This window comes from Henckelia pumila, chromosome 1 (genome assembly GCF_033568475.1).
Source record: "Henckelia pumila isolate YLH828 chromosome 1, ASM3356847v2, whole genome shotgun sequence".
NCBI classification, from domain to species: domain Eukaryota; kingdom Viridiplantae; phylum Streptophyta; class Magnoliopsida; order Lamiales; family Gesneriaceae; genus Henckelia; species Henckelia pumila.
In genome coordinates, this window is record NC_133120.1 from 113801792 (window position 1) to 113873880 (window position 72089).

Sequence of the window (72089 nt, forward strand, 5' to 3'; positions counted from 1 at the left end):
GAATCATGTAAAATTCAGGGTGCAGGATCCATCAAGCTACGTATGTGGGATGGATCAATGAAAGTGTTATCTGATGTAAGATATATTCCTAACTTAAAGAGGAACCTGATATCTTTAGGTACCTTAGATCAAAAGGGGCTAAGCTATAAAGCTCAAGATGGCATTCTCAAGGTGGTAAAAGGTTCACTGGTGATTATGAAAACAACTCTTAAACAAGGGTTGTATGTACTTCAAGGAATAACCTTGTCCTCTGAAACTAATTGTTAGAACCTAATGGGGGGGGGGGGGGGATTTAGGTTCTATTGGCAACTTTAGCAATTTAAAGCGATTATGCAAATACGCAAGCGAAAGACTTAAAGCAATTAATAATAAGTGCGGTAAATAAATGCGTAATGTAAATAAAGCAGTAAAAGAGATAAGAGATGTTTATGGAAGTTCGACGATAAATCGTTTACGTCTCCCCTTCTTGGTTAAGATCGATAACCAAGGATCCACTAGCACTTCGAACGACTTGGCTTTGATGGCTCCAAGGATAGCCTTACTACTTGACACGATCACCGCGCCGATACAACTCAACACTTGGCCTTAAGGGCTCCAAGGATAGCCACAACACTCGTAAATACACTTGGCTTCACACACAAGTGTTTACAATAACCGAGCAACCAACTCACGAATGAACTTATACAAACAACCCTCGATTTTGAATATATATCTCACAAATATTTCTTTTAACTCTTGTAGGAGATGAACTTGCTTGCAAAGAGAATTGAGAGTGAATTGGTGAGTTGAGAAGGCTTCAAATGGCATGTATTTATAGGTGTCAATCCGAACGGGCCTTCGGGTCGTTTGAACGGGCCTTCGGGTCGTCCGAACCTTGTCTGATTGAAATTCAAATTCTTACGGCTGGTGAACTGTTCGGGTGGTCCGAAGTCATCTTCGGGTCGTCCGAACAGCGGCATTAAATTCATTCCGGCAAATTTTCTTCCGACAAAATCTTCATGGCCGTAAAGGAGTTCGGGTCGTCCGAACATGTCTTCGGGTCGTCCGAAGTAGTCATTTCGTGGCCTCCGAGAATGCCTCCGATCTTTATTTAATTTCTGGAAAATCTTCGGGTCGTCCGAACTTACTTCGGATTGTCCGAAGTAGTCTTCGAAGTCTCCGAACTTGTCCTCCGATCTTTATTAAACTCTGGAAATACTTCGGGTCATCTGAAGTTGTCTTCGGGTCGTCCGAACCTGTACAGATTCGAACTTTTGAATTTTTATTCCCAATTTTTTATTATCGGTTCTTGCTTCCAATATTGTCTATACTCAAAAATATTATTACCTGCAAATTTCTCACTATAAACTGTTAGTAACGATTAACCGAGTTTTGTAATCATTAAAACAATTTAATTATGAGAATTGTTAATGCATTAAAAACATTAATTTCATTACACGAGATTTGTATGCGTTTAAGGCGTAACAATCTCTCCCTTTTTGATGATCACAAAACTTGGTTAAATATGAGAAATAAATGTACAATATTAAATAAATAATTTGCACAATATAATTGCATTAATAAAACTCTCCCTAAATTTAATGAATAATTATTTAACCAAATTAATTCTCCCCCTTTTTGTGATAATCAAAAAGCAATTAAAAGACGAGAAAATTAAATTACACAATAATTTCATTAAACTAATTTAGAAATTTTTACATTAAAAGCATAAACAAGTACAACTTAAAATGCAAGAATAAAATCTAAGAGTCATCATCGTGCTGCGGCGGAGGATAGCGAGAGAAAAAGTCATCGAAGCGAGTCTCCAGCGAGGCAACTCTCATAGTCAATGCATCCATAGAGGCAGTAGAAGATGCAAAGTGGCTGGCTAGATTCCCTTCAATGCGCTGAAGAGTCTCGAAAAGACGATCAGCCTGAGGAGCGGGGGTCGCAGGAAAGCTCGCCAAGATTTGGAAAAGTATGAAAACCAGAAGAAGAAGGTCCTCCTTCATCGGTAGGCGGCCCATTGGGAAAACTCTTAGCTTGAGAAGTGGGTGAAAGACTCGAATAAGGAAGTGAAAAATGTTTGTCCGGAAGATATTTTTTAAAGGCACGAGCTGGGTCATTAACCCAACAAGAAAGGACAGGATTCCAAGATAGTTCCATCTTGGTAATCGAAGAATGGTTGAAAGTGTGGAAATCAGAGATGGGAAGAGCATTTGGGTTATCAAAAGAGATGTCAAAATGAGTCAAAATGCGGTTGATGACACGAGCAAAAGGTAGAGAAACTTTCCTCGTGGCTTTAGCCGCATTATGCATAGCCTGCATAATGAATCGAGGAAGGTTGAAAGGACGGGAAGAGACAATATGGTAGAGAACATAAAGATCAAGATATTTGCAGGTGGATGAGTCTCCACTGCGCGGAATGATGGAAGTAGTGATCAATTTCTGAATGATTTGGTAGTCGGGACGGAGTTGTTTCAAAGAAAGACGATCGTCGGCAACAGTGGCTGGACGACCAAGAATGGTGGAAAGAACCTCATCTTGATCAAAAGTAGGATCATCAGTGGGCCATCCCTGACCGAAATAGTTGCTGGGTCCCAGCAAAGGAAGGTCAAACCACTCGGAAAAGTTGGAGACAGAAGAGCGAACATGCCGACCCTGGACAATCGTGGCGATATGAAGCTCCTCGCCAAGTTCAAGTTCCAGGTTGGCGTAGAACTCGTAAAGTAACTCTGAAAAGATGGCATCCGGAAGGCTGGAAAAAGGATTCCCAATGCTGGGCAGCAATGAGAGGCAATAAAAGCAGATGTGATGTCGCAAGATAGGTGACATCGAAAATACGACCGGGTAAAATCGGTCGAGTGGGATAATCCTCAGGGATAGGATGAGAAATAGCCGGTAAATTTGGATCATGGATAGGGATTGGGCGGCTAGAGCTGGCTTGATCACGACGGTGTTTAGTAGGCATTTTTTAGGCTAGATTTCGGATGAAAGAGGAGAAAAGTAAGTTTTTAGGGGTGAAGAAATCGGATGGCCCGAGGGGTATATATAGCAAATGGTTCGGATGATCCGAACTGGGTTTGGATGGTCCGAACCTGATTACCGAAGGGATAAGATTGACAGTCTGTAATTCAAGTTTGGAGGACCCGAAGTACATTCGGATGGTCCGAACAGTACATTTTTAAGTTCGGGTGGTCCGAAGTGTTTCGGAGGGCCCGAAGCTGAGGCGGTCAAAATTCAAAGTTTTACCGCCCATAGTTCGGACGATCCGAAGCTTGGTTCGGAGGGCCCGAACTGGCTATTCAGGAGGGAATTTTGAAAGTCTTGAATTGAATGGGCGCGAGGCAGTTCGGACGATCCGAACTATGGTTCGGGTGGTCCGAACCAGCCGAAGTTTCAAAAATTCGAAAAATGACCCTTAAATTAAATTTTGCAATTTTAAGTATTAAATCAAATAATTCACATAAAATGTGAGCTTTTTAATTTTGAATAAATATAATTGATTTATATTATCCAAAATTAATTTGCTCGATTTTAATATTAAGCTTCCCCTTAATATGACACTAAATTTATTTATGTTCGTAAGTGTTTACAACTCAATCATGCCAAGTTCACCACGCAAACGAATAAAAGTATTTTCATCTAGTGGTTTTGTAAAAATATCAGCAATTTGATTAGTTGTGTCAACATATTGAATTTCAACTTTATTTCGTTCGATGTGGTCACGAATAAAATGATGACGAATGTCAATATGTTTGGTGCGCGAATGTTGAATCGAATTCTTTGTAAGACATATGGCGCTAGTGTTATCACAAAAAATAGGGATTTTTGAAAAAAAGACGCCATAGTCGAGCAATTGATGCTTCATCCAAAGAATTTGCGCACAACAACTACCGGCAGCCATATATTCGGCTTCGGTCGTTGACAACGCAACACAGTTTTGTTTTTTGGAAAACCAAGAAACTAAACAGTTTCCTAAAAAGAAACAGGTTCCAGTAGTGATTTTTCGGTCCACCTTATATCCACCAAAGTCGGCATCACAGTAAGCTTTTAAATCAAAGAAAGAATTTTTCGAATACCACAAGCCGAGATTTGGAGTATTTGAAAGATATTTGAAAATGCGTTTTAAGGCGAACAAATGTGATTCCTTTGGACATGATTGAAATCGTGCACATAAGCAAACATTAACATAATGTCCGGTCTACTAGCAGTAGCATATAATAAGGAGCCAATCATACTACGAAAGGAAGATTGATCTACAGTCTTACCATTTTCATCCTTGTCGAGTCTGATTGCTGTGCTCATCGGTGTGGATGATGATTTTGTGTTCTCCATCCCAAACTTATTTAGAATCTCCTTGATGTATTTGCTTTGGTTCACAAAGAACCCATCCTTGCACTGTTTGATTTGTAATCCGAGGAAATAGTGAAGTTCCCCCATCATACTCATCTCGAAGTGTTCCTGCATCAACTTAGAGAATTCTTGACAAAGATTTTCATTAGTAGAACCAAAAATTATATCATCAACATAAATTTGCACAATCAAAAGATCATTTTTGACATTCTTGGTGAATAAAGTAATGTCGATCTTTCCTCTTGAAAAACCATTTGAAAGCAAGAAAGTAGACAATTTATCATACCAAGCTCTAGGAGCTTGTTTCAATCCATACAAAGCTTTGTTTAATCTATACACATGATCAGGCAGTAAAGCATCAACAAAGCCATCAGGTTGTTCAATATAAACTTCTTCTTTCAATTCACCATTCAGGAAAGCACTCTTAACATCCATTTGAAATAACTTAAAATTTCTAGAGCAAGCAAAATCAAGTAGCATGCGAATGAATTCTAGTCTAGCAACAGGCGCATATGTCTCATCATAATCAATGTCTTCTTCTTGACTATATCATTTAGCTACAAGCCTAGCTTTATTTCTAGTGATAGTGCCATGCTCATCAAGTTTATTCCTAAACACCCATTTAGTTCCAATAATAGATCTATCATGCGGCCTAGGAACAAGATTCCAAACATCATTACGTTTAAACTCATTCAATTCATCTTGCATAGCAATAATCTAAGAATCATCTAATAAAGCATCATCAATGCACTTAGGTTCAACATGTGAAAAAAAAAGCAAGATGATTGCAAATATTATTAAGAGAAGAACGAGTGGTTACTCCCTTCGAAGGACTACCAATGATAAGATCTATAGGATGATCTTTGTGAAGCGTCCAATCCTTTGGAAGTGGTGTTTCCTCAACAAAAACATCTAAATCATTTAGACTTGATGAAGCCATCTCTTCTTCGAGTAATTCTACATCATCGTTAGTAGTACGAGAAACAATAGATTCATCAAAGATAACATGCATGAATTCTTCAACAAGTAAAGTGCGTTTATTAAATACTCGAAAAGCCTTACTTGTGGTAGAATATCCGAGAAAAATACCTTTGTCGGATTTGGCATCAAATTTGCCAAGGTTGTCCTTACCGTTATTATGAATATAACATTTGGAACTGAAAGCTCGAAAGTATGAAATGTTAGGCTTTCTCCCTCTCCATAATTCATATGGAGTTTTCTTGAGAATTGGCCTTATTGATACACGATTAATGATGTAACAAGCAGTGTTCATTGCTTCAGCCCAAAAATATTTTGGTAGAGAATGCTCACATATCATGGTCCTCGCAATCTCCACAAGTGTCCTATTTTTCCTCTCAATGACCCCGTTTTGTTGAGGAGTCCTAGGACAAGAAAAATTGTGACCGATGCCTTTCTCTTCACAAAAAATTGTAAAACTCTCATTTTGAAATTCAGTTCCGTGGTCACTACGGATCTGTTTTATTGAAAGATTTTTCTCATTCTCAACTCGTTTGACAAAAGTTTTAAAATAATCAAAGGCATCATTTTTGTGGGCTAAAAACAATGTCCACGTGTAACGTGAGAAATCATCCACAATGACAAATGCATAAAGCTTCCCTCCTAGGCTAGCGTTCCTCGAGGGACCACATAGATCTAGGTGAAGAAGTTCAAGGGGCATAGAAGTTGATACAAAATTTTTGCTTTTAAAAGATTCCCTTGTATGTTTGCCAAGTTGACACGCATCACAAACATAATCTAATTTTAAATTGAGTTTTGGCATACCAACAACTAAATCAAGTTTAAAAAGTTTTTCTATGGTACTAGGACCAACATGACCTAGTCGTCTATGCCAAAGAATGTTGTCATCAACATTCAAGGATACAAGGCTTTTAATATTTGATAAAGATAAATTGTTTAAAGAAACCTTGTAGTAGCCCGTACCCTAATTGAGTAATTAAAGGATTAATGCTAATTAATTGAATTGGGTATTGGACGGATCGAAAGCTCCGAAGGCACGATCGGAAGCTCCGAACAGGATCGGAAGCTCCGATGAGCGATCGGAGGCACCGATGTTATTACGTCAGGCATGACGTGTGGTTGGATCGGAAGCTCCGATCAGGACCGGAAGCTCCGATCACCCCTATCCGGAGTCATCAAGTGATATTTTGACACGTGGCAGATCAGGATCTTCGGAAGCTCCGATGACAGGATCGGATGTTCCGATCGAGGTTCGGACATTCCGATCAAGGATCGGAAGTTCCGATCGTTGTCTATAAATAGAAGGCCGAGGTTTCACTTTCAATTGCCAATTCCGAGTTCTCTTTCTATTCTAGTCCTTTTGGAGCTGTTCTAGTCTTCTTAGGCTTGGTCCGGAGGTCGGCGGGGCGTTCGGTAGTCGTAGCGGAGTCGTGCCCAAATTCTGGAGGCATCGACATCAAAGGGCTAACGACGGACGAAGGTATAGCTTTGCTCCCTATAAATATTTAGGAGTATGCAATAGCTTAGTTAAGGCTTTTAGAGCACTTTAATGATAGTTGTATCATTTGGCAGTGTAGAGCAGACTATAGGCGTGGACCTAGAGTTGGTAGAGCTTGCACTGTATTGAGGTACGAAAGTACTGTTCGAGATATCCTGACTGAGTATGCATGTATTATGTGACTGCATGATTTATATGCCATGATATTAAACTGCATTCATTTGCATCTTGCTGTATCTCTTTCGAGATGTCTGTTAGTAGGGTTGTACCCTATCCTGTTAGTGGATGGACTTCCATCGATTTGGGTCTGGCGTATCCACAGTTATCTCGGTATGGGAGCCACCTCCTGAAGCGACGGCACAGCGTGCTACATACCAGGGCCCGGTCTGTCTCTGTTATCTGATCCTTGACCTCGAGTCTATAGGGAGTTCACTTTGCATGCATGTATACTCATACTCTCGCACTGAGCGTTTTATGCTCACGTCTCGTACTCTGTATTTTCTGGACACCCTATTCCATGGGGCAGGTTTGCGATTGGACGAGGAGGGTGGATCCAGGAGGGGCTAGTCCGCGGTTGGCCGGCTGGAGCTTCGCTTAGGTTTTATTACTGTTGTTTGGGTTTATACAGCTATTCGATTTGGTTGTATATTATTGGATAAATTACAGATTCCTTTACTTGGGATTGTATATTGTTTATGGATTCCGCAGTTTTATTCTGATATCTGTTTTATTAAGTTAATTGCATGCCTAAGTTCTGTTTAGTAGGTGATCCGGGTAAGGGTCACTACAAACCTTGTATACATTTTCACTTCTATATCCTTTGAAATTTATGGATTTGTTAGTCGTGAGTGATATAGTGCAGTGTTGGGGAGTGAACTTGACTTCATAACCTCTATCGCACAATTGACTTATGCTTAGTAAGTTATGCTTAAGCCCTTTCACTAGGAGTACATCATCAATCAAGCAGGATTCGGATATACCTATTGAGCCGATTCCTTCGATAACTCCTTTGATGTTGTCTCCAAATGTGACAGTTCCTTTCTCCTTTGGTTTGATGGATTGGAGTAGCTCTTTGTTTCCGGTCATCTAGAAAATCCACTGTCTAGATACCATATGCTTGGAAGAACAGCTTTCCTATTTCCCTACAAAAATTTATTATGGTACCCTTTAGTTATTTTGGGTCCACAGTGTTAGAAAAGAGAGATACAAAATAGACTTCTAAGAGTTCAGTCTCTCATAGCAACATCATCGCCACTTTCCAAGAGTGCTCCCAGTAGTAGGTAGGGCTATGGCCTCTTTAAAAACCTATTTCCTTGGACAGAGCAGCGTTCATCAGAAAGACCAGTCGCAAGTCAAGGCAGTTTAAACCGGTCTATGATGAACTCCCTTAGATCATGATATCATAATGCCAACTGATGAGTTGTTAAGTACTCTTAGGCCTCCATTTCATATAGCTCTTTTGATCATATTGAAATTTTAAAGATCTACATTTATGTCTAACATGACCTATTTTACAACAATAAGAACATGTAGGGGGTAATCTCATTTTTGCCTTAGCAATTAGGCTAGTAAAGTCAATTGATTTCTTACCATACCCTAGTCCACCCTTATCAAAACTACATTTCTGCATGCTAAGTAGATTATTCAATTTATTACTACTGACATTGAACTTATTAAAAGATTTTTCTAAGTGGGCTATGTCATCTTTTAATCTTACGTTTTCATGCCCCTTAGTTTCTAATTCATTTTTAAGGTTTTTATTTTCCTTTCTAAGTGACTTAGCCATATCAAACATTTGTTTATATGCATGTAGTAGTTCGTCATAAGAAGGTACCTCGTCATCGTTGTCGGAGACGATGTCATCACTTTTATCCATGAGGCAAATGTTAGCTTCCTCCTCGTCATCGTCGCTATCGCTCCAAGTGTCTAGAAGTGCTTTCTTCTTTTCTTTGTCAGGTTTCTTCTTGAGAGGGCACTCATTTGCATAATGCCCTTGTTGTTGACAGTTGTAGCAGGTAACTTCTTTGTCCGTCTTCTTTTTGAAGTTGTTTCCTCGCATAAATCTTTTGAATTTTCTTGCAAAGAGTGCCATATCATCATCTTCATCTTCTTTGGATTGGCTAGATAGAGCAATCCCTTTTGCCTTGATATCTTCTTTCTTTATTTCCTTCCTTGTTGACAGTTCCAACTCATGGGTTATTAGAGTCCCATGAAGTTGATCAAGGTCATAGGAAGCGGTGTCGTCTTTGTTGGATTCTATGATAGCCGTCCTCTTGGCATCCCACTCCTTGGGTAAGGCGCGTAGAGCTCTCCTCCACACTTGTTTGGTTGGATATTGTTCCTCGAGTTGGGCTAGCTCATTGATAATTTGAGTAAGCCTTCGGAACATAGTATCTACATCTTCATTTGATTCCATCTCGAATGTTTCGTATTTGAGTTGGAGTAGATCGATCTTCGTTTCTTTGACTTGATTAGTCCCTTCATGGCATATCTCCAACTTGTCCCATATCTCTTTAGCGGATGAGCACATTGAGATCTGGTTGTACTCATTCATATCTAAGGAACAATGAATAATATTCATGGCTTTAGCATTTTGAGATATAAGTTTCATATCCTCCTTAGAAAAGTCGTTCATTCCCTTAGGAATTTTGACACCCTCAACCTCTTTAGTAGGTATGTAGGAACCTTTCACAGTAACCTTCCAAAGGTCATAATCTACGGATTGGATATATAGGGACATTCGGTTTTTCCAGTATCCGTAGTTTATGCCATTGAAAAGAGGAGGACGATTTGTTGATTGCCCTTGAGCATAGTCGCTCGCTAGATTTGCCATAAGAACCTTTTTGAAAATATTTTGAAAAAGGTGGCTCTGATACCACTTGTTAGAACCTAATTTGGGGGGGGGGGGGGGGATTTAGGTTCTATTGGAAACTTTAGCAATTTAAAGCGATTATGCAAATACGCAAGCGGAAGACTTAAAGCAATTAATAATAAGTGCGGTAAATAAATGCGTAATGTAAATAAAGCAGTAAAAAGGATAAGAGATGTTTATGGAAGTTCGACGATAAATCGTCTACGTCTCCCCTTCTTGGTTAAGATCGATTAACCAAGGATCCACTAGCACTTCGAACGACTTGGCTTTGATGGCTCCAAGGATAGCCTTACTACTTGACACGATCACCGCGCCGATACAACTCAACACTTGGCCTTAAGGGCTCCAAGGATAGCCACAACACTCGTAAATACACTTGGCTTCACACACAAGTGTTTACAATAACCGAGCAACCAACTCACGAATGAACTTATACAAACAACCCTCGATTTTGAATATATATCTCACAAATATTTCTTTTAACTCTTGTAGGAGATGAACTTGCTTGCAAAGAGAATTGAGAGTGAATTGGTAAGTTGAGAAGGCTTCAAATGGCATGTATTTATAGGTGCCAATCCGAACGGGTTCGGGTCATCCGAACGGGCCTTCGGGTCGTCCGAACCTTGTCTGATTGAAATTCAAATTCTTACGGCTGGTGAACTGTTCGGGTGGTCCGAAGTCATCTTCGGGTCGTCCGAACGGCGGCATTAAATTCATTCTGGCAAATTTTCTTCCGACAAAATCTTCATGGCCGTAAAGGAGTTCGGGTCGTCCGAACATGTCTTCGGGTCGTCCAAAGTAGTCATTTCGTGGCCTCCGAGAATGCCTCCGATCTTTATTTAATTTTTGAAAAATCTTTGGGTCGTCCGAACTTACTTCGGATCGTCCGAAGTAGTCTTCGAAGTCTCCAAACTTTTTCTCCGATCTTTATTAAATTCTGGAAATACTTCGGGTCATCCGAAGTTGTCTTCGGGTCGTCCGAACCTGTACAGATTCGAACTTTTGAATTTTTATTCCCAATTTTTTATTATCGGTTCTTGCTTCCAATATTGTCTATACTCAAAAATATTATTACCTGCAAATTTCTCACTATAAACTGTTAGTAACGATTAACCGAGTTTTGTAATCATTAAAACAATTTAATTATGAGAATTGTTAATGCATTAAAAACATTAATCTCATTACACGAGATTTGTATGCGTTTAAGGCGTAACACTAATGTAACCACGTCTGATAAGGACAGTACCCTTCTTTGGCATCAAAGGCTCGGACATATGAGCCTAATGGGTCTGCAAGAATTGGCTAAACAAGGTCTTCTGGAATCCAAGCAGATTAGTTAGCTGGACTTCTGTGAGAATTACATTCTTGGCAAGGAGTAACACTCCTGTGAGATGGTCTCATCCGTGAAACGGGTCAAACCTACCCATATTTATAATAATAAGTAATATTTTTGGCATAAATTGTAATACTTTTTAATGGATAACCCATACAAGAGATCCGTCTCATAAAAATGACCCTTGAAACCGTCTCATAGGAGTTTTTGCCCTTGGCAAGACTCATAGGTTGAGGTTCAATACAGCCACTCACAGATCAAAGTTCCCACTGGAATACATACATGCTGATCTTTGGGGTTCTCCACAGGTACCTTTGTCCTTATCTAAATGTCATTATTTCATTTCTTTGATTGATGATTTTACTAGAAAGGTATGGATATATTTTCTAAAGACTAAAGATCAAGCATTTAGTAAATTTGTTGAATGGAAAACTTTCGTCGAAAATTAATCTGTAAGAAAAATTAAGACATTAAGAATTGATAATGGTTTAGAGTTTTGCAATCATGAGTTTAATGAATATTGTGCAAAACAGGGTATTGCTAGACATAGGACATGTACATACACACCACAACAAAATGGAGTTGTCGAGCGCATGAATATAACAATAATGAACAAAGTTAGGTGCATGTTAAGTGAGAGTGGACTGCCTCAAAAGTTTTGGGCAGAGGCAGCCTCTACTGCCTGCCATTTAATAAATTTGTCCCCCTCTTCGGCTATTGAATTCATGGTACCTGAACATAAATGGTCTAACCTGAAACCAAATTACAAGCACCTAAGAACTTTTGGCTGTGTTGTGTATATTCATGCAAATCAAGGAAAGCTTAGTCCTAGAGCTAGAAAGGTATTTTCTTAGGTTATCCCACTGGAACAAAGGGCTACAAAGTCTGGCTTTTAGATGATTTAAAATGCATTATAAGTAGAGATGTGATTTTTAATGAATCTCAATTTTATAAAGCTAACAATAATATTGAAAAGCCAGTCAGCTCTAAACAAGCTGAGCAGGATCCACAGATTGCAGATAAGGAACTATCTCAGGAAAATATCACTACTGAAACAGAAGGTGGAGCTGATCTCAATACACCTGAAGATTTCTATGATGTTAGTCATACTGAGAATCAGATATCACACCCAATCACTGATACATTAGATTCTAATAAAGATGAGCACAGTGATGACAGAATAAAGGAAAAATAATTGAATGACTATATGTTGGCAAGAGATAGAGTCAGAAGAGAAATAAAGCTACCATCAAGATTTGCATCATCTGAATTTACAGCCTTTGCTCTAAACATGGCTGATGTAATTGATTTGGAAGAGCCAACTATTTATGAAGAGGCTATGAACAGCAGAGATAGTATGCTATGGTTAAAAGCTATGCAAGATGAGCACAAATCTTTGATCAAGAACAACACATGGGAATTGATTGATAAACCTAAAGACAAAAGAGAGATTGGCTGTAAATGGATATTCAAAAGGAAGCCCGGAGTCCCAGGAGTTGAAGGACCAAGATTTAAGGCCAGATTAGTTGCTAAGGGATTTTCACAGGTAGAAGGGATAGATTACCATGAAGTGTTCTCCCCTGTAGTTAAGCATTCTTTGATTAGAATCTTACTTGCAATAACTGTTATGCAAGACCTGGAACTGGAACAATTAGATGTAAAAACATCTTTTTTACACGGGAATATTGAAGAACAGATTTTTATGACTCAACCAAAGGGGTTTGAAGCTGGTAATCAATATGGAAAAGTTTGCTTACTGAAGAAATCAATCTATGGACTAAAACAATCACCTAGGCAATGGTATAAATGCTTTGATGACTTCATGCTAAAGCAAGGATATAATAGATCAAAGTTTGATAGTTGTGTGTATTCTAAGAAGCTTCAAAATAAGGATATCATATACTTGTTAATCTATGTGGATGACATGCTCATTGCATGTAAGGGGATATCAAGGAGATTCAGAAACTAAAAGATCACCTCAGTTCTGAGTTCGAGATGAAAGACCTTAGTGCGGCAAAACAAATATTAGGAATAGAGATTATAAGGGACAAAAGGTTGAGATTACTGTCTTTGTCTCAAGAAAAGTACATAAACAAAGTCCTAAATATTTTTAAGATGGCTGATTCAAAAGCTGTAAATACTCCTATCGGTGCACATTTTAAGTTGATGGCCATTCAACAGGATCAGGAAGAGTTGGAGGCGATACATATGAAGAACATACATTATTCTAATGCAGTTGGTAGTATTATGTACTTGATGGTCTCCACACGTCCTGATATATGTTATGGACTAGGACTGGTAAGCCGATATATGGCTAAACCAAGTAAAGAACATTGGAAGGTTGTTCAATGGTTAATGAGATACTTAAAAGGGACAACACACATGAAACTCCAATACTCCAACTGTATCTCAAAGACATGTGAGGTCATTGGTTATTGTGATTCCGATTATGCTGCTGATATTGACAAAAGAAGATCCATTTCAGGTTATGTGTTTACGATTGGAGGTAATGTGGTAAGCTGGAAGTCAAATTTACAGAATGTGGTTGCTCTATCTACTACCGAAGCAAAGTATATAAGCCTCACAGAAGCAGTAAAAGAGGGACTTTGGATAGCTGGTTTTGTAAAAGAATTGGGCTTGGAACAGAAAGATGTCACCATCTATTGTGACTCACAAAGTGCAATTCACCTTTCCAAGAATTCGGTTTTTCATGAAAGGACTAAACATATAGATGTAAGATTGCATTTTGTGAGAGACATCATATCCAGGGGGTTGATAAAGGTCCTGAAGATTGATACATCTGTTAACCCAGCTGACATGTTGACAAAGGTTATACCAGGTAGCAAACTCGACCGAGCTTTGAGCTTGCTCAAGCTGGTGGAGTAATTTTAACTCATGTGTTAAATGGGAACTCATATGGATTCACTTGATTCAACAAATCCAGTCAAAGGTGGAGATTTATGGAGGCTTAAGTTGACTTTGCATTTAGTTGCAATCTACGATCCAGATTTCTTTTCAAATAAATGGTTAATCCTACGGCTATTATCCATCATTAAGTCAGTTAAGTAATTGGTTAAGTAGTTAGACTTGACTCACGAGCAGATAAAAAAGGATTTGGTCAGAAAGAAAAGAAAGGAACAAGCGGGATAACTCTCTGTGGATTAATCGTATTCTCTGGTTTGCAACTGGTGATTAGCTGGAAGACATATCAAGATTGAGCGCTAATCTGGTGATATTGGCATAGAGGATTATATTCAAATCTGTTCTTGATCTATGCGTTTGTCAATAGTGCAAGTTGTGATTATTTGAGAGTTGTAACGATTGAATCTTTGATTTGATATAGTGAATTCATATGGATAGATACCCAGAATCTTGGATGTAGGATTTGGAAAATCCGAACCAAGTAATCCCTTGTCCAATTGTTCTTATTTTGCGTGTGTTCTTTGTGTTAGATCGTTGTTCTTGTTCTTCCTGCTGCTACTGCCTTCGGCATTTGATCTGTGTTTTGTTTATCTCGATCGCTTGATTTTCCAACAAGAAGTTTAGAGAACACAAAAAATGTCATGAACATCTTGCTAATTTGAGATCGATGGTGGAGTTATATGTGAAATTGAGGAAAAATGAAACAAGGAACAAGGAAGCCCAATTAGACTTGTTTTTTTTTTTTTTTTTGACAATAACAAGGAAGAAGGATTGCATCAGCCATAAATTTTGCTAAAGAAATTGCTTCCAATCAATGGCGGAGTCAGGATTATCACTTTACCCGATCTAGAATTTTAAGCCTTCCATTACTTTAATTTTTTGAATTGAGCTACCCGGGCTAAAATCAAATTAAACAAAAATTAATCAAAACTAATATATAAAAATTTTCAAAAAAAAATTATGCCCGGGTGGCAATACACTTAGCTCCGTCGTTGCTTCCAATATAGGAGTTGACCCTATATTTCCTGAGCGACGATAAACTTCTAGAAAGAGACAAATCTTGAATCTGCCTTGAAAAAGGATGATGCGTTCGATATTGATGCTCATGATCTGCTTTTAGAATTACAAATATAGCAAGAGATGCAACCTTTGGAAGTATATGACACAAATATTCAAAATGATTGAATGTAATTGACTTAGATAGTAATTACTATATAAATTTTCAAATTAATAAAAATTTTAACAATTAAATTAACATTTACGTAACATTTTGGATACATAAGCTGTAGTTTTAAAAAAAATGCTTAAATAAAATCAGGTTTTTAAAGTGATTTTATTAAAAAAAATCAAAAGTAGTTTTGACATTTGGATAATTTTTTTTACAACACGAAGTAGAAATTATAAAATTTAAATTAATTTTATTCAAAACTTTTAATTCGATTTAATTTCTTCCTTCTTTTTTTTTAATCTTTGTTTTTTTAAAAAAAGAAATTTAATTTTTCTTCCAAGTTCCAAAGGTCAGCAGCTAGTCCCCGTCACGTTGTCCACGTGTCAAAACCTGTCGGCCACTCAACCATCCCCGAGAAATTCTTATTCCTCCACCGATTTTAATTTCTCACGCTTCTCCTTTCCAATCTCCGTCGATCCCTGGGCAAGCAAGCTATTTTCATCTATGGCGGCTCCGTCGTCAGAATCCGGCGAGTGTTCCAACAAAGGTGAATTTCGAAACGAAGATGTTGAATCGGAACGCCGCAGTCGAATTCTTTCTAGTAAGCTGTACTTCGATGTGCCTGCTTCCAAGGTAAAACCTGACTCGAATTATGTGTTGTGGCAACTAAAATCTCCGATGAGCTGCCTCGTGTGGCGAACCGATTTTCAGCTGCTGATTTCTTTGTCGTGTGTCAGGTTCCTTTGGTGTACTCATCTTCGTATAATATCTCATTTCTCGGCATTGAAAAACTGTAAGAAAACCACTGCTTCTGCCTCTTCTTCTAACATTATCACTTATTGAGTGTTCGAATTGGAAATTTTAATTGTGAATTTGTGATTGCATCCGGAGTTTTGGAGAAGGATTTTGGTTTTGTTTCTCTGGTTTTAGAACTGCGGATATGCGAGATGTGGGTGTTATCTTCGGGTAGTTTAGAAGTAATGAAGCCTGCAAAACCACTCTTGAATTTCTAAGAAGAAAATGAAGGAATTAATTGGGCATGTTTCAGATTACGACAATTAACTTTTTGGGCATTCCTGATATTGAATAATTTCCAATCTTTTTGACAGGGAATAATTTCCAATCCTTACTTATAGAATGCAACATAATTTTACTGTCATGGTTTTTTATGGCCGCTTTTTCTTGATTTTTCTCTAATTCCAGTCCGTTTCTCATAGTTTATTTTGATATGTATATATCTTGAAGGGAGACAAAATATAAAAGCGCGTCAAGAAAATTCCTTGAATTGAGTTACCAATGATTGACCAACTGGTTACATAGCACTAATCATATTAGAATTTAACCTCGAATGCTTTTTTAAGTCACCTGAGCTCAATTATTTCATGGCAAATTTCAGGCATCCGTTTGATTCTTCAAAATGGGGTCGCATCTGCCAATTTCTGATTGCTGAGGGTCTCCTGGGAAAAATGCACATTGTTGAACCTTTGGAGGCTACGAAATTGGACCTCCTAGTGGTACCATTCATGTCCAATGGGCTGTGTCTTAATGAAGACGCCCCTTAGGTCCTTAAATTGATGATGATTTCTTGTTGGGGCTGGAAATTGGAGGATGTCGCATGCATGTAACAAATGTCTTTTGTGTAGCACTAATCTGTTATGTTGTTGGTGGCAGGTGCACTTGGAATCATACTTGCGTAGTTTAAAGAATAGCTTGAACGTTGCCACAATTGTTGAGGTGAAATTTTTTAAGATTTTTAATTATGGGGTGGCTAGTGTGTTCATCCAAATGCTTTCTCCTGGAAAAAAGGGGAAAACCCTCTCTTTATTGATTTTCATTCAGATGCACCTCTTTGCATTGCTTCTCTGTATTGACTTTTAGTGAGTATTTTGGAGAGTTTGTGGAAAACACTTCTTTGATTCTAGCTGCATGAAACTGTTTTTGAGTGTTTATGAACGTCAAGTTCAGTTTAAGCTTCTATAACTTTTAGCTTAAAGTTAGAAGCAAGATTGCGATGCTTTTTCTTGCTTCTGTTTTTCAGTTTAGAGTTTAAAATTACAAGTTAACATTTATATCATTAAAAATTTATCATATTACATAATTTTATGTCCCTGATTCATTTGACCTAATTGTCTCTACTCTTATGAGTTTTTAATAGTTTCTAATAAAATTTATAAAATTTCAATCATATTTTATTACAAGCATTTAATAAAAGCATTGTATATAATTTGCATTTTCAGAATATTTTTATACATATTTGTTGTATTTATACAAATTTTGTCCTTTTTTATATTTATATTTTTATTAATCTTATATATTTTTTCAAGCATTCATGTCATAAAAAAAATACATTAATTAATTTTGATACAAAATTTATAATATAATAATTATATAAATATATTTTTGATGGTGTGAGTATCAAAATTTATTAAAAGAGATCAATTTTATATAGTTTAAAGGTATGATTTTCAATTAACTAAAACTTAAGCTTAGAAGTAATTATTCTCCAAATACTCAAACTTTAGCTTGTATTAGCTTTAAACTTCTAGTTCCAAACACTCCTTGCTTTAATTTCTCACCAACTTCAAAATAATATCTAGAAAAATCACTTTTAACTAAGTAAAAGCTCTCCAAAGCACTCCCGTAATGGTCTAGAACGAACACACGCATTGGTTGATCTGATATGAAATTAGTATTCTTGTCCTTGCGTTCGATATATATAGTTCTTTTGCACCTTTTGTTTTGCTTAATAATTTATTTGCTGTATCATTTAGGTACCTCCAGTCGCTTTATTGCCGAATTGTATTGTGGATAAGCATGTTCTGTTTCCCTTCCGAAAGCAGGTCCATGTTAATTCTGTTGTGAGTTTTCTATGTTTTGTATTCACTGAGAATTATGCTTAAGAAAATTTATACTGCAGGTTGGAGGAACAATTTTATCTGCCAAGCTTGCAAAAGAACGAGGATGGGCCATCAATGTCGGTGGTGGTTTTCATCATTGTTCGGCTACAAAAGGAGGCGGATTTTGTGCCTATGCCGACATATCTCTTTGCATTCACTTCGCATTCGTCCGCTTAAATATTTCAAGGTATTAAATTGTAACTAACTTCAAATCACATATATAGGCTCCTATGTTTTAAGTTAATTTGTTTTTGACAAAGATTGTCTTGCTCAAACGGAATTACTTGTGTTTTTTTATAATTTTTGTGTTCAACATTCAGGGTAATGATAATAGATCTCGATGCGCATCAAGGGAATGGCCATGAGAACGATTTTTCTGATGACAGTATGTGTTTTTGCTTTTTATCATTTTCTCTGGAACAGCAATGTTCATGACAACCTTCAATATGAAGTCATTTCTTCTTGATACTTATTGGTTTAATGGTACACGTGCAGGAAGAGTCTACATTCTTGATATGTACAATCCTGATATATATCCATATGTAAGTTACGTTATTATATTTATTCCAACAAGAACTCTTATCGAGAAGCCATTTCTGTTCTGTCGCCTTTTGTATTCAATCTTCCATTCCTTTTTTCTCTTTAGTTGACAATCAACCTATTTCCAAATTTTCCTCTCTTATGTTTAGGATTATGGAGCCAGGAGATACATCAATCAGAAAGTTGAAGTAACGGTAAAAAAGCATGTTGAGTGAGATAAAATAGCTCCATATGCTGTTTTTATCGTACAATCATGTTACTTTGATTACTTTGTCTTATCAGAGCGGAACAGCGACAAATGAATATTTGACAAAACTTGATCAAGCACTCAAGGTGTGCAGTTGCGGTTCACTTACCCTACTCATCTGTGTTACATTTATAAATAAGATATTTTGAGTGATTAAGAGCTGAATCCTTTATCTCCGTTAAAAAAAAAAAAAAAAGAGCTGAATCCTTTATCCAAACGTCGTCTTATTAGTTGTTAAGTTTCAGGTACTATGTGATGTATTTCTGGCAAACTTATAGGTTTCTACTGGCTTGTTTGATCCTGAATTGATAATCTACAATGCTGGAACTGATATTCTTGATGGAGATCCTTTGGGCAGATTGAAGGTAAAAGTCTCAAATCAAGTTACTTAAGTATTATCTTTCTATCTGATTTGGTTAGTGTGGATAACCTGTGGATGGGTTATTATCCTAATACGATGGTGTCTTAGAAATCTGTTTTGAATTTTACACCTGAGAAGAACAAGGAAAGATAATTAAATTTGACCATGAAGTCTCATGATTTTTAATCATGCAGTGCACTCAGTGAGAATTAGCTCTTGGTCGTTAATATGCATTTAAATGAAGGGCAAATGGCATCAAATAAAAAACTTTTGTGGATATCAGACGCTGATTTAACAGTGACAAACAGAAAACCATCTCAACCTTTTTTGCCTTAGGAGCCAAAACAGTAACAAAGAGTTACAGGAACATGAAATTTAGATTTTGTTCTAACAACCCGTTTTTGCAGTGAACACACGGCTTGACCATAATATTTTGGTTGATATGCTAAATTCTATACAGATCAGTCCAGATGGGATTGCCACGCGAGATGAGAAGGTTTTCAGATTTGCACGTGAAAGGAATATCCCTATTGTCATGCTTACATCGGGTACCGGTATCTTCGTCTAATTTTTTTTTTTGGCTTTTCAATCAGTGGCATGACATCTTAAAGCAACCTTTGTGTTTCAGGTGGTTACATGAAGTCCAGTGCCAAAGTAATCGCAGATTCGATAATAAATTTGTCAATGAAATCTCTAATAAACATGGAGGGTAAAAAAAATATCACAATTACCTGAAGATCCCATTTCCAGACTCCAGTGAAGAAACTTTATGAAATGTCACGTCTTATGTTGGCTGTTGTACGTGTGTTTATATATCATTCATGTTACAATAGAGGGTAAAACACACATAATTGACAGCAGCCTAGGAATTTCAGTGTGTCTTAACAAGAGTTTTAGATTTGGAGCATCACGGTTCGGAGATGCTGCCTTAGTTTTGGTGTTTGGAAATGATACGTACAGTACATAACGAGAACTGTGAATAGTTATAGATGTTCTCTCGGAAACTTTGGCTGTCAGACCTATTTAGATTATACTATCTCGATGAGTTTTACCTTGTGTAATATAAATATGTAATATAAATAAACCAATACTAAACCTCGTCGAATAATGTGTACATGAAGTTTCATGCATACCCTTATCCCTTGCAAAATGATTTATCCAAATGGCTGGGAGTTAGTGTGGTGTGGGGGGTTCACATCCGACGTATTAATCCATACCTTTAATTGTGTCGGCATGTTTCCAGTCCCAAGTTTGGATGATGGGGGTTCGTTCGGGTTTTACAATTGACGTGGGTTCCACATGAATGGACCAATCACATGCCTACACGTACCCATGGGGTAGGACCGAACTTTCCGATGATGGGTTTGATTGTGCCTTGAAATGGAAGCAATCAGCCAAAGTTTGTGGAGCAGGATGAGTATGCAAAATGATAGGTCCTGGGACCAATACCAATCTGGCCAGCTACTACACAAGCCACGAAGCACACATTTAAGTGCAGTTATGAAATTTTGATTTTAAATTGTTTTAATTCAACGTAGATTTGATTATCCTCTGTTTCTTGTATTAAATAGTTTGGACTCCCTTTGGTCGATTTTGTTCATGCTTAGATTTTTTACATGTGAGATGAACATTTCACATTGGTTTCATGAGAAAACTGAAGAATCTACACTTCAATTCACCAAAAAAAGATAGAAAATTATCGAATCTGTAAGAATTGATAAATATATGTCTACAAGATTCAAGATTGCCCAACTTTTTCTTTTTTTTTTATTTTGTTTTTAAAAAAACGTGCCATGTAGTTTTCATTCGCTAGCAGGAGAATTCACATGGTGGGCTCCTAATGTGATGATTCTTTTTCTAAAACCATTATTGCCTTAATTAACACCTCTAATCCCTCACTTAATTAATTAATAAATCAAACAATTAATATTTTTTTAAAAAATAAAAAAAAATAAAAAAATCAACAATTAATATCTTCTTAATCATAGCAACAGCTACTCATCACCAGCATTATATAAACTTCTATTTACAAATCTGTCGCCATTTTTTGTTCATTATTTAACTCTCCAAATCTCCCACTCCACCATACCATACCATACCCTCTGATTTTCTCTTTCTTCCCCTTGTGTGTACACATAACACATACACACTGTGCTGTACTACCACTTAAAACAGCCGTGTAGCTTGTGGCCCGCGCCGATTCACGCCTCTCTCGACGAGCGCCGCCGCGCCCCGCGTGTTGTGCGCCGCCGGCGCAACCGCCGCTCAATGAATAGATCATCTCTTGCTGCGGTCGTAGTCTTCTTTGCTTTAATTGCCTCCAAGACGCCGTTGGCCGTGTCGGAAGATCCGAAGATCGTAGACGAAGCCGTTTCTCTCGTCTCTAACAATGTTACTGGAGACGGTGGGAATAAGACCCTCCCGAAGGAGGACACGTTGGCTGATATGATCGATCGCGCGCTCGAGAAGGAGTTCCCCGAAAATGATGATCAGAACGAAGGTTTGGCTAGATCTGAATTTTGCCTAGTTTTAGGTCAATCTTAATTTGTTTGGTGCGTTATTGTTTCTTTTTCTCATGAAATGTGTGTGATTAGGGTTTGGAATTGAGGTTTATTGTTTTCATGAAAGGCGTATGTAAAATGTAGTGTTTATTTTTCCTGTATTATTTCATTCTATGTTATAATGTTTATGAATTTGCGATCCTTTTTCTACTCGGGATAATTGACATTATGTATGTGTGTGTATAATGGACGAGAGATTTTGAGTAGTTTGCTGATACTAGAACGTGTATGATAGTTGAACTTGACATTTATCTTGCTTTTTGTGATAGATATAAGTGTCCTAACATCCGTTTGGTGTATACAAGTAATTGAATGTGTTGTTGGGCTTGGTGGATTTTCCCTAAAATTATAGTTGCATTGATTGACAGTAAATGATGCTGGTGGCTTCAACAACAGCGTGACAGAGCAACAGGTTTGTGGCACTTGCCTTTTCAAATATTATTGTTAAAAGTAGGACAATAGGCTTGCAATTATGATTTATGTGCCACCATTCCTATAACTTGTAGGCATAAGTGGTTTACTGGGAAATGAACTCTGATTGCAAAACAATCGTCCTTGGTTTATTCGAGAAAGGAAAATACTGAAGAGAATCAAAATCGTGATGTTTTACAAAGTAGAAAATAATTTACTGATCTTTCTCTATTTGCATTAGGGAAAAGGAAAAAAGAGGTTATTGCCTATAGGGATATGTTGTCGATCGACAAGCTCAAATTTGATAAACAGTTGATTCATGTGTGGCTGATCTCTATCAATTTGATGTCAAATTTCACTTTGCTTCTAGAACTTACAAAAATCTGGTAGATTACTTCTAGGTAGCTGGTTATTGATGAAGACATAGTGAAACTGAACAGTTAATGCTTAGGATAGGCCATATATTATATGTTAGTTGGCACTTGGCATTTTTAGTTTTCTGCATCATAAACATTTACATGCATGATCTGTAACTTATTCTTTTTTCTTATCCACTTTTTTTCAATATTTATCTGGCTTATTTTGTTTTCCCAATCAGGCAGTATTGGAAACGGTAGCTAGAGTCAAATCAAAGAAAAATGAAACAAAAGAGGAGAAGTATGTATCTCTATCATCTGTGTGGAAAAACAGTCACTTGCCAATGTAATTTCCATCTTGACTGATACTTGATCTGGTTCTCCACCTATTGCAGACCATTTAAACTGCATCACGTTTTTAATCTGGACAATGACAATGGGGCTGAGGAGACCCCAACATTGATTGATAGAAAGGTTAATATGAAATATCAATTTCTTGTTCGGCCTCGTTTACATTATTATTCTTCTAATGGCTTCCTATCTTGCCTTCTCTTATCTATCACAAAAAATGGATTAATAGAATTGACAAAGAGAGAAATGAACTTATTGAAGCTACAAAATCAGAAGCCTTACGAGGGAATAACTTTTTATTTTTCCAATGTATTCCAGGATAATGTATTTATTATATCAAATTTCAAATCTAAGTATCCAGTCTTGCAGTTAGATTTGAGGTACAATTACCTGTTTAATTTTTTATTGTAATTCTCAGTTTTCTTGCTTTTTTCATTGTCTGACATGATGATGTTGTAGACTCATATCAGATCTGGTCGTTGTCATTGTGTCTGCAACTTGTGGTGGAATTGCATTTGCTTGTGCTGGACAGCCAGTATGATCTCCGACATCGTTTATTATTCTCACTGTGTGGACACAATCTTTTTTCAATTGTTTTTTCTAATGCACTGAAGTACATATCAGGTTATTACTGGATACTTGTTAGCTGGATCAGTTGTCGGACCTGGAGGTTTTAATGTTGTCAGTGAATTAGTGCAAGTATGTGGCTATTTAGAAAGCTGATTCTTGATATCGAGTTCTGATTTACACTTGTTAATGCCTCTGCTTGATGATTAGTTGTCTTGTGCATTTTTGAATACTGATGGTTTTTCATCTTCCATATCGACCAAAATAACATTCACAGATGAGTGTTTATATTAGAATATGAATGAAGAAAGTAATTCCTCATGGGCATGGTATACAATCTCCATGATACGTTGAATGTTTTGTTTGAACTACGCGGATTTGGGGTTTTTTCTTCAATATTTTATGGACGATAAGGTATAGGCGGGATTATCTGACCAAGGTAATCTGTTCATGAATAATGTAGGAGTATTTTTGGGCTTTGGCATAACAGTAATATGCCTGACATCACAGAGCAAAACAGATATGGTTTAACAGATTGGCAATTTATTTGCTAGCTGACTGTTCCATTTATATAACCTGTTTAATTACTTGGAATGATTATATTTTTCCCTTCGTTGTCATAATGCCATAACTATTTGATTACTGGTTAGTGGTTGCATCATCTTAAGATAAGTTGTGCATGTAGGTTGAAACAGTGGCTCAATTTGGTGTAATTTTCCTTCTCTTTGCTTTGGGCTTGGAGTTCTCTACAACAAAGGTTAGCATCTGGCCACAGACTGCTTGAAAGTGGTGGATTGCCGTTCCTTCTTCTCCTGCATAAAACTGCAGAAACAATACTTAGCAATCTATACTCATTATACAGCTTCGAATTGTTAGAGCAGTTGCTGTTCTTGGGGGCCTACTTCAAATTCTCCTCTTTATGTGCCTGTGTGGAATCATAGCTTCGGTGCGTGCCATTATATGTTTTTTTCTGTGTTGTAGAAAACCGACTTTTCTTTGTCAATGTGCTCAAATCTAAAGTGTGCAATTTCACCTGACTAATTGCAGCTATGTGGCGGTGGAGCTTCAGAGGGGGTTTTTGTTGGTGCTTTTCTGTCAATGTCCTCTACAGCAGTGGTAAGCTTTCTTAATTTGGTTCTGCTCTATGATGGTAGGATTTTGTTGAAGTTATTTCATTGACACAAATTTTGCTGCATAGGTATACAAGTTTTTGATGGAAAAAAACAGTATCAATTCTCTTCATGGCCAAGTTACCATTGGCACACTCATTTTGCAGGTACCTTCACTGTCCTTGTACCATATGCATAATTGCTGTTTTTCTTTGGTTCCCTCACAAAGTATTATGTTTTAAACTTTGAGAGGAAAGTAACATAAAACCTTGTAATTGCTTTAATTTTCTTTTTTTATTTTTATCTGTAGCTCTATGCTAAAGAGATACTTGGCCTTATTTGTTAAGGATTTCATTAAATTAAATTATTTGGATTCTGATCTTCGTCACATATAACTGATAATCATATTTGACTTCAATCCTTCTCAAATATTTTAAATTTCATTTTCAGGATTGCGCTGTAGGTTTGCTGTTTGCTCTGCTTCCAGTGCTAGGTGGCACTTCTGGTGTTATGCAGGGTGTCATTTCCATGACTAAGTCGTGAGTTTGATTGCTATATTGTAATTACTTGTTCATCCATCTATATATAACCGAATATTCCATATCAAGAAACTTAAAAGTTTAAAGATGTTTAATTCTTTATGGCTGCATTTGTTGATTTTTATTTTTCTTCCATACCGCGTTTCAAGGGTGTTGCACTCATTGAACTATAGGAAAGATAAGTTTCTTCTTCATTTATTGCAGACTTAATTTCACGGTAAAAAGGATTTATTTTGTTTCACATTTCAGACCTTCTGGAACAGTTGTAACTTGTATTCTAGAAGGCGGTGGCCGGGTCAGGATTTTCAGTTGGGGTATGAAAGTTAAATTCAGAAGGTCTGTGAGGGAGGTGGGTTGGAAACCCTTTGTTCAAACATATGTTATACATAAAACATTTGACATGACAGAAAGTTTAGGAAGACATAAGATACTAACGAGGAGTCTTTAGAAAAGCTGAGTTGAGCTACAAAAAGAGTAAAATTTTCGGTGGAAATTCATTTTCATTAATGAGGCTTGAGAATTTGTAGCGCTGCATGTCTGGTGAGGACAGCTTTCAAAGAGCATGACAAAGTTAAAAAAAGAGACAAGTAACATAAAGTAATGATGATTAAGGGAGTCGAATGCTGCTAGACATAGCATAGACTCTACACGCAAAAGGACTTGTTAAAAAGGTTATATTTATTGTTGAGCATAGTGGAAAAAGTGAAAGCGCTTGAGTTGAAAATATGGATTCCAAAAGCAGTTTTACTGTGTAATTTAAGTTTAATTGATCCATCTAGGCTGGACTGGAAATCTTTGGTCCTTGCAAGCAGCGTAGATTACATTTATGGCACTGAGGACTCAAGTGATATCACTAATGAATGATTTTTTTCCATCTCTGGCATGCAATTGATTGTGTACATTCTAGATTTGAAGATTGGTCATGAACACATTGTGCCATGGAGATATTGTATATGCCTTTTTTTTTTATATTTCTTTTGAGGTTGGGAGAGTTTGAGAATCTTACAATTGCCCATTTAACTAGCATTAATATTTCAATCTGTTAAATACCATACTGATTAACCTATCAGCCAGGTTGGTGGTGTTGATTGCTTTCTTGGCGGTCTTGGCAATATTGTCACGAACCTGTGTACCTTGGTTCCTGAAACTTATGATAAGCTTGTCATCACAGGTAGTTTTTATGTCCAACAGACATGTATCATTTTGCTAAGACATCCTGCATATCACAGAATAGATGTCTACCTCTTGCTTATTTCTAAATTGCTTAATATGGATATATTTCTCCTTTTGCAGACCAATGAATTGTATCAGCTGGCTGCAGTTGCATTTTGCCTACTTGTAGCCTGGGTTTGTTTACTTCCATTATTTAAATTTTATGGAATTACGTGATAATTCACATATATATTTATAAAAAAAATTGTGGGCTGCACTGTGAGGATGACTCTTCCTTTAGTTATCGAGTTATTTAATTCAATGTTTACTACAAAACATGTCTGAACACCGAAGACACTATTACATGTGGGAGTAACTTCTGTATCTTGAATGATATTTTTATTTTGTTATAATCGCCATTCATGTAAAATGAATGTGCCTTTGTAAACTATGGACCAATATCTAATGATCTGTGTGGTTTCAGTGTAGTGACAAGCTCGGTCTTAGTTTAGAATTGGGTTCATTTGCTGCTGGAGTGATGATATCAACAACTGATCTTTCTCAGCACACACTTGAACAAGTAAGGCAGCGTTAGCTCATTGTTGTTAGACACAAGTTAGCCAGCATGAAACTCGATATTTTTCCATCTGTTTTGGTGCATTTTTGTGGAGGGAGAGGTTTTGTCGTGTCATGACATCTTTGCAATTTGTTTGTTGCTAAATTTGACTCGAGGTTTGTTATTTGTGCAGGTCGAACCTATACGCAACATGTTTGCAGCTCTTTTCCTTGCCAGCATTGGGATGCTGATTCATATTCATTTTCTCTGGAATCATGTTGACATCTTGTTTGCATCTGTTATATTAGTAGTCATTATCAAAACTTTGGTGATATCTGCCGTTGTCAAGGGATTTGGCTACAACAACAAAACTTCAATTCTTGTAAGATGCTACCCTGTTAGATGGTATTTTATGATTCTTGCTATGGTATTCTTTGACTATATACCCTTGTCTGTTAATTGTGAAGGTTGGGATGTCGTTAGCACAAATAGGGGAATTTGCATTTGTACTACTAAGTCGTGCCTCAAATCTTCATCTTGTTGAGGTATATACTTCCACTATAGTTATATAGAACTTGTGATCTTCTCAACTCTCTTGTGACGGTTTTGTGGTGTTAGTGGGTGAGAAAGAAAAGTGTAACTTGAATTCTTACCTGGTTATGGATCAACACTCGTATATTTCCTATTATGGAGAATTAAGATTTTTTGATGTAATTTTGGTGGGTTTTGAGAAAATATTTTTTTCCCAGGGGAAGGTGTACCTATTGCTTCTTGGAACAACAGCTCTCAGTCTGGTACAAAATTATCTTTTCTTGTACATGAATTTATAGTTAACCTTGTAGTATTTATGTGTTGCTTATATTCAATTTCATTTTAATGTGTTTAGTTGAACCCAAAGGAATTTGCTTCTTCAATATATAGTAATAAGTCGTGCAAATATAATTTTGCAGGTAACTACGCCATTGCTTTTCAAGTTAATACCGGCAGTTGTGCACCTCGGTGTATTGTTAAGGTGGTTTTCACCTGACATTCAATCTGAGGTAATCATATATGATGATCTCCGTAAGGACAATGGGCCACATTTTTTTTATGTTTGCAAGTTTCTGCTCTTTACATGTCCATATTGTTGCATTCATCTTCTGAATAGTTCTTTGTTTATTATCTTGACCTATAGCTGGGGTTTAAAGTTGATAATCTCCGCTCAGACAGTGTCAAGCAGAGACATGTTTTAATATCCAAGGATCTCTCTATACACGAAGTATGATAGGAAATTTATTGAATTGTAAGGTTTCCACGTATTATCTTGCGAAAGATCTTGTTGTCTTTATGATGCCTTGGAAATGGAGGCATGACCGATTCGCTATTAATTTCTCTCTGTTCCTCTGATCTGTCGTATATCTTTAACCAGAGCAGAGGGAAGCAAGCAATGAAATCTTCAAAAACTCCAAGACTCGCTTGGAAGTAATCTAACTACTATACCCACTAACAATTTGAAGCATCACCTATGATCAAGGTAATGCTTCTCATTTGGTGATTTTTATCTTTTCCTTTTAATGTAAAATGGTTTTCAGCTTTGTGATATGCTTCTCAGATGTTTACTTTAGGACTGCTTTTATCCTCTGTTTTGTTTCCTCACCTTGTAGAGTTTGTAATGTACCAACTAAACTGAACATATTCCGTGCAAAATGCTCGGTCTTGGATAGAAGGGAAAGGAAATGATTTTTTAATGTAGCTTTTCCATTAAATTCTCGCTTTTGTTGCCCGAATATTTTGTTACGAGAAGAAAAGACGGCGTACTCCTTGGCAGCAGATGTCTGTAAGTATGTTTGGAAATGATTCATATTGGTGCATATTTTAAGTCCAGTATCTGAGCATGTAGTTTTGGACTAAGACATGTAAGCGGAATTGCCGATGCAATGATCCTTGTATGTTTTTGTTGATTGAAATTGATGGCTCTCCCTTTGTTTAACTTTTTACACTAGAATTATTTTTTAAAAAATAAATCATAATACAGTTTTCTCCATGGCCACAAACCAGCTCCAGCCGTTATTGCGCGTCGAATTTTGACGAGAGCTCTACCATTAGTTCTACGATCAACACATTTACCAAGAAATTCATTTCCTATGTATTTGCTATTTGGTAGGTGGTGCTACTAACAAAGTAGATGTAGTTAGGGACGTCAATTCGGGTGTGTTCGAGTCGGGTTAGCGAAAATATTATTTAACAATTTTTCATCTCGAAAATGGTCAACCCGAACCCGTTAACCCGATTAGTCCGATCAATCCGAATCAATTCGATTTTATTATCTATTTTTTTAACTTTTTTAAAAATTAATTTAATAAAAATTCAAAACACACCATGACAATACTAATATTTAATTTTAAAATATGATAACAAAATGTAAGCTTATATGTAATTGAATCTGAAAGTTTAGTTTTAGAAAATTTAAAGTATATTTATAAAAAAATAAAAAAAATATTTTAAAACATCAAAATTATATAAAATAAGCATTAAATGATGAAAATCTATGACATCAATGTATAATAAAATTTTTTCAAACACACCGAATATAAAAATGTGGCATTTTTTTTTAAATTTTATATAATTATAATAATAATAAAAATTTTCGGATCAACTCGAACCCAACATGAATATTATTAATTTTTTTTGGGCTGGCTTTCGGGTCAATCTGATTCGCCGCGAACACAAAAACCTTTAATCCTAACTCGATAATATTGGGTTAACTGTCGGGTTGACGAATTAAGTTTATTCTTTGTCTTAAATGTAGCTTGGGTAAAATTTGACAGCCAGCATTTTTCACAAGCCCCTTTCTCCATCTTAATTACCTGGAGGAGAATGAGAAGCATGATGTTGTGAAAACGGGCATAACACGTGAATATTTCGCTGAAAGTGTGTACCGAATTATCTTGTTATTGAATCAGTCTGTGTGAATGGTGAAAGTTTATATTTTTAATTTCTGAGGACCTTATTTGAGATTAATAGCATATTCGTGGACGTTCTTTTTCTGTGAAAACAATATCATGGACGCTTAGACCACGGCCAAAAGTCAAAACGAGCATTGACATGTACGACCAATTTTGACTATTTTCTTAATTTTTCTTTTTCTTTGAACCTATAAGTTGTCATTTTTTACAGGTAAAAAGATGAATAGTAAAAGAAACTAGGGAGGAGGATCTGAGGCCGCCGAGTTCATTTGCATTGCATTTGACAACCCCCGGATTTTATTTACTACTAATCACGGAGCACATACATTGCATATGTAAATCATAATATATAAATATAATATATTGTATATTTAATGTTTTTTTTTAATTTAAAAGTACTTGATTTATCCTTATTTTTTTGTGTTGTGGATTTTTTTCCCAAATTTATTAAAAATTTAGTTGTTTAGGAATTTAGTTTCAAAAGAAATTGATGAGAAGCGAGATGATAAAATAAGTAATAAGAAAAAAATGTGGGAGAAGTGGGTAAGAGACAGAGTTGGAAAAGAGAGTGTAAGGGCGTAAAAGAAACAAATAGGGGGAAAATCATCATGACATCAAAAAACAGTTTGTATAGGCATCTCACATTTAATAAAACTAGAAAAATGTACGTGCGTTGCACGTAACAACAATTTTATTTGATTGTGACCGAAGTTATCAAATTTCGAATGCTTAGCTTTATTAAAATCAAGTGTTATACTTTTTACGGTCAAGTTCAAACTTCAGTCACCATGATTCAATATCTAATTAGCTACTGAAGTGTCATATGACCTATTTAATTTTCTTTTTTGTTATATTTGTCGGTTTCTGATCGACGGTTTTTTGTAGTGATATTGTATTTTATGCATTGAGTTTTCTTTATTTTTTAGCTAAGAATTTTTAAACAATAACATATGTTATATATTTTTTGAAAAATGTAAAATATATATTTGTTAAAAAACTGTAGGATCAAGAGATTTGTGTTTTATTTAAAACTATAGTTAGTGGTAATTGTGTAACGCAAATCTTTTAGATCGTATCGTAGTTCAAATAAACACATGTTTCAATTGTTCAACCTATAGAGACAATTATTGCACTCAAACAATCACCTTATCAAGAATTGTGCTTTCAATCAATATGAATCGAAACTACGAGCTTGACTGTGATATTAATTGTATGACCGAACACGTCTCGCTTTACCAAAAGTTATAGTTGATGGTAATAATACGACTCAAAATTTTAAACAATACAAAATCTCAAGCGTCATGTTTCGATTAATGCTCTCAGAGACTATTATTGCACCCCAGCATAACACAATTAATGTTAAATGATAATTTTGCTTATATTGATTTTTAAGAAAAAACAGTAATTTCTTTCTGAGAAATGATTATTGATTCATTAACTTGTACAAATTTGAGTTTTAGTCCATTGACTTGTCAAATTTGGTTATGTTGCACTAACATTTAATTTTCAATTATTGTTAGTCCAATTGCTGGCGTGATATTTGACAATTCAACAATGTTCGATCTCACTTCAGCATTTTTACGTCGTGTCAGTATTTTTTAAATATAAATCAGTATTTTTCAGTGTCACGTCCCCAATTAGACCAAAAGTAGCCGAATTAAAATTTAGCGTATCACAAATAAACTTTGTAAACTTAGTGGACCAAATCATAATATTAAATAAGTTAGTGAACAAAAAAAACTATTTTTTCTTTATTTAAAAGCTTTATTTAGAGATGAATTTTGATTTTCTATTGATAAAGTAAATATAAATCACGTATTATTTTTCTCTTATAAATCATGTTAATCATTAGACAATTGTTGTAGCTTGACTTGCTGCATTAATTTCTTTCAAATAAATGATTTTTTATTCATTAACTTGTCCAAATTTGAGTTTTAGTCCATTGAGTTGTCAAATTTGGTTTTGGTGCACTAACATTTAATTTTCGACTATTGTTAGTCCAATTTCTGACGTGATTTTTGACAATTCAACAATGTTCGATCTCAATTTTTGACTTGAATATGTTTTTATTCTTAATTTTCTTCAATAATAATCCAATTGAGTTGTTTTAAATTTGATATACATATCAAACACATGTTGTTGTACATGCCATAAAAAGCATTTATATGGAGTGTGATAATTAATATATAATTTTCAAGAATAATATGTTAAATATATTATTTGCAATACAAATTTGAGTGGACAAAAAAAAATGTGAAGAAAAAATATTTTTTATAGGATGAACAATCATATTTTAAACAAGTTAAAAACTTTTATAATCCATCAATTCTAGGATTTAAATAACTTAGATATAAGAATAACTTGTCTGACTTAAAATCAATTTGAATTTAGTGTGATTTTCTACTTTTTGTCACACAACTTTGTACGATTTCATAAGAATTAACATTAATTGATTCTATTAAACAAGTATTATATTGTAATACAAATATCAACATGAAACTTAGTTATAATCATACTCTCTATGTCTCACTTATTTAAACTACATTTATTTTTTATTTGTCTCAATTATATAGTTTAGTTCTCATATTAAATATAATATGTTCTACTCCTCTAACAATTTATCCTTATTAAATTCATATTATTAACTACTTGTATAATTATTTTATTTTATTAAAATTTAATTAAATAAGGGCAAAACGAGAAATTCTTTTATATAATTTATTTTTACAAACACTTTCTTAATATATATATATATATATATATATATATATATATATATATGTGTGTGTGTGTGTGTGTGTGTGTGTGTGAAAATACACACAAGCCTAAATAAATGAGACGAAATGAATATATATTTTTACCTTGGACAATAAAATATTTATGTTATTTATTAATTCTTTTAAATTTTCATATTTTTTTATCGATTTATCCCTGTTAAATTCATATTATTAACTACTTGTATAATTATTTTATTTTATTAGTATTAATTGATTCTATTAGCCAAATATTATACTGTAATACAAATATGAACATAAAACTTAGTTATAATTATACTCTCTATGTCTCACTTATTTAAATTACATTTATTTTTTATCTGCCTCAATTGTATAGTCTAGCTTTCATATTAAATATCATATATCCTACTATTTTAACAATTTATCTCTATTAAATTCATATTAATAACTACTTGTATAATTATTTTATTTTATTAAACTTTCATTAAATAAGGGCAAAATGAGAAATTTCCTTACAAAATTTACTTTTTCAAATACTTTCTTTATATATGTGTGAAAATACAAAGTTACAAACAAGTCTAAATACGTGAGACGAAATAATTATATTCTTTACTTTGGATAAGAAAATATTGATGTTGTAGATTACATTTGTAGTCCTTAAAATTTCAAAAATATTAGATATTAAATGAAAAATTATAATAACTAAAGTGCCACTTTTATTTCATATTAAATATCCTATGTCATATTCTTTTACAAGTTTATCCCTATTATGTTCATATTATTAACTACTTGTATAATTATTTTATTTTATAAGTATTAATTGATTCTATTAGTCAAGTATTATACTATAGTACAAATATCAACATAAAACTTAATTATAATCATACTCTCTATGTTTCACTTATTTCAACTATATTTATTTTTTATCGGTCTCAATTATATAGTCCAGTTTTAATATTAAATATTATATGTCCTACACTTTTAACAATTTATTCCTATTAAATTCATATTATTATAACTACTTGTATAATTATTTTATTTTGTTAAAATTTCATTAAATAAGGGCAAAATAAGAAATTTCTTTACAAAATTTACTTTTTCAAACACTTTCTTAATATATATGTGAAAATACACAGAAGCCTAAACACGTGAGACGAACTGAGTATATTTTTTTACCTTGGACAAGAAATATTAATGTTGTTTATTACATTAGTAGTCCTTAAAATTTTCAAAAATATATTAGACAAAAATATTAATTATTAAGTGAAAAATGATAATAACTAAAGTGTCATTTTTATTTCATATTAAATATCATATGTCATATTCTTTTACCAATTTATCTCTATTAAATTAAATTTATATTATTAACTACTTGTATAATTATTTTATTTTATTAAAATTTCATTAAATAAGGGTAAAATGAGAAATTTCTTTATAAAATTTATTTTTTCAAACACTTTTTAAATATATATGTGAAAATACACACAAGCCTAAATAAGTTGGAAGAAACGAGTATATTTTTTTTACCTTGGACAAGAAAATATTGATGATGTTGATTACATTTGTAGTCCCAAAATTTTTCATAAATATTACAAAAAAATATTAATTATTAAATGAAAAATGATAATATATAAAGTTCCACTATATATATAGATATAGACAAATAAATAAATAAATTAAGACGTATTTCAATTAATATAATAATTTTTTAGTTTAAGAAATTAATTAAATTTAACAATTAATCTACTTTGAATAATAAATCAATGGACACAAAATTAAGATAAATTTCAATTAATAAATTTTTTAATTTAAGACATGAATTAAATATTAACAATAAATATCAACAATTAATATAACATTGGAACTCATATATTAATAAGAGTAATAGAAATATATCTTGAATAAATAAATGGACAAAAATTAATTACTTTGACTAATCTAAAAAATAAAATAAAAAACTTAAAAAACATTGAAAATGACAAAAATATTTAATTAATAGTATGTAAGATAAATAAGGGTAAATTAAAAAATTCATAATTGAAACTCATATATTTATAAGAGTAATAGAATAAATATTAATAAGAGTAATAGAAATATATCTTGAATAAATAAATGGACAAAATTAATTACTCTTGACTAATCTAGAAAATAAAATAAAAAACCTAAAAAAACATTGGAAACGACAAAAATATTTAATTAATAGTATGTAAGATAAAAAAGGGTAAATTAAAAAATTCACAATTGAAACTCATATATTTATAAGAGTAATAGATAATAGAATAGATATTAATAAGAGTAATAGAAATATATCTTGAATAAATAAATGGACAAAAATTAATTACTATTGACTAATCTAGAAAATAAAATGAAAAATCTAAAAAAACATTAGAAATGACAAAAATATTTAATTAATAGTATGTAAGATAAAGAAGGATAAATTAAAAAATTCACAATTGAAACGCATATATTTATAAGAGTAAGTAAATAAATAAATTAAGACATATTTCTATTAATATAATAATTTTTTAGTTTAAGAAATGAATTAAATTTAACAATTAATCTACTTTAAATAATAATCAATGGACACAAAATTAAGATACATTTTAATTAATAAATTTTTTTAATTTAAGACATGAATTAAATATTAACAATAAATATTAACAATTAATATAACATTGGAACTCATATATTAATAAGAGTAATAGAAATATATCTTGAATAAATAAATGAACAAAAATTAATTACTCTTGACTAATCTAGAAAATAAAATAAAAAACCTAAAAAAACATTGGAAATGACAAAAATATTTAATTAATAATATATAAGATAAATAAAAATAAATTAAAAAATTCACAATTAAAACTCATATATTTATAAAAGTAATAATAATAAATAATAGATAGTAAAAATAATCAACTAAATTATTTAAATTTGACTTGTAGCCCAATGGGCAACTTGATAGTTTCTACAAAATGACAAAAACAAAAACAAAAACAAAACACACCTTACCTGCAAATTTTCGAAAAGTTTTTGCCTTTGTAAATTGCCAACCCATCTCGGGGCCCAAGCTTGATAGTTATGGGAATTTTGTAATTGCTTCTCTCTCTCAAAATGTCAGATATAATAATAAATAAAAATGATAAATTATAATTATAAATAAATAAATAAATACATACCTTTGATGCATTTCATTTTTGAAAGAATCCAAGAAACGAAACAGTAAATAGTATGTCATGTACAGGATTCAGGAATAGTTCTTATTGTAGTATATTTCAAAGAATACAGCCCAACGTAGTAATGTTTTATACGAGGACTGTTTTTTACAACGTGTGAAGAAAAAAGTCTCTCTACCTACACGGAGAGGAATAAATGTGAATGACATGGTTTAATACTTAAACCCTAATTAATTAACTTCCCAAGATTTACTTAAATTTTGAAATACTAAAATCATTCTCATAACTTCATCGAAACACTACGCAAGTTCTGACCCCACCCCCTCCAATCTCCATCGTTTTTCTACGAACCTCGTAAATATTTTTTCCTATTTTATATATATATATTTTTTGAAAAAATGAAGGGTATATATTGGGTTCAAATAAATAGCATTAACTTAACCGTACAAATTAACACCAAAAGCAGCAGAAAAAGTAGATAGGAAATGTAATTGCATGCAGACGTATGTAAAATCCGTCAAAGATCTTCCGATCAGATCTTCACACTCCTATTTTGCTTGCATCATCATCACCCCCTTAGAGTACTAATATGCTAAAAATATACTGCTGTTCTCTATTATTACGTGCTTCTCTCTCTAAAACATTTCCGTTTCTCTCACTAAATCCAAAGAACACTGGAAGTACACTGCTGGTGCAACAGTGCTTCACACCCTCTTTTCATGTCAACTTGCCTTAATCCTTTAGTTGTTTGATTCAGGTAACTAAAGTATGTCGTCTTTTAACTCCCTTTACTCTCATTTCTTATCACCCATGTTCTGTGTAATAAATATGCGTATGACACAGTTGAAAAGTACCAATTTTCTTTTTTCCCATGAAAAATGCTACTGCTATAAGGAAAATCCTGCCATGTACAGGCGTTTGAACAAAGAGAATCCAGATATTTTGTTTGTGATGATCATTGCTTGAAGGTAGCAGATAATATGAGAAGTAATAAGGGGACAAGAGTGTTCAGAGTGTGCGTTTTGTGTGAGAGAGAAAAAAAAAAAGAAAAAAAAAGAAGGGCCCTCAAAAGGCTGCAACAGAGAAATGAGTGGAACTGCAGCACACACAAAAAAAAAAAAGAGTAATGCATTATGCATATGCATATGCATAATGATATGATTTTTCCCCTATATATCATTATCTCTATATCTATATATATGTTATGCGTACATATGTATATATCTGGCCACTAGTTTTGATGGTCATTTCTGTGTTGTGTGGCTCTTATTCTTGTGAAGTGTTAATGTGAATTATACAATATATGGGTCCAGTGCTTTATTCATCCCCATATTTCCCCCTACATCTCTGTTACAGAGAGGCCCATTTTTCCTGCTATGTAACAGTCCCTATCTTGCTTTTGATAGATTGCTTCAGGGATTGTTCATAATATATATGTCCTTTAAAGTCCACAAACCCTTTGTGTTTTAAGTGTCTGAAATGAAAACCCTTGGTTAATGACTCACTTTTGTGTTAAAAGGAAGTCCTTTAAATAGTATTTCAGAGATGATGATTCTTGATGGGGTCTGAGGCTCTGAATCCTTCAGTTTTCTTGGATTTTTGAATTCTTGGATGAAATGAAATCCCACTGTTCTTTTCCTTTATTCTTCTTCATGCAAGTGAATCAAAACAGCTCACTTTATGCATTTGGCCTTTCGTTTCTTGTTGCGTTGTTTTTTCAGACTTGTGGTGGGGTTTGAGGTACTTTCTTGTTCTTTGATAGCTTTTCTGCTTCTTTATTCTTTATAGTAAAATGGTAAGTATTTGGCTTTTGATTTGTACACTGTTTAGGGATAAAGGGTAACCAATGATTTCCTACATTTAGTTCTGGTCAATGTATAAGTTTCATATTCAAGGCTCTCACTTTTCGTATTTTTACCTCTTGGCTAGCACACCATCAATCGCTCCCTCGTGTGTCTTTAAATATTTTACTTTCATATCATTCCAGGGACTGAAATCAGCTGGGAGCTTCCAAGGACACACAGGTTTGTCTTAATAATATTTTGATGAAAATAGATTCTGATCGAGAAAGAAACTATTGTTTTATTTGTTCCATTACTTCAATATAATGACTGAAGCTGATAAAGGCAGACATTTCAAACTTTTCATATTTCATTCTAAAGGTGAAAAAAGGAATATTCATCGACTGTAGAATTAATTTCTTGTATATTATGATTATCAAATCAACTTGTTCAAGCTTTTCTATGGAAGAATGCGGTCCGTGTTCGAAAACAGGGGCATTTCGGAAACTCTCATGTTCTTATGGCTAAGATTTGAGCTTGTTACATTAACCAAGAATACTGAACTTGCCTGGAGTTATCTTGTAATAGCTGATGTTTTGGGTCTCCAAATCTTGAATACTGACTTACCATGCATTCAGCTTATAAATTCCAAAATCAACACACATGAATATGCTCATTCTTTTTCAGACATGCCTTGAAATCTGGACCTGTCTGAATGATTCAAAAGCTCTAAACATTACCAAGCTTCAGTTAATTCTCTGCTTTGGTGGAGTTAAGGGATCGAAACAACATGCAAAACGACGCAAGTGAATCACATTCTGTTGTTACAGATGTGAACTCGTTGAATTCAGCTCTAGCGACTCTCGGTTATTCTGATTCGATTTACAGGTTAAACCAATACCATATCATGTCTGGATTTCCCCAACCTTCATCCTTTGTAGAAGCTGTGAACAATCTTGTTTGTGGCCAAATTGCGAACCGGGATGAAATTTGGAATTTGAACACTCAAGACCCGAACCAAGTTATGGAGGGGATCCCCTTTCCCACCGTCGCCCCTGTCACCGCTCTTTCGTCTGCTGGAAACAACAGCACGCTAGATAATCAAGAAAAGCTTCCGAATTTCGGTCATTGTGTTTATCCCTTTGATGACTCTTCCAATGTGGTGTATTCTTCGTTTGAGGCTATGAACCATGGTTATGAGAGTTTGCCTTTTGACTCTAACACCAAATGGGGTCTCAACAAATTCGTGACTCCTGAATCTTTTGGGAGAGTGATTGGAAGAAATGGAGTTCAACCACTCAATCCGACTGAGAACTTCCAAAACGAGTGGATTTTATCACAAAACACGGCTGGCACGAATTCTGATACCCGGGGAACTTCGCGATTTAGCAATGAGTTGTCTCTGAGTCTTGCCTCATCTCAGCCTTCTACCGTGCATGGAACTTCCATTCAAGATCAATGCTCAGAACAGACATCTTGCAGCAGTAACAATCTTTCATTGAGCTTCGATTCTTATAAGCCGCTCCAGCCATCACCGTCGTTGGGATCAAGATTATTCCAAGCAATGCAAGAGATTCTTGCTGAAATTGCTTGTTATGCACTTGTGAGTTATTCGAGTGCTGGTATAGATAACGCGAATAACATTCCGGTTTTGAGCTCCCATTGCATTTTTCCAAGTGACAAGTTGGAGGTTGAAGCAAAGAAGAAGCATATGCTGGCTTTATTGCAAATGGTAAGTCATGTCATACACACATAGATTAAGAATCATAAATGAGATTTTAATGATTTTATCTTATTCTTGTTCTTCGTATATCGGATTTAGATCGATGAACAATACAACCGATGCATGGATGAGGTCCACACAGTGGTCTCTGCATTTCATGCTGTAACTGAGTTGGATCCCAATCTACATGCTCGATTTGCTCTCCCAACAATCTCATCGATGTACAAAAACCTGCGGGCCAGAATTAGTAGCCATATTCTTGCAATGGGAACAAATCTTAGCGAAGGAGGAGATCAAGAAAAAGAAGAGAAGTCATTCGAGACATCATTCATCCAAAAACAGTGGGCTCTTCAGCAGCTAAGAAAGAGTGATTCTCAGTTATGGAGACCTCAAAGAGGACTACCCGAAAGATCCGTCTCAGTTTTAAGGGCATGGATGTTTCAGAATTTTCTTCATCCGTAAGTGGCCGAAACTTTGCATGTAGTCTTTTATCTGCGAGTATCAAAATCAGCTTAAATATCAAAACATCTATTTCATTCATTTGAGATGGTTACCAACAGATATTGGCTTCAATAACTTCGGTTTTAGGACATGAATTTGATTTGTATGTTCTGCCGATTGGAATTCTTTCACACGAGAAGTGTTTGCCTATTTCAGGTATCCAAAAGATGCAGAAAAGCACCTTCTGGCTATAAAAAGTGGATTGACTAGGAACCAGGTAAGCTAATAACTTGTTATCCTCTAGCCGAAGATCGAAAGCAGTTCATCAAATGTTGCTTCCTGTGACTTTATCTAATTCCCAGATGAATCTTTGTGACTAGGTTTCGAATTGGTTTATAAATGCTCGTGTTCGTCTGTGGAAGCCAATGATAGAGGAAATGTATGCAGAGATGAGCAGAAGGAAAGCCCGTCGAAACGGCGAAGATCAAACTGATCATGGCAATTTCCATAGAAATCAGATGCAGTTTGAAAACAGAAGGTTTGCCATGGATTGAAATGTATGAAAACGGTATATATATATATGATATTATATAAATCAGATGCATTTCAAGAAAATCTTGTCAGTAGAAATTAGTCATTTGGATGATATTCTCTCTACTGTATCTCGACTCGTCGGTAAATTTCGCATTTCATTTTGAGTAATAACTTACCGCGGTTAGTATCAGTTGAAACCCGCATAAGTCTCCACTCTCTAACAGTCATCGTCATTGTTGATTTTATGTGGTAAAAAAAATCATTCAAATGAAGAATATGGTGTATGCATCTAAAATAAGGATGAATTAGTATATCCAAATACGACGTAACTTTACTGAAGTAACATTGCTTGAATTTTGCATCTCTAAAATCAAACTCATACCGGACTACCAAAATTGTGTTGTCAAATCTATGTTTCTGTCTTAGCACCTGAGGAATTTAAAGATGGTTTTGCCAACAAAGACATTATTATCTAGAACCACAGGTCCGTCGAATCGGGAGACGAGTAGCGTAGCAACATTTCCTCGGGCTCGAGCAAATCCACATTTTTTAGTATTGGAGTCAGGTTTAAGCCAACTATCTGCACCACTGGATTGGAGTGTCCATACAAAAATACCCGAGTGATCTACGAACACAGAATTAAACGAGTGAATCCCAGAGTTGCTATTTGGAACCTTAGCTACTAGGAAAAACGATATCATTAGTGTACCTGCTTACAACCAAACAACTTAAGCAGCTTCAATGATGGGCAACTATCTACTATCAATCCAAGACTCTCATCTGTGATTCCACGGCACCACGATAAATCCAAACTCAACAACTTTCTTGAATACTTAGCGAGGGAAAAGGCTGTGTTCGATCCAATCTGTTATACACGGGAGATCAAGATTCGAATAGATGTATGTATCTACACGTAGCTAGAAAAAATATGAGGCTGAAAAGTAACAAACGTGGTCATGGGGTGTTAAGTGTTCTTGGCGTGTTGTTTGTGCCATGGCCAAGTCACATATATAAAGGCCATGCCACTTAGTGTAATGAAGGTAGGAAGATGATTCTGAACAATTCAGAGAGGCATTGTGTACCTTTCTCACGTTATTTAACGAGAGTTTTGTCAAAGATCCTCCACAGCTTTCCAGAAACGATGCTATAGCTTCATCACTAAAACACAGAAAATAAAAAATATTTGATTACTAGTCGGGAAAGACTAGGAAAAGATATGTTCACCACCAAGATTCATGCACAAAGCAAGTAAAGTTAGCAAGTGAAAATTTTCCATCCAAGAGATGCACGGCTGATAGTCTGATACTTCAAAACAGAAATTTTCCTGTAGCTTTAACCAATAACAATATAACTCCTCTGAAAGAAATTGACTAAGTACATGCTGAATGATAAAGTGTAGATCGATTTCAATATGAGATCGATATGTGTAGTGTGTACTGCATCGTCAAATATCAGATTTCATTAGATGCTGATTGTATTGTATCACCAAACATCACACAAGAATCCAATGCCAAGTAAAACCGAATCAGACTTGCATGTCGTGGCCGTTTTCAACAAAAATAGAAAATCAGCAAAAACCTGAACCCATTGCGGCAAAGTTTGAGCTGTAGCATTGATTTACAACCGTTGGCAAGATGCTCCATTCCCATGTCTGTCAAGTTATGCAGGTATGATATATTCAATGAACATAGATCAACACATTTGCTCCCAATAGTTTTGAGAGCGCAATCAGTCAATTCCCTGCAGTTGAATAATAGTAAGAACCTAAAGTAATTTTGAACTTGCTATTGATCATTCTGATGTGTGGTTTTATCAAATAAATTAACTTACTGACAATTAGCCAAATCAAGTTCCTTAATACTATGTCCACAAGAATTAATCAATTCACTGACAAACTCATCAGTTACACTCTGAATTTCTCCAACAGACAACACTTCCAAACATTTGAACTTTCTGAAAGCGGGAAGAATCAGCATTGCGTCTATTTTCGGGCAATCATCTATATAGAGTTCTCTCAAATTCAGTCCCAACAGATCCGCTATATAATTGATGCCATCACAGGTGAGAATGGGGCACTGTCCCAAATTAATAGATTGCAGATATGGTGCAGCTAAAACAAGTTCTTTAAGTCCACTGTCCGAGAGACGGCAAGCACCTCTTAGGGATATAATAATTAAACTAGAAAATTTATTTGAGGATCGAGATAACATATCCCTAAATGCTAGATCAAGTATGATTTGCCCACAGAGGTCAAGTTGAAGCACCTGCATCAATATCGCAAAATAATTAGTTTGCTTCACCAATTTGTGAGCAGGAGAATATTAAGGTTATCCAAATTGTAAATACAATTACACAAGGACTGTCATAAATGTAATATAAGAAAGATGCAACTATGCTCGAACTGTTAAAAAGACAACCTTGGAACCGTATAAATAAAGCACAAACTAAAAGAATGAGCAAGACAAGTTACCATCAAATTTTTTGTCTGGCAATTGTTAAACGCCTGATGAAATTGTTCATCAGTTAACCATGAACAATTCTTTATCCTTATCTCAGTTGGATATCCTTTCACAAGAAGATTCAAAATATGGACGCTCATTCTACAAGTATCACACAACACGTCTGTTAATCTTCTACGAAGCATATCAGGTACCAGTTCAAGCGATACTAGTCCCTCGGCGTTCTCTGCAAGAGCTTTCACCGATAAGTCCAACAGAGAAGGAACAAGGGGAGCAGTAATCCTATGATCCAGATTTTCGACTGATGGTTTCCACTTGATTACATCCTGAGACTCTCCCTTAGAAGTCAATTCTTTAATCAACTTAAGTGCCTCTGAAAAAGGGCCAGGAGAATTCTTTTCCTGACCAGATATTTTGTTTCCACTACTCTCACCAAGGTAGTTGGGACGAGCAAACCGTTTGGCAGTTTGTCTCAGAAATGCTTGGGTCGCTTCTGCCCTACGTCTTGATACTTCCTCTTCATATCTCAACCGTAGTTGAAACCGATCTGGTATTGCAGGCAATGCTTCTGATTGCCTGGCCATAATTTCAACATCATTCGGATAGAAAACGTTGTTAAGTGTTAACCACGAATTGTCCTCATTAGCCATCCCTCCTTCACCAGCATAATTCCTCCCATAACCAGTCACTGGACCATTGTCACCAACAAAATTATCCAAAAGATTTATCTCTAATCCATGATTCAAATTTTCCATGCTATCAGAAGACATAGTCATCTCCTTTTGTTTATCCTTTGCTCCAGTACCACTACTAGAGCCCACAATCTCTACCTCATCATCACTATCATCCGATATGTCAATAATTTCTGTTCTCTTCGGATCAATCACTGGTCCTTCCTGAGTAAATCCTTGAAAAACTGGAACATTGAGATCAATATATTCCCGCTGTTCTCCGTGCCCGAATATCAAATCAAAGTCCAAATTGTCTGCTTGATTCAGGACACCAAGACTTGAATTTCCAAAATCTCCAGAAACTTCATTGTCCAAAGAGCCCCGTCTTCCATCCATTTCCGCCAAAATTCTCTCTTCCTCACCTTGAGTCCCTTCCGAAAGACCATCACTTTCATCAATCCCATTCAAGAATCTACCTTTCTTAAACACCACAGAGTTTTCAGTCACCCCCTCATCATCATTCTCATTCACCCTCTTCATTCCAACCAACTTCAAGATTAAATTCTATACTTACTAAAACCAACAGCAAGATGTTCCAAACGTAAACAAAAACCCCACGAAAAATAAGGGGTTTTGTTTCAAAGAAAAGATAGAAATTAATCCCCTTCTTTTAAAAAAAAATCGAAATCAATTCTTGATGAACCAAAAAGAATGGCTGGCAGGGCGGGGCTCTCCACCCTATGAATAACACATTAAAAATGTAATCAAACCCACAAAATCTCCATGGCTCTCCCCCTGAAATCAGATGAAAAACAGAGTAAACCACGGACTCTACAAGGGTTTCGAATTCCAGTCCTACATACACAAGCAACAGCAACTAAATAACAAAAAACCCTCAAATTCCGACAAAACAATGCTAAATAAAAGAACGTAAAACGAGGGGCGTCACGAAAGAAAAAGGGTGTTGCTGAGAAGGATTTGAAGAGAATTAATGCAAGGGAATCGGCATCATTAATCGGTGTTTTGGGAGGGCATATATGTAATGTGAGAGTGAAGAATACAGCTCCGCCGATGATGATTGCATGCATATATGTAAGAGCGGCATCGAAACTCATTGACGAAGACTTAGCGTATGGAAACGGATCAGAGCAAAAGCACTCGAAGAATTCAGATTTGGTAAAAAGAAAAAGAATCGATTTTTGTTAGACAACTCCGCCGCTAAAGTGAAAGTGTTTGGGTGTAGTAATATATCTAAAATAATGTCAAACGTAGCACCAATATATCGTACATTAATATTTATAATAATTATGTTTTAATATTTTATTATTATCTCGTAAGATTTTGATATGATATCGTGAGATTTTGCATTCAATGTATCGTAAGATTTGATAAATTAAAATTTTATATTGATTTTTTTTGTTAATAATATATTCTACAACTATTTTTTTAATGAATTAAATAAAAATATAAGATAGAAAATTAAGAGCAAATTGGTGATAAATCCCTAAATCCAAACTTGACATTGCCCTAACTCCCTACCCATAAGATTATTTGCAATAGCTCCCTAGGACCACAAAACTTGAATAATTAAATGTTTAATTCTTGTACTTAATTTATGTTTATTTATGCTTAAAATCTAAAGACTTTATGCTAAAATCTGAAGATTTTGTGCTTAATTATGGTACAAGAAATTATCCGCAAAAATGGTATCAGAGCTTTAGGTTAATTATTCAGACTTTATATTATTCGTTAATTCATATTTTTCTTTGTTGAGGAGAAGATTTTTACAAAAGATGACTTCAAACGAAGGTTTGAATCAAGAGGATTTTATTCATATGAAATCCTATAAACAAGTTAATCTATTCACAATAGATTACTTAGAACATGTTGTGATTAATGCTCTCAATTTTGAAGGGATAAATAAAGATGATTTCTAACTCTCAATTTTTAGAGATTACCCCAGATTCCTCTAAACTCTCCGGAGATCTTAGAGAAATTCAAAAGACGGTACAATATTACAGCAATCAGCTGTATGAAATACCTCGGCAAATTGAACAAATCCTTAAGAAACAAGAAGAAATTCTTGGAACTCTAAAGGATCTTCAAAATAAAATCATAAATCTATAACACACTTCTGGTTTTAAAAAAGGAAATACAGGAGGAAGGTTACCACTTTCGTTTGGTACCGAACCTTTTTTACATCAGAAAGGTAAAATCAAAATGGTTCAAAAATCTTTAACTGATGATGAAATGATGATTAATCTTATAAAAACAGTATTAGAGAAAAACAATATCTGATGACTACTTTAGAAAGATTAAATCTCGAGGATCTACAAGATCTTGCGGATTCTTTTGTGAATCTTAAAGTAGTTGATCTAAAAATAAATTTCCCTGAGGGTGAACAACCCATAGGGAATCCCCCAAGATATGTGGTTAGAACAGAAGAACCACATAGTGAGTTCCATGTTGGAGAAAATTCACATCCAGCAGGAACCAGATCAAGAAGGAGTAAGATACCACTACATCAAACTCCTTATGGAAAAACTGTTTTAGACCCGATACATCCTTATGGGGTTATGTTAAACCTTGATGTTCCGGGCTTCAAAAACAGAGAAGATCTCATAGATGATTGAACATCAGCTATGAGAATTGCAGCAGGAACATTAGATCTCAATAAAGAAGGATTCATTAAACTTCTAGAAATGAGTCTAATGGGATCTGTTGTGAGACCTCGATTCTAATCATCTAATCTCAGGATAAACAATAATAAAGCATACAAGATTACAAGTAAATGAATTTATATATATATATATATATATATATATATATAAACACATGCACGGACCCCGTGCACACATCCGTGCACGGGTCCGTGCCTACAATTTCAAGAACACACGGACCCCGGGTCAAGTCCGGAAGGGGGTCCGTGCAAAACATCAAAAATAGCCAATTCTCTGACAGCCTACACGGACCCTTATACATGAAGGGTATGGGGTCCGTGCATGCACAAAAAAACCAAGATTCTGAAATGCGAGGAGGCACAGACCCTTACACAAAAGAGGCGCGGGGTCCGTGCTCTGCTACACCAGAAAAACTTCAGCAATTACAGAGCCAAAATCAAGCAATACAACTCCCAAATTTTCATCAAAACATAATCATGCATTAAATCACAATCTCTCCAAATAAGACATGAAATTCTAGAGTTGATCAATGCTCAAAAGGATAGAACATGCATCGGTTCTAGCTATTACAATCCGAATACAAAACATAACAAGTTCGATTACATAATCGACTTCTAAAACACCAAGGCCTTACTCTATCAACTCTACCATCTAGCCATGCGATCTCTGACTCGGTCCTGCCCCACCTGTTGCCAAGCACACATACAAAGACAAGACAACAGCCGGATAATTCGGTGAGAATAATATTCCCAGTAAAAGAGACTAGCATATAATAACACATAAATATATCAAAACATGATATAAAATCAAATTCCACATATTCCTCAAGTAATTCATTCAATTGCGGAATTAAAATGATATTCATGACTTTAAAACTTCTGGATTATCAAACTCAGATAATCAAATGGAATTCTTCTTTCTTTCTTCGATTTGGGATCCCGAGGTTAAAATATCCAACGATCACACCGAACTCCCCTTTCGAGGTGGACGAGGTATATTTTAATCCTCTAGACTCTAGGGCATTATTGTGAGTTAATCGACACTTGTAGTAAATCACCTACCAAGGCCACTCAGCTATAATCTCCATATCGTCTAATTCAAAATGGATAATCAATCGTCTCAATATGAATGCATATGTAATCTCATGCATTCAAATATAAATTCAATCATAAATTCATATAAGCATATAAACATGCAAGTATGTGATTTCTTCTAGGACACTCGAATGAATCCGGATTCGAGTTAATCGTCCTATTCCATTTCAAAGTCATCTTATACCTTCTCGTCGTTTCAAACTCTTCAATCTGAAAATAACAAATCCTCAATCAATATCCAAACAAGTTCATCAATCGATAAAAGAAGACATCGATACTATACCGGCTCGACTCTTCTAAACTGATCAAGACTGCAAGGCTCACAATCTTCAAGAACTTCAATTCAATCTATCAAAATAAGTCATGGTGATCAAACTCGATATCAAACTCATATCAAACTCGTATAACTTAAAACATCAAAACGACGTTCAAACTTCAAACTGACGGCATAACGGCTATATACTGATCAAACCGGGAACGCAGACAGCAAGATAACAATCCAAAGAACTCATAATCAAAACCTCAATTCCAATACAATCCCAACATATCACAAAAACAAGGTTTTCAAAAATAATAAGAAAAATCATAACAAATCCGATCGTCGTTAGATCTTCGAACCGTCTTAGATATACGATCACTGCTAACTCATAGTCATCCTCTCCGAATATCAATCAATTCTAAAGACATCCAAAAATTCAAACCTCTTAGAAATAAGAGAAACTTACTTCCAAACGGAGCACTCGATGCTGTGATCGTAAATATCAAGTCAGAATTCAATTCTATCGGACGGATTGAGCTAGAATCAAAATCACAAAAGCTTGGGGAAGCTTTTGGTCGCTTCAATGGAGGAGTGAACGGTTTGAAGATGATGAAGGGAAGAAGTGGAGACTTAGTCAAAGTCTCTAACTTATAAAAAAAACCATTTTTGCGTTTTAGTCCCTGAAATTTCCAAAAATTGCAAAAAGGTCCCTGATTAATAAAAAGTCCGATCTCGAATTCTGAAATCACTGATTATCTCAAATAACATCAATTAAGATAAAAACGGGACGTTACATCTGTCAAGATCGCTTGGGAGATGACTATGCAAAAACTAAGGAATCAATCTTAGTAGGAAAATCCCTCAGCGAGATTGGAGGAAGAATGGCCACCCTATTTAAAGAACAATTCATAGGGGTAGACTATTTCAATAATCAAGATATAGAAAAAAAAGAGAAGATATACTCAAGCTCTGTATAGCCTCGAGTTACATGATATCTGTTTAGTTGATGAATACATTATGTTATTCACTAAATACAGATGGAATTCGGGAGTCGAGGAAAATGTAGTTATTCAGTTATTTTTTGCAAAAATTCCAAGTCCCTGGAGAGAAATGCTGATTAAAGAATGCGTTTCAGGTAATTTTGATACATTGGAAAGACGCGCCTCCTTTTTTGAAAGGAAAATTGGCAGAATGATGCCATATGGCAGCATTACAGAAGAACTACAAGAAAATAAGGGGTATAGATAAACGTACACCTTTATGTTGTAAAAAAAATGATCTTCCAACGATCATTGGAAACAGATCACAAGGATTTAAAAGGAAGAAATTCAGAAATAATCTCTATAATAAAAGAATGAAAAGTTCTTGGAAACCAAGAACATTTTGGTCCAAACAAAAGGTCAGATCCTATAGATCGTGTAGAAGAAGTGGACCTACAAGAACATCCCCAACAACAGGCTCATCACAAAACAGGGGAAGAACACCATCAAGAAGAACTTTCAGAAGAACTCATACAAGAGCAAGTGAAAGTTTCAAGGATTGCAACTGCTGGACATGTGGATCAAGAGGACATATATCTACAAATTGTTCAGAAACGAGAAAAAAAGAGTTAAACTCTTTGAAGCAACACCAGCTATGGATGATGCGGTCTTCTTTCAAGATCTAGTCCAAGTATATCAATTTGAGGATATCCCCTCAGATGAAAGCATATACGAAGAAGAGATATTGTTTAGTTAAGAAGTTTCTGAGGATGAATCAGAATCAGAATAAAGAGGAAGTGTTTCGGCATGAAACACATGAAAGTTTGGCTGGGTTCTTTAGTCAAACCACGATATCTCATAATATGTTCCAAAGGATTATGAGAGAAAATCCAACATTACAGAAGTAACAAGGATTTTCGGCAGGACAAGTTGAAAGGGTCTTAGGAAACCTAGGGCTAAGACAAAGAAGACATAATTTGATTTATAAAGTATCCAGAAGGAAAATGACGATCCCTATGGAATTAACCAGTAATCAAATTGAGATGCAGTTAATTCCCTTTGAAGAAATTCGAGAAGAACTACAAAAATTAAAAGAAGAAGTAGCAAAGACAATGTCTTGGATTCATATTTGAGCAATCCAGATTATGATCAAATCTAATTTTAAAGAGGGAATAGATTCACCCATAGATATTGTAGTATGCGATAAAAGAATGAGGAATATACAAGATGCGGTTCTAGGAACTATCTCGGGAAATTTGTGTGCAGGAAAAATTATGGGAGTTATTTATCCAAGAATAGCCTACAATTTAGCTGATAGAGATTTTAGTCGAGCCTTGACGTTACATCAAAACTTCAAGGAAAAAAGACTAATGAAGGAAGGTAATAGGCCATATTCTATTACGTATCAAATTTCATATGCTCTTTCTTATACTCACCATTCTGAATTGTTTATTAGAAATGAGTTCATCGAAATTCCAGAGATCTTTGGGAAAGTTGCTCAAGCAATATACCCAAAAAGGATCGAGTTTCCTTTAATTCAGGAAACAGACATTTAAATTCAAGACAAACCGGTTCTATACAGAGACCTTAAAATAGAACCTCGAAGGTTATCTTTTCAAGGGGACCGAATGACAAGTAGGAGATGAGACAAATCTCCTATTCAAGAAATTCCACCGGAATAAAAGGAGTTTTCTATAATAGGAAAACTTAGATCTCCAGAAGGATGGAAAAAAAGTGAAAATAGTATTTGAAATTACAAGTCATCGGAACCAGTTCCTGTAAGGCCCGAAAATATTAAATTATTAATTATGAGATTTGAGAATTAAATTTCATATTATGGGCTAACATTGATTTGAGAAGTTATGGAAATGATAGATTTAATTTTCGAGCCGAAAATATTTAATTTGAGAATGTACGGATTTTGCGAATTAAATTCCGAGAATTCTTAAATTAATAGAATAAATATTCGATTTGTATATTTATGGAATTTAAGATTAAATTCCATGTTTTGGGAATTAACGAAGATTAATTTTGAAGATGAAACCCGACCAGGGGTTGATTGGAGAATATCAAAGATTCGAGGGCTAAAGTGCAAAAGGCCGGGATTATTAATTTAATTCGAATTTATTTAATTTTTAATCCGAGTATATTTAATTTGGAAATATTTAGAGTTTCGATTTTAATTCTAATATTCTTAAATTATTTTGGATTGAAATTGAATTAAAACGAAGGCCGAGGATTGATTTGCAATTACTGAAGACTTGAGGGACTAAATTGCAATTTATGCAATACATATTCGATTTAATAAGATTTTTAAGCTTGTACACGTGCATAAGTTGTATGAAACTTCAGAATTCAGAAAGTGAACAGAGGAGCTCGAACCCTCTTCCATTTCCTTTGCTTTTCGATTTTCAAACGTCGATAACTTTTGTTTCGCTCGTCCGATTTCGATTCCGAAAGATGTTCTGGAATCCTTGCGACGAGGGCTTCCATTTGATGTAAGTATTTTGTTCTCTCGGTATTTTTTGAAGAACGAAATATGGCAGAGATCAGATTATGAAACTATGTTATGTCTTTGAGTTCGTATGCCGTTCGATATCGCAGTCGGATTGGAAATAAATTAAGAAACGAACTTGTCATGGTTTCAGCATGTTTTTGACTTGTTAAAATGTGATTATAGCTGCTGATATGTGAAGTATGAATGATATGAAGTGATTAGAAGTTGATAAGAAGTTCATAATGAATTCGATACCGAGTTGGTTCCCGATTTTCAATCGCTACGCCGCCGGTTGATGTTTTGACTTCGTTTTGATAGCCTATAACTGAGTTGAGATAGTTGTTTAGATGTTATGAATGTTATGGAATTTGTATTTCTCGATTTCAGTTGAGTTTCGAAGGCTAACGATTCAAGACTCCGAGTTATATCGAATAAGAAGAAGTTGAAGTTTGAAATGATGTTGATTGAATCTATATTGATGATTTTGATTCAATTCTGAAATGATTGAATAGAATGAGGTTTGATATACATGTTTTGATGATATGTTTTAGAGTTAAATAGGAGACTATTGACTCAAGAACCTCAACTTGAAACCGAAGAAGAAATGATGATAGTTGAAGTTGTTCTACCTTGAAGATCGAATGTTATTTGAATGAGCAGATTTGCTATGAGTTGTGGTACTTTCTATCCAGATGTGAAACATCGTCAACTCGAGAATGAAAGGTATAATGACGACATCGTGAGTCAGGGACTGTGAAACTCAAGAACGACTATTCTTGAGTTATCCCGAACAAACCACATACTTGTTTAAGTATTTGTTCTTGAGGTAGAACTAATGTTATTGTTGATCCATCACAGGTAGTGGATCTTTATTGCTTTTGATATGATTGTATATTGAATTGATTCGATGTCAAGGTTGCGGTTAACCTTATTTTCTAGCCCAGAATGGCTACGATAGATGGATATCCATGTCAAGATCAGATACGAATCTTGATGGCAATGAAGTGATAAGAATCAATTCTTGAGATAAGCGCGCTATATAAATTGAGTTTTGATTTGAAGTTTGAGTCGATATATGTGTTATCTTTACTCTATTCTTGAGTTGATATGTTTAGAGTTGATATGAATTTATTTAACGCATTTATATGTCGATTATACTGAGAATGATTTCTCACCGAAGTTTATCCGGCTGTTGCTTTGTTTTGTATGTGTGCATGCAACAGATGGGGCAGGAGTTGGTCTGATATGACATTGACAGATTGGGAGCGAGACTTAGCAAGTGTGGACTCGGGTTTTAAGCAGAAGAATGGTAGTTAGATAGCATCAAACTTGATATGAACTTATAGACTTGAAGCTCACATTTGAGTCTTTGTGTAGCTTGATTTATTAATGTCTATTATGTTATTCGAATTGATGTATTCAATGCATGTTTTGATGCCATAGACTTCGTATATGAATATATGCATGTTCTCAGATGTTATATCATGTATAGGCTTGAATTTATTTGAAGGATCTTGCCAATGTTCCAAGGTTTGACAGCAAACAGATTCTGCAGAAATTTTGAAACAAGAGGCACGCTCGATCCTGGGAATTGTAGGATCGAGCGCGGCCATCAATTTGTAAAAACAGAGACTTGAAACCTTGAGCTCGCTCGATCGCAGGTAATTGTAGGATTGAGCGCGTCAGGTAGATGGGCACACCGAGAGTTTTGATTCATGGCTCGCTCGATCGGCTAACTTTGCCGGATCGAGCGAGGCCAATATATGTGCAGACCCGAGAATTTGATATTTTGCTCGCTCGATCGGCTGACTTTGCCCGATCGAGCGAGGCTCTGAGATTTTTTTTTTAAAAAAAAATTTTTGCTCTTGATTTATTATTACTTTTAATTGTTTGATTAATTGTTTAATTAATCATTATTTGCCCTAAGACGATATTGGCAACCCGAGGTCCCCACAACAGGTGGTATCAGAGCGTAGGTTCTGGACTGAGATAGAAGCTGAGCGGGGTAGAGTGAGTCATATGCATTTATAGTATTGCATGATTATGCAGTATTTGATTCGATGATTTAATAAATTGCATGTACTCTTGATCTACCTTTGAAATTGAATTGATTAATTTACTGATTTGTAACTTTTCAAATTCTTATCGATGTTATTATAAAAATTTCCCCGGGTGATGTAAGCACCCAGAATCGAAGAGAATATTGTTCTTTGGGTGATGTAAGCACCCCAGACTGACAGAGTGGTATGGCCAGACTAAACAGAATGGCATGGTCAGATTGAACAGAACTGTATTATTGCTCAGCTGAATAAAGTATCTCTGATTAAACAGAACAGAATATCAGCGAATGACTAGATGTATTGCAGGTAGAAGTTTTTCTGAAGAACTTGATCAATCGTTCAGATACCTGAAAGGTACCGATGAATGATGTATTAGATTGACTGTCTACCAACTTCGAAACCTAGCAATCAGATGATGAATTTTGATGAAGAAATGATGAAAGAACAGAGGTATATTAATTTGTTGGTAAGTGCTTAGAACATGATTTTTGTTTATAGTTCTTTGCCACAACAGATAGAAATGATGAGAAAGAAAAATATACCAACTCGAAGTTGAATATTTTGAATATTGAAGAATGTTTTATTAGACTTTGCAAGCCTACTATGATTCTTTGAATTGTAAATGATCATAAGCTCAAGATTGAGTTGTTTAATTATGTCTTGAATTCAAAGAATATGTCTGAATAAATGTTGATGACTGAAACATGTTATGAAAGACATAGTCTTGTTTAATAAAACTGAAGCTGAATGATGAAGCAAAATGTAGTAGCCCGTACCCTAATTGAGTAATTAAAGGATTAATGCTAATTAAATAAATTGGATATCGAACGGATCGAAAGCTCCGAAGGCACGATCGGAAGATCCGAATGGGATCGGAAGCTCCGATGAGCGATCGGAGGCACCGATGATATTACGTCATCCATGACGTGTGGTTAGATCGGAAGCTCCGATCAGGATCGGAAGCTCCGATCACCCCTATCCGAAGTCAACAAGTGATATTTTGACACGTGGCAGAACAGGATCTTCGGAAGCTCCGATGGCAGGATCGGACGTTCCGATCGAGGTTCGGACATTCCGATCAAGGATCGGAAGTTCCGATCGTTGTCTATAAATAGAGGGCCGAGGCTTCATTTCCAATTGCCAATTTCGAGTATTTCCCTCTCCTTTCTAGTCTATTCGAGTTGTTCTAGCCTTCCTAGGCTTGACCCGGCGGTCGGCGAGGCGTTCGGAAGTCGTAGCAGAGTTGTGCCCAAGTTCTGGAGGCATCGACATCAAAGGGCTAACGACGGACGAAGGTATAGCTTTTGCTTCCTATAAATATTTAGGAGTATGCAATAGCTTAGTTAAGACTTTTAGAGCACTTTAATGATAGTATTATCATTTGGCAGTGTAGAGCAGACTATAGGCGTGGACCTAGAGTTGGTAGAGCTTGCACTGTTTTGAGGTACGGAAGTACTGTTCGAGATATCCTGACTGAGTATGCATGTATTATGTGACTGCATGATTTATATGTCATTGATTTATGCTGCGTTCATTTGCATACTGAGCTATCTCCTTCGAGATGTCTGTTAGTAGGGTTTTTCCCTATCCTGTTAGTGGTTGGACTTCCATCGATTTGGGTCCGGCATATCCACTGGTATTATGGTATGGGAGCCACCTCCTGAAGCGACGACACAGCGTGCTACATACCAGGGCCCGGTCTGTCTCTGTTATCTGATCCTTGACCTCGAGTTTATAGGGAGTTCACTTTGCATGCATGTATACTCATACTCTCGTACTGAGCGTCTTATGCTCACGTCTCGTACTCTGTGTTCTGGACACCCTATTCCATGGGGCAGGTTTGCGATTGGAAGAGGCGGGTAGATCCAAGAGGGGCTAGTCGGTGGTTGACCAGCTGGAGCTTCGTCTAGGTTTTATTTATGTTGTTTTGAGGTTGATACAGCTATTCGATTTGGTTGTATATTATTTGGATAAATTACAGATTCCTTTACTTGGGATTGTATAACGTTTTTGTTTTCCGTAGTTTTATTCTGATATCTGTTTAATTAAGTTAATTGCATGCCTAAGCTCTATTAGTAGGTGATCCGGATAAGGGTCACTACATTTATGGTATCAGAGCATGCAAAAGTATTCTTGGGATTTAGTCTCATCATGAGGTATTTTTGTAGATGGCAAATCGTGATGACCAGAGTTCTCATGGCAGTTTTGGTGGGCGTTGGGGTGATGCCGACCGGGAGCCTCGTCGAGAACGGCGTCATCGTCATCATGACGACGAGCATTTCACTGTGCGTCGATTCTTAGCTATGGGTCCTAAGCCCTTAGTTGGAGGTGAGTCTCCGGAGGACGCGGAGAATTGGTTAGACCACATGAAGACGACTTTTCAGACTTTCCACTGCACCGAGGAGCAGAAAATGGAGACCCTTGGCTATCTTCTGGATGGGCGAGCCCGTAGGTGGTGGAGGTTTACTTTTGCACCCTTTATTGCGGCGAGAGGAGTGGCCACCTGGGCCGAGTTCCGCACAACTTTCCAAAAGCGGTATTTTCCTCCTGCACTCCATCAGTCGAAGGTAGGCGAGCTACTGAGTCTGCGGTAGGGAGCCATGTCTATTGATGAGTATCAGCAGAGGTTCTTTGATCTGCTATCCTATTGCCCCGAGATTGCTGATAACTCAGAGATGAAGTATAATCTGTTCCTTCAGGGCCTTAACCCTGAGATCCATGACTGTGTGGCATTTGGTGAAGACATGTCCTACGAGGGTTTGGTGAGCCGTTGTCACCAGGCGGAGGACAGCATTCGACGGAAAGGTCTTTCCCTCAGTCGAGGTCCGCTAGTTCTTTGGGTCCCCGTGCCTAATCTTTCAAGAAGTCTGGATCTACTTCTTCCTCTGGTTCTGGAGGTGTTGTCCGTTACGGTAAGAAGGACAAGTGTGATCACTGTGGGAAGAACCATCCATCCGACAAGTGTCATAGAGCTTCTGGAGCTTGTTTTCGTTGTGAAGAGACTGGTCATATCCGGAGGGATTGCCCACTATCTGGGGGAGGCATTGGTTCTGGTTCAGGATCGGGTTCTCAGGCCACCGTTTAGCAGAGGTCGCAGGGACAGTCTGCTGGGAGTTCTCATTTGAGGCCACGAGCTTCAGGCCAGGTGTTTGCCTTGAGGCATGATCAGGCAGTGGAGGAGAATGAGAAAGTCATCGCAGGTACATTTCTGCTTTATGGTATACCTGCTCTTGTACTTATTGACACTGTTGCATCTCATTCCTTCATTTCTGCACATTTTGTTAAGAGGCATAAGTTACCATGCATTGCATTAGACGTAGTAATGTCTGTTTCTACTCCGACGGGCCAATCTGCTTTGGCTAAGCGTCTAGTGATGGGTTGCCCTTTAGAGTTTGAAGGAAATATTCTATTAGCGAATCTCATGGTCCTGGCGATGGACGACTTTGATTGCATTATGGGAATAGATATTTTGACTACCTATCAAGCTTCAGTGGACTGCTATCAGAGATTAGTACGCTTTCATCCGGAGGGAAGTGAGAGCTGGTTTTTCTATGGTGAGGGAGCGCAACCCCCGATGCCTTTGGTATCAGCTTTGAGAGCCTGTCGAGCTCTAGAGTCTGGTGGGGAAGGCTACCTTATCTATGCAGTTGATTTGTCCACTGAGAGTATTGGGATAGAGAGCATTTCTGTTGTGGATAAATTTCCAAATTTATTTCCTGATGAGATTCCGGGTTTTCCTCCTGCTAGGAAAGTCGAGTTTGGCATAGAGTTGATGCCGGGTACTTCACCTATTTCTCGAGCACCGTATCGTCTGGCTCCGTCAGAGATGCGTGAATTGAAGAATCAGCTACAGAATCTGTTGGACAAGGGGTACATTCATCCTAGTGTATCTCCTTGGGGAGTTCCTGTTCTCTTTGTAAAGAAGAAGGATGGGTCGATGTGGTTGTGCATTGACTATCGGCAGCTGAATCGAGTCACTGTGAAGAACAAGTATCCATTGCCTCGTATTGATGACTTGTTTGATCAGCTGCAGGGCATGTCAGTTTACTCCAAGATTGACTTGAGATCTAGGTATCATCAGTTGAGAGTCCGTGATCAGGACGTAGCCAAGACTGCATTCCGTACTCGCTATGGGCATTACGAGTTCCTAGTGATGCCATTTGGTTTGACTAATGCGCCGGCTATATTCATGGATTTGATGAACCGTGTCTTCAGGGAGTATTTGGACAAGTTTGTCATGGTCTTCATTGACGACATCTTGGTGTATTCGCGTAATACGGAAGAGCATGTTTCTCACTTGCGATTGGTACTGCAGACTCTTCGAGATAAGCAGTTGTACGCCAAGCTGAGCAAATGTGAGTTCTGGATGGATAGAGTGATCTTTCTTGGCCATATCATATCCAGGGAGGGGATTTCTGTTGATCCAAGCAAGATTGAAGCGGTACTTAATTGGTCGCGTCCGACGACAGTTGCTGAGATCCGTAGTTTTCTGGGTCTAGCAGTGTATTATCGTCGCTTCATTCTGAACTTCTCTCAGTTAGCTCGACCTTTTACGCAGCTTACTCGAAAGGGTGTGGACTTCGAGTGGTCCTTCGAGTGTGAAGAGAATTTCTGGAAGCTTCGACGGCGGTTGACTTTTGCGCCGGTGTTGGCATTACCGTCAGGATCTGGAGGGTATGTGGTATACACGGATGCTTCTCTTCAGGGGTTAGGTTGTGTCCTGACTCAGAATGGGCATGTGATCGCATACGCTTCTAGAAAGCTGAAGCTTCATGAGGACAACTATCCAGTCCATGATTTGGAGTTAGCAGCCATTGTGTTCGCTTTGAAGATCTGGCGTCATTATCTGTATGGCAAAAAATTTGAGATCTTCACCGATCATAAGAGTCTCAAGTATTTGTTCACTCAAGCGGAGTTGAACATGAGGCAGAGACGTTGGATGGACTTGCTTAAGGACTATGATTGCGAGATAAAGTAACATCCGGGAGCTGCTAATCTCACCGCTGATGCTTTGAGTCGCAAGGTGCGACTATCCGCACTTCAGACTTGTTCGATGTCTAGTGCGATCAGTGACTGCTGTACTTCAGGTTATACCTTCAAGCATAAGAAAGGTATGCAGAGTATCCAGATGTTTGCGATATTATCTGAGCCAGCTTTGTATTCACGGATCCGAGATGCTTAGATGTCTGATTCAAAGACCCAGCGTTTAGCTCGTCTAGCTAACGAGGGTAGCTCATCTGGATTTCATTATCAGTCAGATGGCTTTCTGTGTTTGTCTGGTAGGCTTGTGATTCCGCAGGATGAAGAGTTGCGAGAGGAGATTTTGTCTCAGGCACATCGCACTAAGTTGAGTATTCATCCTGGGAGCAACAAGATGTACAAGGATCTACGTACTCGTTTCTGGTAGAAGGAAATGAAACGCAGTGTTTATCAGTTTGTTTCGAGATGTTTGGTGTGTCAACAGGTCAAAGCAGAGCACCGACGACCTGGAGGATTGCTTCACAGTCTGCCTATTCCTGAATGGAAATAGGAGTTTATCACAATGGACTTTGTGACCCATTTGCCGGTATTCCCGAGGAACTGTGATGCTATCTGGGTTGTGATGGACCGTCTCACCAAGTCAGCGCATTTCATTGCCTATAGCCGAGAGTACAATGTGGATCGTATGACACAGATGTACATTCAGGAGATCGTTCGACTTCATGGAGTACCTATGAGCATTGTCAGCGATCGGGACCCCAGGTTCACTTCTAGATTCTGGGGGAGTGTTCAGCGTGCGATGGGTACTACTCTCAGTTTGAGTACTGCCTATAATCCGAAGACTGATGGCCAGTCGGAGTGCACTATCCGTACTTTGGAGGATATGCTTAGAGCGTGCGTCATGGATTTTGGTTCAGCCTGGCAGGATCATTTGCCGTTGATCGAGTTCGCGTACAACAACAGCTATCATACTAGTATTGGGATGACACCTTTTGAGGCGTTGTACGGGAAACGTTGTCGTACTCCACTCTTCTGGGAAGAAGTGGGGGAGAGACAGGCTGAGGGACCGGAGCTTATCCAGCAGGCGGTAGACATTGTTGATCAGATCAAGAGACGGATTAAGACTGCACAGGATCGTCAGGCCAGCTATGCTAGTATCAAGCGTAGGCCCTTGCAGTTCGATGTCGGGGAGAAAGTGTTTCTGAGAGTGTCACCTTTCCGCAAGATTCTCAGATTTGGCCTTAAGGGCAAGTTGTCTCCCATGTTTATCGGTCCGTTTGAGATCTTGGAGAGCATTGGCGATTTGGCTTATCGACTAGCTTTGTCACCGCATCTATCCAGTATTCACAATGTGTTCCACGTATCTCTGTTGCGGCGGTATGTGGCGGATGAATCTCATATTCTGCAGCGGTCTGAGGTTCAGGTGAACAAGGATTTGACCTATGTTGAGAAACCTATTCGTATCCTGGATTATAAGGATAAGGTTTTACGAAACAAAGTCATTCCTTTGGTTTTAGTTCAGTGGCAGTGCCGAGGCACTGAAGAAGCTACTTGGGAGCTTGAGGACAGGATGCGTGAAGACCATCCTGAGTTTTTTTGATTTCATTCTTTAAGTTGTATTCAGTTGCAAACTCTGTAAATGTTTGATTTGAATAAAGAATGTTTCTGATTTCTGTATTGCATTCGGTACTTAAGATCTAATTTCGAGGACGAAATATCTTAAGTGGGGGAGAATGTAGTAGCCCGTACCCTAATTGAGTAATTAAAGGATTAATGCTAATTAAATAAATTGGGTATCGGACGGATCGGAAGCTCCGAAGGTACGATCGGAAGCTCCGATGAGCGATCGGAGGCACCGATGATATTACGTCATCCATGACGTGTGGTTAGATCGGAAGCTCCGATCAGGATCGGAAGCTCCGATCACCCCTATCCGAAGTCAACAAGTGATATTTTGACACGTGGCAGATCAGGATCTTCGGAAGCTCCGATGGCAGGATCGAACGTTCCGATAGAGGTTCGGACGTTCCGATCAAGGATCGGAAGTTCCGATCGTTGTCTATAAATAGAGGGCCGAGGCTTCATTTCCAATTGCCAATTCCGAGAATTTCCCTCTCATATCTAGTCTATTCGAGTTGTTCTAGCCTTCCTAGGCTTGACCCGGTCTGTCTCTGTTATCTGATCCTTGACCTCGAGTTTATAGGGAGTTCACTTTGCATGCATGTATACTCATACTCTCGTACTGAGCGTCTTATGCTCACGTCTCGTACTCTGTGTTCTGGGCACCCTATTCCATGGGGCAGGTTTGCGATTGGACGAGGCGGGTGGATCCAAGAAGGGCTAGTCAGTGGTTGACCAGCTGGAGTTTCATCTAGGTTTTATTTCTGTTGTTTTGAGGTTGATACAGCTATTCAATTTGGTTGTATATTATTTGGATAAATTACAGATTCCTTTACTTGGGATTGTATAACGTTTTTGTTTTCCGTAGTTTTATTCTGATATCTGTTTAATTAAGTTAATTGCATGCCTAAGTTCTGTTAGTAGGTGATCCGGGTAAGGGTCACTACACAAAAGGACTGAAATTGTACAGATGCTATAGTGTGTGAGAAAAACACATATTTAGCTACAATTTCTATTCCAGAAGTATACGGAGAATCAGAATGAAATTGCACCTGAGAATGAAATTTCAGGTAACAGATTTATTTTGTTTTGACCTGTCTATTATTGGTGCAATAGATTCATGATAGCTGGAAGCTTATTATATGATCACCTCTGTATCAGAAAAAAAATTGTGTGAATTGAACTGAAGAATGGAACTATTGCTTTGATGAACTGAAACTGGAGATGATTTTGTTCGTATTGAAATATCTGTTTATATTGCATGATAGATGATGATGCGATAATCGAATACAGATTAGTAGAAGAATTGATGATAAGAAGCGATTAAATTAGATCAGTAAGAACATAATGTGCAATTGAATATGATGATATAGAATCTCGAATTAAGATTCTGTGATTTCGGTTCGATATAGGATGTTTGAGTACAGAAATATTCTGAAATAAGTATATTCAATGCACTAGATATGTTCATGATCTAAACCAGAATTGAAAGATATGCCGATGAGTAGAGATGGCAGATATATTTCAGTAAGATTCTTGACTTTAGTTTAAGTTGTGAACTGAAATTTATCAGAAAATTGAGGAGTTTGTGAATTGACTAATGCTTTTGAGGTTTACAAAATAGATGATGATATGAAAGTCAGTTACAGATGAGTCTTTTATTTGATTTTACTGAAGTTATTACATCATAAATCATGATTTTTGAAATTCTTGATATTGATTTCGAGGTTTTGATACCGACCTCAATCGATTTTGATGGACTCTTATTCTTTGTTAGGGTCTGATTTGATTTACTCGTCTTGAGTTGAGTTGATAGTGAGTTGTTTTCACTTAGCATATTGTCATTCATATTATTGTTCTGTGGATGACCTTGACTTAAGTGAGTTTCCCTGATTATGAATTTCAAGAGTTACTGATTGGTTGATGTATACATTCAGTATATTATAATATTTATTACTCATAACTGATAGAATTTCCAATTGAGATTTGGGAAATAGAACGAAGAGAGGAGATGAATGTGTGATTGATTGATCTTTGGAATTTATGTGCTTGAAGTATCGAGATAGATACTAAAACAGTCCGAATTGCTGTAATCCAAATTAAGTGAGAACTGATTTGGAAAGATTAAAGCACATTGAGATGAGATCAAGTTATTAGAATTCAATTGAGAAATAGAAATGAAGAATGAAACAGGCATTCGATCAATTGATTTTAGATTTTGTGTATTTTGGTTTGAATATTCAGATGAATATATGACCAATCGTAATGATTTTTGATTGAAAGCAATCCAGAACTGTTTAGAAGATGAAAGAAACACAGAAAGTAAACTGAAGCGATGAGAATTCAGTACAGAATGCTATATAGAGATATGAATTGAAGCCTCAGATTAGAATGAATGAATTCTATTATGATTGATTATTTGATTGTGCCTGATATTTCCGAAAAGAGATATCAGAATTTGAAGAATTGCACAACAATGAATTCAATATTCATCCGATAATTGTTTTATCAGACGATAAAGCAAATAGAAGTAATAGAATTAGTACGTTTCCAAAGTTAAACGTACAGAGAGTTTCTGAAGAGGTTGAAAATCATTGACTATATTAATTCAGTGATAGTTAGAAACTCCAGAATTGTTACGAGATTGTGATTTGAAAGAATATTTTGCGAAACTACCAAGATGAAACAGTTTATGTGAAGTAAACAGGTGGTAGTTATGAACAGATTGATGAAAATAACTGTCTACGATAATTTGTCTGTATGATCAACTCACTGAATTGTGATTAGATTCGTTGTAAGACGAACAGTAAGCCAAGAAATAATGTTTCAGATTGAAACATTGGGTTTTACTATTACATTGTAATACATATGATCCGAAGACTTTAAGTATTTTTTTTGAGGTAAAGGTGCAATTTGATATCCTTGAAGTGGAAGAATAATCAGAAAAGATGAATTGAATTTCGAGAATGAATTTTTATCTGACATGATACCGATTATCAACAGTTCTGAATACGTTGAACTCTGTGACTACAACATAAACTCTGATTATGAAATAATCCGAATAAACTAATCAGATTTGTGGAATACACTGTATGAGATGTGAATAACAGCTATCGATTCAGATCTGTGAAGAAGATAGAGATATGATGAATTACAGGAATGATAAAAATCTATTGTCAGGATTAAGACTTTAGATTTATTCGACATATGTGGCATCGATTGATTGATTGATGTTCTGAGAGTTGGTTATATGTGATTGCATTATACCATTTTTTTCGATTGATGGATTATCTGAGTTGATTTTCCGGATGTTGAGAACATTCTCAGAACTTTAATACCTAATTCGGTATTACTTGATTTGATGTGTTGCCACTTGATGATTATAATTCCTGTAATAGCTAATGAATCGATTTTGAGATAATGTTATGATGATATGATGAAAAAAAATCCGATTTCTTTGTGTTGGAATGATACTACTGAAGTATATGATATCAGATCAGACATGATTTGTCGATATCAGATCAAATTTGATTTAAGAGACACAAAGATATTAAAGATGAATCTGTATAAAATGAAAACAGAGAAGAAGAATTAGAATTAGAATTAGAAATTGAATGATAGATATAAATTTTGAAGCTGAAACTGACTTGTTAAGCGTAAAAGTTATTCCTGAACATCATTCGATTCAGAATTGAGAAAGAACGAAGTTGAGATACAGATTCAGAATGTGACGATGGATACTAATCTTGAAGCGATGAACTGAATAACAGTGTAAACTTGAGTTATGTTCTATACTCTGTATAGAATGATATAGAGAAAGAATCAAGTCGTCACCAAAGCTGAATTGCACTGAATGACATGTCAGACGGAATTGATGATTGTATTGAACGAATATATTCTTTTTAGCTGGATAAGTTCAGTATCTAAGTGAAAGAAGTATCAGTAGATTCTTCTTATGTACTTTATTCAAATAAGATAGATATTGACGAGATTATGAGTTAAGTCGATTATTCGACAAATCCTTGATTGAAGAAAGAAACAACTCAGAACAAAGTCGTTTCAATGACTTAAAGTACAACTGAATAGATACTGATTACAAGCGAATAGAAGCAGATTCGAAGTAATAATCTAACAAGAGATTGAAAGATGAAGTGAGATATGAAATGCAGAGTGGATGATTGAAGTAAGAATAACTTTAGATAATCATTCAGTCTATCAGACTTGATATTTGGATTGAATACGATTTCGAGGACGAAATCATTTTTTAGAGGGGAGGAATTGTAAGGCCCGAAAATATTAAATTATTAATTATGAGATTTGAGAATTAAATTTCATATTATGGGCTAATATTTATTTGAGAAGTTATGGAAATGATAGATTTAATTTTCGAGCCGAAAATATTTAATTTGAGAATGTACGAATTTTGCGAATTAAATTCCGAGAATTCTTAAATTAATAGAATAAATATTCGATTTGAATATTTATGGAATTTAAGATTAAATTCCATGTTTCGGAAATTAACGAAGATTAATTTTGAAGATGAAACCCGACCAGGGGTTGATTGGAGAATATCAAAGATTCGAGGGCTAAAGTGCAAAAGGCCGGGATTATTGATTTAATCTGAATTTATTTAATTTTTAATCCGAGTATATTTAATTTGGGAATATTTAGAGTTTCGATTTTAATTCTAATATTCTTAAATTATTTTGGATTGAAATTGAATTAAAACGAAGGCCGAGGACTGAATTGCAATTATTGAAGACTTGAGGGACTAAATTGTAATTTATGCAATACATATCCAATTTAATCAGATTTTTAATCTTGTACACGTGCATAAGTTGTATGAAACTTCAGAATTCAGAAAGTGAACAGAGGAGCTCGAACCCTCTTCCATTTCCTTTGTTTTTCGATTTTCAAACGTCGATAACTTTTGTTTCGCTCGTCCGATTTCGATTCCGAAAGATGTTCTGGAATCCTTGCGACGAGGGCTTCAATTTGATGTAAGTATTTTGTTCTCTCGGTATGTTTTGAAGAACGAAATATGGCAGAGATCATATTATGAAACTATGTTATGTCTTTGAGTTCGTATGCCGTTCGATATCGCAGTCGGATTGGAAATGAATTAAGAAATGAACTTGTCATGGTTTCAGCATGTTTTTGACTTGTTAAAATGTGATTATAGCTGCTGATATGTGAAGTATGAATGATATGAAGTGATTAGAAGTTGATAAGAAGTTCATAATGAATTCGATACCGAGTCGGTTCCCGATTTTCAATCGCTACGCCGCCGGTTGATGTTTTGACTTCGTTTTGATAGCCTATAACTGAGTTGAGATAGTTGTTTAGATGTTATGAATGTTATGACATTTGTATTTCTCGATTTCAGTTGAGTTTCGAAGGTTAACGATTCAAGACTCCGAGTTATATCGAATAAGAAGAAGTTGAAGTTTGAAATGATGTTGATTGAATCTATATTGATGATTTTGATTCAATTCTGAAATGATTGAATAGAATGAGGTTTGATATACATGTTTTGATGATATGTTTCAGAGTTTAATAGGAGACTATTGACTCAAGAACCTCAACTTGAAACCGAAGAAGAAATGATGATAGTTGAAGTTGTTCTACCTTGAAGATCGAATGTTATTTGAATGAGCAGATTTGCTATGAGTTGTGGTACTTCCTATCCAGATGTGGAACATCGTCAACTCGAGAATGAAAGGTATAATGACGACATCGCGAGTCAGGAACTGTGAAACTCAAGAACGACTATTCTTGAGTTATCCCGAACAAACCACATACTTGTTTAAGTATTTGTTCTTGAGGTAGAACTTATGTTATTGTTGATCCATCACAGGTAGTGGATCTTTATTGCTTTTGATATGATTGTATATTGAATTGATTCTATGCCAAGGTTGCGGTTAACCTTATTTTCTAGCCCGGAATGACTACGATAGATGGATATCCATGTCAAGATCGGATACGAATCTTGATGGCAACGAAGTGATAAGAATCAATTCTTGAGATAAGCGTGCTATATAAATTGAGTTTTGATTTGAAGTTTGAGCCGATATATGCGTTATCTTTACTCTATTCTTGAGTTGATATGTTTAGAGTTGATATGAATTTATTTAACGTATTTATATGTCGATTATACTGAAAATGATTTCTCACCGGAGTTTATCCGGATGTTGCTTTGTTTTGTATGTGTGCATTGCAACAGATGGGGCAGGAGCTGGTCTGAGATGACATTGACAGATTGGGAGCGAGACTTAGCAAGTGTGGACTCGGGTTTTAAGCAGAAGAATGGTAGTTAGATAGCATCAAACTTGATATGAACTTATAGACTTGAAGCTCACATTTGAGTCTTTGTGTAGCTTGCTTTATTAATGTCTATTATGTTATTCGAATTGATGTATTCAACGCATATTTTGATTCCAGAGACTTCGTATATGAATATATGCATGTTCTCAGATGTTATATCATGTATAGGCTTGAATTTATTTGAAGGATCTTGCCAATGTTCCAAGGTTTGACAGCAAACAGATTCTGCAGAAATTTTGAAACAAGAGGCACGCTCGATCCTGGGAATTGTAGGATCGAGCGCGGCCATCAATTTGTAAAAACAGAGACTTGAAACCTTGAGCTCGCTCGATCGCAGGTAATTGTAGGATTGAGCGCGGAAGGTAGATGGGCACACCGAGAGTTTTGATTCATGGCTCGCTCGATCGGCTAACTTTGCCGGATCGAGCGAGGCCAATATATGTGCAGACCCGAGAATTTGATATTTTGCTCGCTCGATCGGCTGACTTTGCCCGATCGAGCGAGGCTCTGAGATTTTTTTTAAAAAAAATAAAAAAAATTACTGCTCTTGATTTATTATTACTTTTAATTGTTTGATTAATTGTTTAATTAATCATTAGTTACCCTAAGACGAGATTAGCAACCCGAGGTCCCCATAGTTTCCTTGTAACTCGATTTACTATTTGGAACAACGGGAAAAAGGAACTTACCAAGGAGTGATAAATATTGCAGAATTGGAAGTTCAAATCTGTGGAATTCCAGGAAAAGAAGTGGATCATCTCATTCTTGGCCTAGAGTATTTGGAGGACCATAAACCATGAAAACGCCTTGAAAAAAGAATAGAGTTCATGGCAAAAGAAAAGACTTGGAGGATTCAATAAGAATTCTACGAGATGAAAAACCAAGAGAATTGGATAAGGGACAATCCCTTAATAAGATTCGAAAACTCTGTTTACAAACAGAGGAAGAAGCAACTGTTGAAATTAGTAAGTCATGAACATGATTTACTAGAACACATTGAAGAAGTAGAAAGGAGTAACCATACTCTACCTTCTGAGGCCTTAGGAAGACTAAAAGTGAATAGTCTTAATCGGATTACTGAGTTACAACACAGTCTGTTAAAAATGGCGGGGCCATTTAGTAATCCCTTTAAAAAATGACAACAAGTACTTTCTCCATATACATTCCGATAGGGATGTTGTATGAACAATATAAGGCTGAATACTTTGCAGCCTATATTGATTCAGGAGCAGGAATTTGTACAGCAAAAAGAGGAGTCTTCCCTACAGATTGTAAAGAAGAATTGCCAAAAATTGCTGGTCGCGATTTCTCGAAAAGATTCTTATTCTTTGAAAAGGAATAAAACAAACAAAAATCCTTATGGAAGGCGCAGGTAGACTCCTTGGTACAAGGTAAAGACACCACCAATATATTTTCATGATACAGGAGCCGATATATTGTTGGAAAATAACTTTTTACAAATGTTTAAAAAGTACACACAAGATAACAAATTAAGACGACTTATGTTTACTACCATTTGTGAACATAAGATTATCGTTCAACGACTTAAGATGGCCTTTTATCGACAAATGTCGATAATGTTCCGCAGCCAGTATGGTGATAAAGGACAACTTTTTCACCCAAAAATGAAAGATCCAAGAAGGTTTGGAGAAACCATGTTGAAAATAACAACAGAACAAGAACTCCAAACAGAGGATGTGGAGCTTCTCAAGGTAACTCTAAATCACAGAGATATAGAATTAGAGAATAAGGTATCCCTTGAAGATGTCAAAAAGAGGCTCAAAGAAAGTTATAACGAGCATCCTTTGGCATGGTGGGATAGAAATCAACTCAAAGCCAGTCTTGCTTTAAAGGTAGGAAAAGAGTATGAATTCGTCAGATATAAGCCTATCCGGATGAACATAACAGATCAAAAGGATATGAGAATGATTATCAAAAAACATTTGGACCTTGGTCTAATCAAAGAAGGAGTTTCACCATATAGCAGCCCAGGTTTTCTGGTCAGAAATCATGGTGAAATAAAAAAAAGAAACTCAGGTTAGTTATTAACTACCAAGGTATTAATAAAATCCTGGAGTTTGATGGGTACTTCATACCCAGTAGAGAACACCTAATTACCTGTGTACAAAATGCTAGAGTGTTCTCAAAATTTGATTGTAAGTCTGAATTTTACCAGATTCGAATGGAAGAAGGCAGTAAGAAATTCACAGCCATCTCTACACCACAAGGACATTATATCTGGGAAGTTATGCCTATGGGATTGGCTAATGCACCCCAAATATTTCAAAGAAAGATGGATAATATTTTTAAAGATTATTTCAACTTTATATTTGTTTATATTGATGATATTCTTATAGCATCAAAAAATATAGACGAACACATTAAACACTTAGAGATTTTCTCTCAAATTTGTAAACAAGAAGGACTGGTTTTATCTAAAAAGAAATCAGTCATAGCAACAAGGAAAATTGAATTCCTTGGTATTGAGATTCCTGAAATTGGAATAATTTTACAACCCCATATTATGGAAAAGGTAAAGAATTTTCCAGATAAACTCAAAGATGTAAAACAACTCCATAGTTTTCTAGGAGTAGTTAATTTTGCAGGGATGTTCATAAACAACCTAGCAATGTACAGAAAGGTGTTCAGTCCTTTGTTAAAAAAGGATGCTAGGTTTATATGGACCGATGGTCATACTAAAAGGGTAAACCAATTAAAGAAGATATGTAAAAATCTCCCAAAAATGGCTATATCCATAGATGAAGATGATCTGGTTTTATTTACGGATGTCGGTGACAAATGATGGGCAGCAGTCCTTACCAAAATCACCCCGGATGAAGAAATACCATGCAGATACTGTAGCGGTCTTTTTTCAGAATCAGAGGCCATTAGATGACATATCAGTGACAAGGAATTTTATGCAGTTAAAAGTGCTTTCAAAAAATGGCCATTATTTTTACTTGCTAAAAATTTACCTTAAAAGTTGATAATACTCAGGTAAAAGCTTTCTTAAAGAATAAAATTGAATCTAAACCAGAGAAGGCTAGATTATTAAGATGGCAAGCTTTATGTCAGAATTATATTTTTGATATTGTTATTATTAAATCTCATGAAAATATTCTTGCAGATTTTTTAACAAGGGATGGAAGGTAGTGACGTGGATTCCATCATGAAAATGCAGAGGCACCTCAGGGAACACCTTGGGTTGCTTCAAACCGAGTTCAACCAGTTAGTCATTAATGCTGAAATGGCTGACAGGTCACAACAAACTGATCGGATCAAAGTATCTAATCGTATTACAGGATGTTTGCAAGCTCAAACTCAATTATGGGCTGCTATTCAAGGGCCAATTCTGAGGGCTATAGAGAAGCCATTGGTTTCTCATAAACAAGAAACGATAAAACCATTGGTTTTACAAAAAGAAATACAGCCAGTGGTTGTAGAACAAGATGTTGGAAATTCTAATACCCAAGATACAATTGCTAATCTACCATCAGCTTTTGATGAATTGGATGAAACAACAATTGATGAGAAGAACTCATCAAGTCAACCCTCCGCCTCTGGGGTAAAAGAGGAAGAGATCAATCTTAGGCCCAATATTGACAAGGGCAAATTTAAGATTGATACTAATCTATCTATTATTTCTCCATTTCAGGTTTATCAACAGAGGTGGGAGACATTAAATACAAGGAGTGAAATCAACCCGAACACCTGCAGGGTTGATGTTGCAGGAATATATCCAAGGATTTGGCTAAAAAACAATGTCAATCCTAAAGATGTAAAACTCTGGTATGAATTTGGGGCTTTGGCCTCAATTTATACAATGTCACCAAGCTTTCCGGAGATATCTCAGCTACCAAAATGGATCCAAGAAGAAATCCAAGAAACATGGGCAAATAATGATCATTTGTCCAGAGGAGATGTGCTTGAGTTATAATTTTTCAGTGCGGCTCCAGAACCAATAGTGAAAGGATCACATGAACCCTTTCATTTCATCAAGCTGAGGAGACCTGATATAAATAGTCATAACTTTATCAAGGATCCTAAAACTGAAGAAATACCCTTGGTGTCCATTTTCGGAAAAAATGAGATCTCAACCAGAAGGGCATGGGGTATTTGGGTCTGTCTTACTGAGATAGACAAAGTCAAGTTTTCATTCAAATTTTATCAGAATTCTGTGAATGGATCGTTCCTGTTGAACACAATGACAGGGAAAACCACAGCCTTTGTGGAAGAACTTTTCTAAAAGAAAAAAAATCTTTTGTGGAACAATAAGCTGTCGGGGAGTAAAAAAACTCGCCGAAAATTTTGTAACATGGCTCATATTGGACGATGGTCAGAGAATATCTGCCCAAAATGCCTAAATCAGAAGGAGCCAAAATTTGGAAAGATCTTTAGACCCCGAACGGATCGGAAGGATTTTTCCGAGACAAGCAAAGGTGGACAAGGACCACTGAAGATGCGTTTTCACAGGGGCCTATTTCAAAAACAAAAGATGCCCCGACAACAATAAAACAGACATGTGAGGATAATAAAGTCAAAAGAAAGTGGCAGGCATGTGATTCCTCCACTAGTAAAAGATGCCATCAATAATGACATAAAAAATACAAGACAACTGCCTCTTCCACTGGTAAAAGATGCCATCAATAATGACATAAAGAAATACAAGACAACTGTGAGATTCCCTGAATTTTCTCAGTGAAACGAGTGGAACTACAGCTGTAAATACAGACATTTGAGGAAGCTGAAGACATCGATCATTCCCTTCAGTTTTCTTACAAATAAATTATTGTAATATTTCTCTTTCTATTGTATTAAGTTTTTTTTTTTTTTTTATGTATTTCAAGAACAAGGCTACTATGAGTAGTTAAATAAGTTGTCTTCTCCTCTTCAAAGGAGTTGATTTATGTAATAATATTATGTCTGAATAAATTTCCTAAATCTCTCGTTCTTTCATGCTCATTTTTTATAATTAAATTTATATATCATACGCCTTAAGATAGAAAATAAATTAAGGATGTGTTGAGTGTCGTTGAAGGAGCTTGTGCAGAAACCATCTATTGCGACTGCGTGGTTGGAGTGTGAGGAGCACTTCATAAAACTCGGCAGGTATGACCCAACGACATTATGATCAAAGAGGTATTTAAATTCAATTCATCTTACTGAAGCATGTTGGACCCTAATCCGAAGTATATCGGCTGAAAACCTTGCGTAACTGATAGTCTTGCATGGCCGGAACTGGTTCGATAGGTATAACAAAGCCACGTACAAAATATTAGTTTTTAATTCAAAAATGGGGACCACTAGGGAATGAAAATAAAGAAATAGGTGGGTAGGGAGTTAAGTTAAAGAGAAGTTTGGTAGTGCGGAGTTTAAAATAATTTGCCGGAAAATTAATATACTCTGTTTTAAATAAATATTTTTAAATCGATTCTAGTGTTTGATAAGCGGAAAGCTTAAAATATGGGTTTCGATAATTTTTTGTACAAAGTTTCTGAAATTTTTTTCAAACAAGTGTTATCAAAATATAGATTTTAAAGAATAATTGACAAATGGTTTTGATATTTTTTGAACAAAAAATGCTGGTGAAACGAGAATTAAAAAGTTTTTATAGAATGATTAGTATTCCGCTACACGAGTTGCGTGCACGTACAATTCGATTTTTTTTAACAAAAACAAAAAAAATTGTGAAATTTAACGAATACAAAAAAAAAATAGTGTTTCCTAAACAAATAATCACAAAACGCAATAAATATATAAATTTTACATAGTAATTGACATTTTCGTGAATAAAAAAAATCAAAGAACACAAAATGAGTGTCATTTTTGTAAGTAATAAAACATTTAAGAGTTTATTGCACCAAACCCTCCTATGAAATATTAAAAATGCACACTTCTCTCTTTTGAAATTTTAATAGGCATCTCAGCCCTTAACCTTTTGTAATAATTGCACGTTTAACCCTTGACACGACGATTTTGTTAAACATGCATTGTTTTTGCGCCAAAATAACAATTTTTCTAATATTAGGATTATGATACGAAAATGACCTTTTACTATTGTAATAATTTTTATATCTACTCATATACATCATCCACATCAACATAAATAATTTTTATTCACAAATACGCGTGATATATTTTAGTAAATATGAAAAATACTACAATAAAAGAAGGACATTTTCGTACTATAGACCTAATATTGTACCATAGATCTAATATTATCAAAAAAAAATTGTTTATTAGGCGATGTAACAACGCGTGCTCAATAACTCATTGAGACAAGGGTTAAACGTACAACTATAACAAAAATTTAAGCTCTAAGATGCCTATTAAAATTTCACAGGGGAGAAGTGTATATTTTTAATATTTTACGTGGGGG

The 72089-nt window shown here is 35.7% G+C and overlaps 4 protein-coding genes across 21 annotated transcripts; 3 read left to right on the forward strand and 1 right to left on the reverse strand.

Annotated features, from left to right (window-relative positions):
• Positions 1–15483: 15483 nt before the first annotated feature.
• LOC140889503 (histone deacetylase 2) lies at positions 15484–20202 on the forward strand. 2 transcript variants are annotated; one of them, XM_073297220.1, is made up of 13 exons: positions 15485–15739; positions 15844–15899; positions 16503–16620; positions 16778–16840; positions 17878–17946; positions 18024–18190; positions 18324–18388; positions 18499–18545; positions 18693–18737; positions 18826–18876; positions 19069–19155; positions 19612–19699; positions 19780–20202. In XM_073297220.1, the coding sequence occupies exons 1-13, from the start codon at positions 15611–15613 to the stop codon at positions 19884–19886; spliced, it is 1092 nt and encodes a 363-aa protein (XP_073153321.1). In that variant the 5' UTR covers positions 15485–15610; the 3' UTR covers positions 19887–20202. The 2 variants fall into 2 exon arrangements, with proteins under 2 accessions (XP_073153324.1, XP_073153321.1); XM_073297223.1 differs by lacking the exon at positions 19780–20202 and having other exon boundaries at positions 15484–15739; positions 19559–19683.
• Positions 20203–21190: 988 nt separating this feature from the next.
• On the forward strand, positions 21191–29924 carry LOC140888742 (K(+) efflux antiporter 6). Of its 13 annotated transcripts, none has more exons than XR_012152133.1 (22): positions 21191–21651; positions 22081–22124; positions 22722–22780; positions 22875–22953; positions 23149–23210; positions 23290–23365; positions 23455–23529; positions 24083–24154; positions 24260–24343; positions 24445–24513; positions 24596–24673; positions 24957–25045; positions 26120–26216; positions 26339–26392; positions 26682–26777; positions 26947–27135; positions 27221–27298; positions 27503–27547; positions 27704–27793; positions 27928–28035; positions 28162–28266; positions 28397–28738. XR_012152133.1 is itself a non-coding variant. In XM_073296816.1 (22 exons), the coding sequence occupies exons 1-21, from the start codon at positions 21420–21422 to the stop codon at positions 28216–28218; spliced, it is 1809 nt and encodes a 602-aa protein (XP_073152917.1). In that variant the 5' UTR covers positions 21191–21419; the 3' UTR covers positions 28219–28266; positions 29910–29924. The 13 variants fall into 13 exon arrangements, 10 of the variants coding, with proteins under 10 accessions (XP_073152917.1, XP_073152822.1, XP_073152873.1 ...); XM_073296816.1 differs by lacking the exon at positions 28397–28738 and adding an exon at positions 29910–29924 and having other exon boundaries at positions 27928–28011; XM_073296721.1 differs by having other exon boundaries at positions 27928–28011; positions 28397–28739.
• A 6310-nt stretch (positions 29925–36234) lies between these two features.
• Positions 36235–40255, forward strand: LOC140874749 (homeobox protein ATH1-like). Of its 5 annotated transcripts, none has more exons than XM_073278125.1 (6): positions 36235–36363; positions 37594–37630; positions 38075–39119; positions 39210–39568; positions 39768–39828; positions 39932–40255. In XM_073278125.1, the coding sequence occupies exons 3-6, from the start codon at positions 38178–38180 to the stop codon at positions 40103–40105; spliced, it is 1536 nt and encodes a 511-aa protein (XP_073134226.1). In that variant the 5' UTR covers positions 36235–36363; positions 37594–37630; positions 38075–38177; the 3' UTR covers positions 40106–40255. The 5 variants fall into 5 exon arrangements, with proteins under 5 accessions (XP_073134226.1, XP_073134228.1, XP_073134225.1 ...); XM_073278127.1 differs by having other exon boundaries at positions 36286–36372; XM_073278124.1 differs by lacking the exon at positions 36235–36363 and adding an exon at positions 36447–37346 and having other exon boundaries at positions 37536–37630.
• A 98-nt stretch (positions 40256–40353) lies between these two features.
• LOC140887787 (DNA repair protein rhp7-like) lies at positions 40354–44424 on the reverse strand. Its single transcript, XM_073295270.1, has 6 exons — positions 42556–44424; positions 41916–42349; positions 41664–41825; positions 41168–41243; positions 40795–40950; positions 40354–40710 (listed from the first exon to the last, which is right to left on the reverse strand). Exons 1-6 carry the CDS (start codon positions 43753–43755, stop codon positions 40558–40560), a joined length of 2181 nt encoding a protein of 726 aa, XP_073151371.1. The 5' UTR covers positions 43756–44424; the 3' UTR covers positions 40354–40557.
• Between the last annotated feature and the right edge of the window lie 27665 nt (positions 44425–72089).

Excerpts from the sequence above, each read along its gene's own strand:
- LOC140889503 (XM_073297220.1), top strand. The coding sequence starts at position 15,611 with ATGGCGGCTCCGTCGTCAGAATCCGGCGAGTGTTCCAACAAAGGTGAA. Across the intron at positions 15,900-16,502 it reads TTTCTCGGCATTGAAAAACT|GCATCCGTTTGATTCTTCAA; the intron begins GTAAGAAAACCA and ends GGCAAATTTCAG. Across the intron at positions 18,191-18,323 it reads GTCCGCTTAAATATTTCAAG|GGTAATGATAATAGATCTCG; the intron begins GTATTAAATTGT and ends TTCAACATTCAG.
- LOC140888742 (XM_073296463.1), top strand. The coding sequence starts at position 21,420 with ATGAATAGATCATCTCTTGCTGCGGTCGTAGTCTTCTTTGCTTTAATT. Across the intron at positions 21,652-22,080 it reads AAATGATGATCAGAACGAAG|TAAATGATGCTGGTGGCTTC; the intron begins GTTTGGCTAGAT and ends ATTGATTGACAG. Across the intron at positions 22,125-22,721 it reads ACAGCGTGACAGAGCAACAG|GCAGTATTGGAAACGGTAGC; the intron begins GTTTGTGGCACT and ends TTTCCCAATCAG.
- LOC140887787 (XM_073295270.1), bottom strand. The coding sequence starts at position 43,755 with ATGAAGAGGGTGAATGAGAATGATGATGAGGGGGTGACTGAAAACTCT. Across the intron at positions 41,826-41,915 it reads CTTGATTTGGCTAATTGTCA|GGAATTGACTGATTGCGCTC; the intron begins GTAAGTTAATTT and ends ATTCAACTGCAG. Across the intron at positions 41,244-41,663 it reads CTTTGCCGCAATGGGTTCAG|TGATGAAGCTATAGCATCGT; the intron begins GTTTTTGCTGAT and ends TCTGTGTTTTAG.
- LOC140874749 (XM_073278125.1), top strand. The coding sequence starts at position 38,178 with ATGCAAAACGACGCAAGTGAATCACATTCTGTTGTTACAGATGTGAAC. Across the intron at positions 39,569-39,767 it reads TTTCAGAATTTTCTTCATCC|GTATCCAAAAGATGCAGAAA; the intron begins GTAAGTGGCCGA and ends TGCCTATTTCAG. Across the intron at positions 39,829-39,931 it reads GTGGATTGACTAGGAACCAG|GTTTCGAATTGGTTTATAAA; the intron begins GTAAGCTAATAA and ends CTTTGTGACTAG.